Genomic DNA, 72089 nt, shown 5'->3' with positions numbered 1-72089 from the left:
AAGTAGGAGAATTTTAAGGAGAAAGTTAGAAATTCAGCCTCCTGTATTCAGTTGTTAGGGATGAGAAACTAGTCAAGCAATGGAGATGAGAGATAAGCCAGGAATGAAGTGAAAAATGTGAAAGTCGCTTGTACAGACATAACAGGATAATTAAACCATGAAGGGAGTAATTTAGGTCTAAAATGTCACTGCCATTAATTCTAAGCTTTATTGTAGTCTGTTAGGGAAGAGTTCTCTGGGGATTAAGAATAACTGCTTCTTGAAATGGAAACTCTGCAAAAACAATTGACATTTCTATAATCCTTAAGGAATAGGACTTGAGAAAAATGACTTTTCAGGTGGCTATTTGAACATCAGTGTCTGAATAGCTAATATTCATCCTGGCTTTATGTCACCCTCATTAATCAGCCCCTATTAAAGATAATGCCATACATGTAATTATATGGCATAGCATTATGTTAAATATTAAAGATTTTTAAATTGTACCATACCTGGGGTGTAGTGATATATTGCCCCAATTTGACCACATGTGTCAATTTTTCAAAGATTTTCATCAATATTTATGGCTCAAACCCCTTAGCAAATTAATAACCAAGAGTATAAATTCCTGTGCTTGTAAGACTATAGGCAGTTGCTCAGCGTACTTCTCCAACTTGCTTTATATCTAAAAACCTATTCAGCTTTCTAAAAAAAAAGCCTACCCTCTGTTTTCTAATTGCCCTGATTCCCACAATTTTTTAAATCTAATCACATGTAATTGTAAAATATCACACTTGTAAATTGAACCATCAAAAAACAAACAATAAAGGAAATAAGCACAACAATACACTATAAGGAAATGGCAGATTAAACTAAATCCAAAATCTTGTAATAAAGTCTAGCTTATCCCAGTGGTGCTGAATTTTTTAACAAACAACTCATCTTTGTAAAAAAACTCATCTTTCTAAAGTCTCCAAGTGCTAACATGGGATTTCATTCGTTTTTCCTTACAATGACCTTAAGAAAAAAGTCAGCACTGTACCGATTTTATACTCAGGTAAACAGAAAAGCCAAATTTCCATGACGAATAGCTGAATCGGGATTAAAACTCTGTTCACTTATTTATAGATCATTTTCTCCTGCGTATTTTTTGTGAAGATTCTGTTATCAGGTAAATGACATCCCCTGGGCTGCTCACATCAATCATTAACCACCATCAAATCAATCAACTGCTGCCTCCACCCTAAGCCCAGAGTGCTCTTGGGAGAAGCAGCGCTTTCAGGATGCAGTGCCTGATATGGCTCTAGGACAGCCGCCTCTCACTTGGAAGGACCCCCTTCTCAGTACTCCCCAAGTAAACTTTCTTGACCCTTTAAGTCAGACAAACACAAACGTGCTCTTCTAAGTTGGTGAAAATGTATCCCACTGTTTTCATGTAATGTAAAAAAGAACAGGTAGAAACTTTGTTTTATCCAAATGGGTAAACCTGTCCTGGACTCTGGGGCAGACTGCGCTGTCCACAACGCAGGTGGTAATGCAGTAAACAGCTCTGGTGTGTGGGGTTGCTCAGGCCAGATTATTGTTTCCCCATCTGTGGCCTTTGAACAAGGTGCTTGTTAAAATGCAGATTCCCAGGTCCCAGCTCAGACCTACAAATCGGACTTAGCGGTGATAATGCATTGAAACCAACACCAGTGAGATTCTTACACAACCTGAAGAAAGCCAGGCTGCCCTGGAACATGCCCAAGTAGCGTGCTGCCTGAGGGCAGAGCAGCTGTTACTCATCCTTGCAGCCCCAGCATCCAGCTGAGGTGCTTAATAATGTTCAGTGATGAGTGCATATAAATTGGTTGTGTTAGTTAAATGTGCGTTAAAAGTGTCCAAAATATTTATGTTAAAATTAGTTCACGTATAGTGTGAAGGAATTTCAATCTAAACTAGAATCAGGGGACATAAAATGGAGAAGCTTATGCATGTGCCCTCAGGAAGACAAAACTTCAGGACTGAGACTGCTTGCCTGTAAATGGCCTGATTTACAGAACTGATAGTGTTGGAATTTTCTTGAATGGTGGGAGGTTAATTAGAGGTTGTCTCCTATTAACTTTGGGAAGTTTTGCGAGAAGCATGAACAGGAGATGACTGAGGTCAGGTTGGTCTCACAAAGTGGACTGAATTGAACTTTGTTGGTGCGACTGGACTGATTTTGTCTGCTCAGGAAAATCTTCCAGGCTGGTCTCCATTTGTCTTTTTATTTTAACTACCTAACTTCTTTACATTCCCCGCCCATGAATACAACCTACCCAAACCCTTAACAGACTCACCTGTAGCTTGCTACAGTTTGCTTGTCCCAAATTGGCTATTCCCAAATAAATTCATCTTTCTGAGCCTGCCTCAGTTTATCTTTTATTGAGGCCAACATTCATGGAGTCAGAAGTTGGATCCAGAGACAGCCCCAAGGCCGGAGAGCAAACCAGGCACCTGTATCCCCAGCACCCTTTACTCACTGCCTTCTCACCCACTGCAGAGTCCTTGGGCAAGTCTCTCTTGGATCTCAGGTCTGCTTTGTGCATTCTGAGCTCTCTGACTTCATTTGACATCTGTTTAAAGCCTTCATCTTTTCTGGTGAATCTTCCATTGTTTTCTTATTGAGAATGTACTAAAATATCAATATAATATGAATTCTTGAAGGCAAATCTAATAATAATAATAGTATCTGTGGGTACCAGTTGAGCAAATAAACACTACTAGAATGCCTACCAATTCCTTAGGGGAGACTCTGTCCCCCAAAGCAAAAAAGACCTATAAGAGGATAAATTGGTCACAGGCCAGATTGAAATTAAGTCACCTGACCACTGCCAGACAATTTCCTGCCACAAGGGTTACCTGGTCATGGTTTAGACAACTACGGCAAAAGCTGTCCTCTGAGAGAAAAAGTATCCCATGAAGGGTGCACAGTAAAACAACACACAACTCCTAATGCTGAAAGCCCACCCATCAGGCTATTCAGAGCCTTTACTTTTGCTCTCAAGAAAACTTCTGAGACATAAGATCCCAGTCATCTAAATGCTCTAAGGATAGCCCACCTTCAGGCTCCCTGGCTGTAGTTACATTCAAAATATGGTCTCTGCTCATGTGCATATTTGACTAAATCAACCAACCTTACCAAAGATAATTTAGAATAGCAAGGCCATTAATGGGGAACTTATTATCTCCCCAAATTTGTTTTTCTCCAGAATAAATTAATGACTGTGGCAACAGAATTAAGCAATCTAAAGGGGATTGTTATTTTAATTGGTACCTAGAGGTTTCTAAACATACACAGGATTCTAAAATTACCCCTTTACAAAATCGTATTTCTGTTGTTAATTGAGGCATATAAACAACTAAACACAGATAGAAAAGCATCTGAGGCTCTCCTAGCAGCACCAACCAAGGTCCCTTCACCTCTTCTTTCATCTGAGCTCCCCTTCTATAGTGTTCAACTCTTACCAGCTTGCCTATTTTTACAAAGAGAATTAAAATAATACTTTGCTGTTTTGTTTTCCAAAAAGAGAAGTTTTAATATCAACATTTTAAATTGTGAATTTTTGTATTGAGGTACATACAATAAAATGCACAAATCTTAGTGCACAGCTCAATGAATTTTGCTATATTCAGGTAACCATCACCCAGACCAACATACCAAACACCCTCACTAATTTTTCCCCTTCACCTATTTCACCCATTCCCCCAAAATAACAATTCTTATTTGAACTCAAAATCCACTGAGATTCTTTCCTATTTCTTTCTGAGATTTGCAGATTCCATAAAAAAATCAAGGCATTGGAAATACAATTGTCCTGCACATAAGAAAAAAGAAAGAAAAAATTAAAATAGTAATTACCATAGACTCGGGATAATAGATAAATACAGCCCAAAACTTAAAAAAAAAAAAACTTGCATTCTTTCTCTGTCCCTTGAAGTTGTAAATCTTATCATGTCTTTGAAATGTAAACCTCTCCAGTAAATAAACCCAAACATTGCCCACAGAGACTGAAGAGCCTTTTTATTTTTTTTCTTTTATTTTTTTTTGGTATCATTAATCTACAATTACATGAAGAACATTATGTTTACTAGGTTTCCCCCTTCACCAAGTCCCCCCCCACAAACCCCATTACAGTCACTGTCCATCAGCATTGTAAGATGCTGTAGAATCACTACTTGTCTTCTCTGTGTTGTACAGCCCTCCCCATGCCCCACACACACATTACACATGCTAATCGTAATGCCCCCTTTCTTTTTCCCCACCCTTATCCATCCCTTCCCACTCATCCTCCTCAGTCCCTTTCCCTTTGGTAACTGTTAGTCCATTCTTGGGTTCTGTGATTCTGCTGCTGTTTTGTTCCTTCAATTTTTCTTTGTTCTTATACTCCACATATGAGTGAAATCATTTGGTACTTATCTTTCTCCGCCTGGCTTATTTCACTGAGTATAATACCCTCTAGCTCCATCCATGTTGTAGCAAGTGGTAGGATTTGTTTTCTTCTTATGGCTGAGAAGTATTCCATTGTGTATATGTACCACATCTTCTTTATCCATTCATCTACTGATGGACACTTAGGTTGCTTCCATATCTTGGCTATTGTAAATAGTGCTGCAATAAACATAGGGGTGCATCTGTTTTTTTCAAACTGGGCTGCTGCATTCTTACAGTAAATTCCTAGAAGTGGAATTTCTGGGTCAAATGGTATTTCTATTTTGAGCATTTTGAGGAATCTCCATACTGCTTTCCACAATGGTTGAACTAATTTACATTCCCACCAGCAGTGTAGAAGGGTTCCCCTTTCTCCACAACCCAGCCAACATTCGTTGTTGTTTGTCTTTTGGATGTTGGCCATCCTAACTGGTGTGAGGTGATATCTCATTGTGGTTTTAATTTGCATTTCTCTGATGATTAGCGATGTGGAGCATCTTTTCATGTGTCTGTTGGCCATCTGAATTTCTTCTTTAGAGAACTGTCTATTCAGCTCCTCTGCCCATTTTTTAATTGGATTGTTTGCTTTTTGTTTGTTGAGGTGCGTGAGCTCTTTATATATTTGAAGAGCCTTTTTAAATACAGACTGCTATAGAAGTTCCCTTGCCAAAATTAATTTGTAAAAACCTCTCTTTAACTGGCTTAAAGAAAATTAAGTATTTGTATAAATTAACTATACTCTCAGAAACACAGAAACTAACCCAATTTTTTCAGGTTCACATGATTTGGGATAATCTTTGGTAAATGAAAGCTAGTTTAAGTTGTGGGTTTAATTAATACAGACATGTCTTTAGAATTATCAACATTAAGTATAATACTTTTATTCTACCCAGGCTTACGAAAATCAAATAAGCTCATATTATCCCTGTTACAAAATTTGTCAGCAAGAAAAATAACTTGATATGATGGCTAACTGCTTTAACATCTTATGAAATCTTCAGGAGTAATCTAAATATTTTTTTAATGATTTAAATAGATATAAATGGCTAAGAGTTTCTAGGTGAACTTTTTAGCAAATTGTTTCCCAAATCTTTTGCTCACTCAAAACCTTAAAGTTTTGCTACATTAAGTTAAATAATGAACTAAATAATGATAATAAGTCAAATTCACAGGATATATAGATCATCTCCAAATAAAATAAAATGCTCAAACATTACTAAAAATAGAGTCATCCACTTTTGACTTCTTTGCAGAAAAACTAAAGATACTTGGGTCTATTAATAAACATGTTTTGTGCCACATTGAAAAAAATTACCATGAGGAAAAATATACTCCTATAAATTCCATAAATTATGTATTTATAAATTTGCCAATCTATTTAGGATGCTAATAGACAATAGGCAATTCACAATTGGCCTGCTTCCAGGTTTTCACTGGAAAGCAAAGATTGCAAATAGAAAACTGAAAGAAGAGCTGACATTAAAGAAGAAATCCACTACTCTGCTCACTTCAGGGCTGGCAGACAAGGTGCAAGAGCAGGATCATAAATTGGAAAATTTAGTATGTCATTTTGCAAATTTAGGAGGGTGCAAAATGCCACAGATTAAAATCTGGGCACCTGTGAGAAAGCCTGATTAGGACACTAAGAGGTGGAATCTCTGGGAAAGTGATGAAAATGAAAAGAAGGGCATTATGGTAATTGAGGAGAAAACAGAATAAAGTTTTTTGGGGTTGAGGAAAATAGGATATATGTTGTCTATAAGAAAAGGTATCAGGTAGACAGTGATTCCATTGGGGTATGGGTGGGGACTTGATAATATGGGTAAATGTAGTAGCCACATTGTTTTTTCATGTGAAACCTTCATAGGAGTGTATATTGATCATACCTTAATAAAAAATTTTTTAAAAAAAGAAAAGGTATCAGGAATGGAAATGAATTTTTGTCGAGGAAAGTAATTTTGTCCTAAAGTAAAATGAGGGTCCAGAAATAAGAAAGGAAAATGATAGGACAAAGCCTAAATAAATAAAGTAAATTGCAGAAGGGTTGTATATGGGGAATCTTGAGAAAGGAATTTTATGTGTGGTCAAGCTAAGATTGGAATGGATTTACTTTAAATTATTTTGAAAAGGAAGATTTTTAATTATCAAAAATATATGGGTACAAAATTAGAATTCAGTTTTCTCTCTGTTAAAAGGACAATGTTTTCTTAGATTATTGGTCTGTTCTTAATTTTTTAATTGTAAACAAAGGTTTTCCTTTACCTTTTAAGTAACCTGCCTAGAAAACAAGTTTCATGTTTTTTCAAAATAATCTTACGTGCTTTTGTTATCTTTATCATAAGGTCTTTGATGATTTAAGTAAACCGAGTTTTCTCAATGTTAACCAAATTTCGTTCAGAACTATGTAATCCTCTAAATTTGCCTTTTAAATCTTTTACTGTCACTTTGGTTAAATAGATAATTCTCTCTGCATATACAAAGGGGGATTTCACACTAATCAGGCTTATTTGGCATGTTAAGTATGGGAAGCATTTCCAAATAAGAAGTGATGCTAAACTTTCTTTAGGGTGTATTTGTATGAAATTCCTAAAATTCTGATACATCCTCATATAATGTTATGCCATAACTTTAAAATGTATGTCACAGAAATAACTAAATTCCAATGTCAATTACATTATAATAAACTCTCATCTGATCTTTAACCATTGCCATTTTTAAGTCTTTTGTCATTTACAGACAATTATTAGTTTACTCTGATGCTTTTATAAATATGTCTCATCTCCAGAGAAATTCATGGAAAAGACCCCTGCCAAGTACACTAGAATATAGGTTTCTAATAATTTTAAGATCATACTAGTAAATGGAGTAGGAATTTTTAAAACTGATGAATTCATAAAACTCCTAACAAAAGATGAAGCAAAACAAGTATTAATTACATAAGACTGAATGAATTGATGATTATAATTTTTATGACATCATTTAAGACATTGCTGGGGTTCTTGGTATTTTATTTTCCACATTTAAAGGACCCCTTTTTTTCTCTCAAATTTTAAGTAAATGTTTTTAAAGGACCCCTTTTTTTCTCTCAAATTTTAAGTAAATGTTTTTTCCCTACCTGATCCCTCCAGAATTTATAACTCATTATTCTTTTATTTATTTATGTATGTATATATGTATATATGCATAAGTTCGATAAGAATCTGTTCTTCCTGTAATAGGAAACAACTAGACAAGTCCTTAGCTTGGCTTTTTAGCTGAAGAGACTTTAAAAGTCTAATCTGAGATTCCTTATGGAAAAAAATCCAGCAAAGATTTAGAAGAGCCTATACAGTCAAGCACTATTTTTGCTACACTTATGTAAATCATCAAGCCAGGTCTATTGAAACTACACTTAATTTGCAAAGAAATTAGTCTTACTATGGTCATCATTAATAGAAATGGGGATAACTATAAAGAGAAAACTTATATTTTAATAATACACCTTTATGGGTATCAGATTCTAGTACTGTTAATTGTCTTTGGGGCTTATTTTCTACCTGTAAACTGGATTGAGTCCTGTACTCTTCTAATTTCCTCCAATATGTGACTAGAACCCTCAAACTAACATTTCCAATTTTCTCCCACTCTTTTGACTTGGAATCACTTCAAAACTAAAACTGCCCTTTTCCAAAGCTACTCAAATTAAAACACTTTGATACAAACTTCAGAGAAATCACAACAGCTCACAAATGGATAATTTTCATGCCTCTTGCTATGTGGCCACCCAGGAAGATCACTAGAGACATTCAAACTGCAAACCAAGAAAATCTATCAGATTGCTGCTGCCTGCCATCACTCTACTTGAGAATGTTTAGAACCTGACATCTAGAAATGTCTTCAGTCGGCCGCTCTCCAAATCTCAGAAACTGAATTTATAATTTGCTCGAACTATTAGCCTTTGTTCTTTTTTTCCATAGAAATGCCTTCTCCCCAAATAAACTAAACCATCCACCTTAGAGGTATTCAACTAAGATTCTTCATTTTTCAATCCTCTTGTTCAAAGGAGGCCACTGAAATTCCATAAGATTTCCCTCCTCCATGGAACACCCTCATCTTCATGAAAAAAGACCTCTGTGGATGACCCTCCTTGGCTCCTGGGAACACATAATACAATCCACCTATAAAGTACTAAACAAAAATTAACAAATAATACCTGAATGACATTATCTGTGAGCAAGAGCACCTACAGGTTGTCAGATCCACCTTGCTGACTGACAGATCACCCTTACATCCCCTTTCTTTGACATGCAAATATTCCTTAAATAACATCCAGTGTGGAACAATTAACACTGTCCCCTGGGGACAGCTCTAATTCCAGCAGTAATACTCGTATGTTGGCCCCTGCTCTACTGGGAACATAGGCTACCCTGCATGCAGACCCTTCTTCCTTGCCTCTATAAATTAGCCCCCCTACACACCAAGTGGCGCAGAGATCTATGTGTCCTGAGGCTGCCCAGGGCAAGCTTCTGTAGGTAAGAGACTCTCAATAAACTTCTACTGAATTCCAGCCTCTTTCTTTGGTCTCACACCCCCTTTGGCTTTTGAGAGTTCGTTTGCTTATACCTTCCTCAAGTGCAACAGACATAATTGATCAGCAATGCTTTCTGTGAAAGACCTTGATCAAAAGGGAGAAATGTAAAAGAAATTGTGCAACTACCCCTATTCCATCCCAGCAGGAGGCTCAAAGATTCTCCAGTCACTCAGAAAACAAAACTCCTTTGGCCACTTGCAGGCAGAAATTCTAGTCTGCTCAAACAGCTGATCTCCAAACACTCATTCAATGAAAATGTCTCTGTTTACCTGGTTGGGACTACCTCTGCTGGGAAATCTGCTAAGGATGAGGTAAATGGGGCATAGTCTGTCCTTCTCTGCTATCTTGCCCCTGCAAGGGCCAGTGGAGGGCAGGGAAGGAAAGAGGTAGGGACACCCAGGTCTTCCTATGCTGTGGGTGTAATCTGAAAGCAGGCCTCAGCACAGCAGACGCACAATTACTGGCTCTTCATCCTCATGGGGACCCTCCTCCCTGCGGAGGACTCTGCCGTGGTCACCAGTACAGGAGGGATTTCCTCCAGCTGACCACCAATGCTATCCTCTCAGCTCGTTTCCCCTACTGTCCACTTCCAGCCTCTAAACACTGGGTTCACCCTGTCCTCCAGGAGATCCTCTTTTTTTAAGGTAACCCAAGTCCCACTTCCTCTTCCATGGGTCCTCACCTGGTCACACTGAGTTAGAGCAGGGAAATGGGACAACAGTCATGCTATTGTAAAATCTACTTAGTCTGCAAAAAAGGCGCAGCTCATTCTTTAATTTCATCACATAGTGTTCTTCCTCTTCTTCCAGTCCCTTAATCAATTAACTAACTTTGTAACCAGGATGAAAAGCAGACCTCCAGAGAGTATATCAACCCATGAGAATAAAGAATGCCAAGGCACTGGGAGACTCAGACAGAACTGCAGCCCTTCAGTCTTGTCCTTTAGCAGCCTGCCCTGAGAAGTTCTCCTTTCCTTGCTTTGGAAAGTTCACAGAACATAATCTTACTCCATCCAGTGCTCCACGGCTCCCCCAAGTTCTGGGGTGGTAGGGTTTTAATTCTGAGCCATGCAGATCGAGCGGACCCTGGACACCAGGTGATCCTGGCTTTAGCAGTTGGCAGGGGACTTGCCCAATGCCGAGAAGGAGTCCAATGAACTTTCCTTCTCTCCCTCTGTCCTTCCATGCTTTCCACTGTCTGCATGGCTGCCCAAATAAAGGGTCACTCTTCCTGGCACAATGCAACTCTGACATTTACTACTACTCTCATTTTTTTTTTTTTTTTTTTTTTTTTTTTTTTTTTTAGATAATTATTTTTTATTGAAGGGTAGCTGACACACAGTATTACATTACATTAGTTTCAGGTGTACAACACAGTGATTCAACATTTATATACATGATAATTCTAAGTACCAGCTATCACCATACCAAGTTGTTACAATATTTTGACTATATTCCTTATGCTATACATTACATCCCGGTTGCTTATTTATTTTACAATTGGAAGTGTGTACTTTTTCTTGGTTGTTGTTGTTAGGGCATCTCTCATTTTTATTGATCAAATGGTTGTTAACAACAATAAAATTCTGTATAGGGGAGTCAATGCTCAATGCACAATCATTAATCCACCCCAAGCCTAATTTTCGTCAGTCTCCAATCTTCTGAAGCATAACGAACAAGTTCTTACATGGAGAACAAATTCTTACATGGTGAATAAGTTACATGGTGAACAGTACAAGGGCAGTCATCACAGAAACTTTTGGTTTTGCTCATGCATTATGAACTATAAACAGTCAGTTCAAATATGAATACACATTTGATTTTTATACTTGATTTATATGTGGATACCACATTTCTCTCTTTATTATTTTTAATAAGATGCTGAAGTGGTAGGTAGATACAACATAAAGGTAGAAAACATAGTTTAGTGTTGTAAGAGAGCAAATGTAGATGATCAGGTGTGTGCCTGTAGACTATGTGTTAATCCAAGCTAGACAAGGGCAATAAAACATCCACATATGCAGAAGATTTCTCTCAGAACAGGGGGGGTGAGGTTCTAAGCCTCACCTCTGTTGATCCCCAATTTCTCACCTGATGACCCCCCAGCGACTGTGCCTGTCTTAGGTTGTTCCTCCCTTGAGGAATCTTACCCGTCTCTGGCTAACCAGTCATCTTCCGGGGCCACACAGGGAAATGTTAAGTTGGTAAGTGAGAGAGAAGCCTTATTGTTTGAAATGGTTAGCTTTTTATTTCTTTGCATATTTATGCCCTGTGGCTTCTATGCCCAGCATTTGTCTTGAGGTATCTTTACCACTTGGAGGAGTTATGATACTCGGTAAATTTGATATGAGGCACGAATTCTATTTAAGAATTCGTTGTAATTAGGAAGGAAGAAGAAAAGCTATAGAAGTAGCAGGCGGGAGAAAACATGGGAAGATTGATTATTTCTTTGACATATCTTCTTGTAGAGTAACTTCAGCATGTATATATTTTAAGCTACTACTTAAATTGCGCACACACATTAACATAATAGGAGTATAGTTACATAACCAAAGCATACCTGTAATTACCAGCCATCTCCAGTGAAACCAAGAAAACCAGTTAGGCACCCTAGGCATTTGTGAAAACTTATCAATGATATGATGGTTATTATCTAAACTACTACTCTCATTTTAATGAATTCGCTTTGTACTTGCACTTGTTTGACCTGTTTGCAAATTATTTCCGGAGCAGGTCCAGAGCTGTTGTGGTTGAGGTTTCACTAGCCGGCAAGAGAGACCTTCCTGGGCAGGCTGCTGGGACCCCCACTGCTGCCCAGCAACACCGCCTTAGCTGCCCTGCCAGTGGGGGGACCGCCTCCACCGTCACCTTCTCACCTTGCTGTGCTGCTCTGGGCCCTAGGAAGCAGGCGAGCACCCCTTCACCTGAAACTCTGAAGGCCCCTCATTTGGCTTGTGAGCCTGGTGGAGCTGTCTGTCCCCTCCCCCAGGAAAGCACGGCAACTCTCTCTCCAGAGGATTCTCACCGCCACTCCCACGGTGATGCATCTCCCAGAGCACATGAGGGGTGGACACTGGCAAAACCAGTCCCTCGGTCTCCTAGCATGTCCTGCATAGGCGGCCCTACGTCTCACAAGGAGGTGGGGACATCTGTCACCTGTCGTGGTATCTGAGGACAGAATAAAAAGTTACCTCAAGCATTAGACTCTCTGTCACAAGAAAAAAGACTCACTCAACCCATCCTAACGGGGGGAGGTCTGAGATAAGAACACTCCTGGAAATAAGGAATACTAAATGCTACAGCAGCTCGAGGGCGGCTGTACCCAAACCTCGCAATGGCACTGGAAGGCCGCTCAGAGTGTGAACAGATCTAATAACCAGAAGCTCTCCTCACCCCCCTAGCAAAGGAGTGCCCGGGCTCCTCTGACGTGGGACAGAGCTTCCTGTTCCTGCTGCCATCCCTCCTTTTGCTTCCACCCACATGCCAGCTCCTACTCTAAACTGTTGCACGGAATATGGTGTTATAAAAGATGTTGACAGGTGAGAGTTCTGTTTTTAAGTAAGCCTGGGAAACACTGGGTTAACATTAGACAGTCTTGTTACAGTAGGATTCTCAGAGTCTTTAAAATGCTAAGCACCATGTGACTCTCCAAGAGGGGATATAGATGCGCTGGCCTAGGAAACTCCATTTAAGGACCTCCTGTTAACTGCTGCAAGACATAGCTCAGGCTACATGGCTGGAAGCCATACATGCCCTTCATGTACCTCTTACCTTCGGCTTACTCATGATTTGATGCCTTGTGACATCTGCACACTACCATCTCTCCATATTTTCAGCCCCTGCTCCCACCACCAACCATCTCTATCTCAGTCCTATTAAAGACAAGAACCAGTGTTGTCGCCCTCAAAACAATTTGGCAGATCCTTGGTCTTGAGCCATCTTACAGGCCATGGACCAACCTGCAGCCTGACTCACCTTGGCCTTAGGGTTCACCCCTGACCCGAAGAGCAGAAAAAATATGATCTCCTACACTTAGCAGGAGACCATGAAGGGTACACCACCACAATGGTCCATCCTATAAACACCAGTCTCTCTAATCCCTTTGTGATAGGCAGCCATTACCTGAAGTATAACCAGGAGACATAAATAAATGTTTTTCAAGGTCCCTGAGAGTCCTTCCCAAGCCCAGTGAAGTATTCTACAATCTGAATGTGACCAGGATCCATATTAATGCCTCTAAGTTCCTTCACCAAATAGGTGAGTGACATAAGTATATAAAGCATTTTAAGTGTGGTATAGAAGATACAGTGCTATAGAAGATAAAGAGTATGTTTTAAGTATACATGGTATTTATATTTAAGTATATAACATTGACTTCATCCCTTAACCCACTGTGTAACTTGTATGTCAAAGCTAAAATATATTTCTGTGATTTTGATTTCTGTTACCCATGTGCGTAAAGTCTTTCATGGCTAGTGGCAAACCAATAGAAAATGATTTTTTTAACTCAAACCATCCAAAGTAAAAGAATAAATGCAAAACAGTTTTTGTAGGCTTCTGTTTTTTTAAATGCTTGTTTACAACACTGAATTTAAAATGTCTGTGGGTGGGCGCTGGTCTTCCTGGCATGTGCTTATGCAGCCCTGTTCCTATTAAACAGCTCAGCCCTCCTTGTCTTCACCTCGCAGTCACATTCAGCCCATGTGAGGAGAAACTGGTTCATTAACCTCATTCCACAAATTGGATCACGAGAATGCACCTTCAGTTATGAGAACCTAAGTTGGCCAATGTGATTGAAGGTCAATTTAAAGTCATGCACTCTTCCAGTTGCTCCTTCATAGGGTCATTTGTGAGCTGTATGATTAACACGCAGTGGTAAGATGGAGAACTCCCCAGCCAGGAGAGTTTAATGTAGTGTAAAGTGTATGGGCCTAGAGTCAGACAGACAGACTAGCTCCATGACTTTGAGCAAGAGCATTAGAGTATCTAAGCATCTGCTCCCTCGTCCATAACACTGTGTCACATGTAATGTTTCTACAAAGGCTGTGTACATAAAGGAGCTGCCCTGTGCCCAGAACACAGAGGCCACTCAGTAAACAGTGGTGATGATAGTAGTATAGATATCTCTTGGGTTGTTTTCTGTCTACTCACCTGCCCTTCCTCCATATTCTAATAATAACACCCCCATTTTTTTAGTAACTGCCCTCCTCCCCTTCCTGTTCTATGTGGTTTTGAATGAACCTCCAATCACAGTGTCCTGCCTCTTGACCATATGGATGGACTTCTGATCCAGGCCTTTGTTATCCATGTTCCCCTTCCTCCTGACCCCAGGATTGAGGGGTTGGGTGAGAGGAGGCAGGAAGGACAAATGAATAAAGCAGAGTTTTTCCTCAGGATCTTATAAAAAGATGTTGAGAGAGAGAAGCCGTCATTCCTCTGGTGTGGCTGGGCTGAGATGATATAAGCTCAGAGCTGTCTGTAGCCAAGCCACCTTTCACCTCCTGCACACAGGGAACACATCTTAAATAGGAGAGAAAACAGCCAACAAAGAGAATAGCAAAACAGCAAGGGACAGAAAATAATAACAATATTTCTATCCCTGGATCCAGCTCCACCCCTAGATTTACCAGTGAAGTCAGTCAATAAATTCCCTTTGTGGCCTTAAGCTCACTTGAATTGAGTTTTTGCCCTTTCATTTAAAACACTCCTGTCAAATATAAATATACTTTTTTTAAAAAGAAAGAAAAAGAGAAAAAGTACTAGAAAAGAAGGCATAGAAGCAATACCCAGAGGCATCTGCACATTCATTCCAGTAAAGAAATAAGAAGCCAGTAGGTGCTGCATCACTGTGACACTGAAATGAGCCACAGCTGAAGTGTCAGAGCCACTAAATCAGAGTCAGGGAACTTGCTGGAAGACAGGAAATACCAATGTGTCGTCACTGAGATTTCTTGCCCACAGCTTAGTCAGTGGAGGGAGGAAGGTGAACCCTGATCTGTTTCCTTGGCCAGAGTTTCTCCCCTCTTCTCCCAGCCCATCCAAAGATAGGGTGACAGTGGCCAGCAAAGCCAGAGAAGTTGGTAGGGACCAATATTATGAGGGCCTCACTGAAATATAAAGGGGCTTGGATTTTCTCCAGTAAGCCACAGGAGCTGTTGAAAATTTTTAAGAAGGGGAATTACATGATCTTATGTTTCTGAAGGCTTTCTCTGGTCTGAGGGTAGTGCCTGGACTGGAGGAGGACAAAGCTGGAAGCAGGGAAACCACTTCAAAGTTTTAGTAACAATTAAGTAAGTGCTTGACTGAAGACAAGGCAGCAATGACCAGGAATAGAGAATGTATGCTTAGCAGATCAAATCTACGAGCCTTGGTGACTGATTGTATGGAATGAGGTGGAGGCATGGAGGCAGAAAGAAGGAAGGAACCCAGACCATACAATTATCAACCGACTTCAGGGATCCAGGAAGAAGGTGTGGATGAGGCGTGGTGGACAGGAAGGAGTTCGTTTTGGAATGTGCTCAGCTGCAACTCCATGGGGATATCCAGGCAGACATGTCCAATAGAAACTGGGCCACTGGAGTCACTGCCTCTGTGGTCATGGGCATGCTACTTAACTTCCTAGAGCACCAGTCTCCTGATTTGTCAGATAATCTTCTCTCATCCGAGATTTTAATTAACTTGTCCAAGTCTGCCCAGCATAAAACATCATCCTTAAATAGAAAGAGCTGAGAGAGGGTCCTAATTACTCTGATGGGTGAGTCCCTTAGGAGGTCATTGGTCCTGGGAAAGCCTTCTACCCATGCCCCAACTCCTGTCTTATCCTAGGGAATCCCCAAGAAAGACTTGAGTAGCCCAGGCTTTGCCCTGAGGGTTTCATGCAACTCAGTCTACTTAAAGGTTTGGGCCCTCTTTTTGGTCTCTGTGTCTATGTTCCTTCTGACTGGAACACCCTTCTTCCACTGGTTTGCCTAAGGAACTCCTTTTCATCTTTCAAGACTTACTTCTATTATAATGCTAGGTGATACAACCTGAAACAATCTGAATTTAGACACCACTGAGGTGTGTGCCACTTACTAAGCTTTAATCTCTCAGCTCCAAACCCATTTCTGCTTGGTCTGTAGTTCTCTGCTAGGCTCTGTTCTGCTGGAGAGAGACTCTCTGCTCGGCAAGTCCTGTGAGCACCACACCAGCAATGCTTCTGTCCCCTGCAGCAGTATTTCAGTCCAGTTTTCCAAAGCCTGTAATACTAGCCTCATGCCAACTGTTGCTTCCTTCCCAGAGGTCTGGTTCTCAAGCCCACAGGGCCTCTTCTCTGAGCCGAGACACTGATCCCAGCAAAGCTGCGCCTCCTCCTCAGAGGTCAGAGCTCAACTCCACAGGGCCCCTCTTCCATGTTTCTAAGGTGCAGTAATTCTAGTCTTTGTTCCCCAAACCCTGCAAGTTCTAGCTGTTTCCTGTCACTGCTATCTCTGTGATATCTGGCTGCTCTTTTCCTACCTTTTTGGTTACCCAGTTAACAAATTTATATCTAGTTAGCAGTCTATATAGTAAGCTCTCTTTGTTCAAACAATTGATATGGTTTCTGACTCCTGACTGGACAATAATGGTACAAGGTGTTTTTAATGTAAGCATATAATTGGCTTGGATCTATACATTTTACAGGATTCATGAGTCATCTTTGACTGATAAGACTCAACTCCTGAGCGTCTGGCCACCCTTAATGTGATTATGTAGCCCAACCCTTAAATGCCTGGCCACCTTGATGTAATTGGGCTGCTCAGCCCATCTGCATGAATTCTTTCCAGAGTCTGGAACCCACCAGCTGGCCCCATGCAATGGGGGCCAATGGGATGGCCTAAGGTGGTATGCCCACAGGGCCTCTCTTTCCAGTGGCAGAATAAGAAATAACCAGGCTTTGTCCAATATTCATGGTCCAAGGAGACATCACCACCTTCCCTTCTCTACTGTCAGTATGGGTGGAACCTTGCCCTTCTGCCTAAAGACCTCCATCCTTCCCCACTGAGTCTAGGAAGGCAAGAAGCAGCATAAATTTTCTTGTACTCGACCCATACTCCATGCATTTGTGTCTCATCAAGAAGGTCTTTTCACTTGGAGGGGAAAAACTGATCTGTGTCCAGTTTGATCTCCAAAACCAACCAATTAGTCCTGAACTAGATGAACGCAAAAGGTAGCTAAGACAGTGTTCATCCTCAAGCACCTTCAGTTCACTGGTGAAGACAGACAGTAGGTTTTTTATTAGGTTACAGGTTTGGTTACATGAAACAGAAATCCAAAATTGCAGTGAGTTAAATAAGTTTACTTCTACTTCATGAAAGAGCCCAGAGATAGGCGGAAGGCTGGCAGGTCTGCCCTATTCCATGAGATTGTCCAGAGACCAAGCCTCTTTCTATCTTGTTATACCACCGTCCCCTGAGGGTCACCATTGACCACAGATCTAAGATGACTGGCTGTCTTGTTCACCTTCTACTCAGCAAAGTAAAGGAAGAGAAAAGAGGGCATGCCCTTTCCTTAGAAGCTGCACACACCCCACTGGCCAGAGTGGAGTCACATGGCCACAGCTAGTACAAAGGATGCAGGGAAATATAGCCTTTATTTTCAGAGCAACCATGTGCCCAGCTAAAAATTAGAAATTCTATCTTTACAGAAGAAAGAGAAAAACAGACATTGAGAGCAACTAGTGGTCTGTATCCTAATAGATGATTATAATAATGTGGTAGGTGGTGTATATAGAAGATGGGGTATAGTGAGGAGAGGGCCTGAGAAAGCTTGAAAGGATAGAAAGAACACATAGCAGAGATTTCTAAGATGCAATATTCCCACCTGTTGACAAGGTCCAGATGTAGCACGAGGTGGGAGGCTAGAGAAGCAAGACTAAGCGCATTAGACCTGAGAAAGTCAAAGATTTTCACTATAGAATGTTGAGTAATTGTTCACATGGGCCTTGAACCTCACTGGAATAATAAATGCTATGTGCTAGTGTGGAGAGAAATACTGCACAGGAGGCTAGGCAGTTGACCAGACATAAGTAATAGAGGTGAGGAAAGAGTCAAAGACTGCTCTGAATTTTTATTCTTGGGAAAAGGTACAATGAAAGTCCTACCCACAAAAACAGGTTGTTTGGGATGAGGTCCATTTTTCATCACATGAGGTTACAATGTGAGACTTCAAAAAAAAAAGATTTACCCTGAGTCTAGAAAACGGAGTTACAAAGAGTACCTATCTCTGAAGATAATGTTGCCAATCATAAAATATTGTACATAGAACAGACAGTGGTCAGTGGCCTGGTTTGAACCTATTTGGGGATCAGCAGAAATGTAGGCAAATATGCCAATTTGCCTAAAAGACTTAAGTGCCTTCTGGGGAAAAACAAGTCATGCTGTGCTTTTGCTAAACTTTGCATAAGTTTGTATCTGAATCTGTATATGTTTGATGAATTGATGGAAGACCCAAACTGAAATTTATTAGTTAAGAGGCTAAGGATTTTCCTGCAAGTAAACCTGTCCTAAAAGGAAGGAGCCTGGCACCATGAACTAATGCCATAAAGAAATTTTGGTTATTAGAGGCTGGGCTGGGGTGATGCTGAGAGCAGTACAGTGTCAGCAGTTTGGATTTAGTGATTAAGACAGTGCACTTTGAGGTTAGGTTGCAAGTATCAGCAGGTAACCTTGGGCCAATAATTTAGCCTCTGAAGCTTCAGTTTCCCCCTCTAAAATGGAAATAATAAGAGAATGTACAATTAAAAGTAATAATTATTAAGGGGCTTATCACATAGCTAAGCACATAGTAAGTGCTTGATAATTAACCATCTATACTAATAACAATGACACTCTGCAGGCCCACCCCCAGTGGACCCATACCTGAGTCCTATGGAATACAGGTGGCAGAGGAAGGAAAAAGCTCTGGTGGTGCACTTTGGCAAGTAGTACTTTGCAACCCCTCTAGCAGAGAGAAATGCCAAGCTCCAAGATGAGAGGGCATTCTTCCCCACTCACAGATGCCACACAGCTCTGGCTCTGTGAAAATCCTGGGGCATCAGGACTCAGGGCTCAGACAGGTGGCACTGGGACCCAGCAGGAGACAGCAGGACCCAGGCTGGAGAGTGTTCATTTATATGCACATGGGAGAAACCTTTTGGAGACATCCAAAAATATTTCACAGGGTGAAGTCCTGATGGAGTGGATAGGACAGGAGCCAATGGCATTTGTTTTGGGTCATTATGATTGAGGAGATGCCATTTGTACTAACAGGCAGGTATGTCAGGTCATATGAGAATGTTGCCTGAGAGCCAACCATTGCTGCAAATTGTATCATTGTACCAGGACTGGACATCAAGATAACATCTTTTCTTGCTCCAACTACTTTTACATGTTAATATCAAATCCAGTTTATCCTTGATTCCATGCTTTAAAGGACATGCAAGTAGGCTTTCACTTTGGACAAGCCACAAGCACAGAGCTTGGCTCCAAGGATTCCTCACACTCAGAAGTGATGACTTCTTAAAGTGAGAATAATCCAAACTATTGCATCCTCATTTCTACCAGTGACAAAGGTATCCTTCAATCCTGGGACATAAAAAAAAAATTAGCTTTGGTTTCTCCCAACAGAGCTTGCCAAGAGTTTTGGTCAACTATGCTTGAAAGATGAGACAGTTTAAAGTATCCCAGAGGGTCACCAATAACAGACATTTCCTTTTCTCTCAAATTCATTAAAAGGGAAACCAAATGTCTTGGCTAAGGAAAGAGCCAACTCTCTACTAAACTTGTAGAAGAAAAATCCTCTTGGCCAATCCAGAGTCCCTTGAATAAAAGGGAAGTGCAAGGCCATGGCTTTTGCAGAAAACAAATTGGTTCAGTCAAAGAAAGACTGTAGATCTGACAAGGAAAAAAAAATGACATGCTCAAGAGAAGATGAATTTTTACCGTATTTCATTATAAAGGACAACAATGAAAGAAAAATGACTTCATCAATCCCATTCTAGAGCCCTGGTGAGACTAAGGATAAAACAAGAAAGCCCCTGGAACTGGCTCCCTGTCATACAAGTTGCATCCATCAAGTCAGGGTGGCTTCAGAGGGGCACATGCAGTCACAGCTGACAGTGGATAAATCACAGTTATCAAGACCTTATTAGCTATCACCCCAGAGTTAAAGAGGGTCATTTGCCTCTCCTGGGTAGCAATCAATTGTTTTGAATGGGCTACAACTTATAAGGCCAAGGTCAAGGTGTGGTGATGGAAAATCAGGTTAGATATCATAAATCCTCTAGCGCCAATCTTTCTTCTCTGAACAAAAGTGTTATAAACTATTAACTCTGAAGACAGGTTTGTGGAAAATATAACAGAATCCAAAATCATAGTGAACTTTCTGATGGATGATACAGTACACCAGAAAAACCTACAAAGATTGAACTTTCTTCACTTGATAAGAAAACTGAATCCATCCTGCCTCTGATGCACATGGCTAATTATTCAGACCAGCAAGCACTCATCAAAGGGGGGAAAGACACTTTAGAAAAGGGTCCTCTTGTTTCTCCTCTTCTTTCTTTTGCTGATTCAAGGGAGCCCAGGCCCCAAAGGAATGGCTCACATGCTCACAGCCATGAGGCGGGCACTGACTGAAATGAAGGGATAATTCTGTCATAGTGTCTTTTTGTCTTTAATCACCAAGAAACAAACTACCAAAAAAAATTAACAGAAAAAAATGTAATTCTCAACTGCCCAAATAAAAGATGTGTTGAAAACTTTTAGAATTGTCAGAAAATATTAACTATTGGTAAACCTAGGTAAAGGGTTTATAGTGTTACTCGCACCATTATTTCAACTTTTCTGAATGACTGAAATTATGCCAATTAAAATTCTGGGAAAAAAGTATTGTCATAGTTGTACTAAAGTAAAAGTAGCTGTAGTTTAATTCATAAAAATAATTTTGTGAACTTATATTTGTTTTCCTTAAAGAGTGGTTACCTTTTTACTGGCATAATAAATAGTTTCTATTTTTATGTACCCCGTTTTTATACCCAGCATTGTACCAACTAGAAATATCTGTAAGTCAGCATTTTCATACCGATCACAACAAATATTCAATGAATTAACCAACCTGTGTCCTTGTTTGGCAATTTCAAAGAACTTTGAAGACAGAAAAGCAAAAATTAATGTCATCTCCAATGAGCATCTTTAACATAGTTGAATCAAGGAAGAAAAACATGAATCAGTTTTCTAAACTTTGAATGAAGCTGAAAAAACATAAAGTTTTATTAAGCCTATGAGAAATTACATATTTCTCAAATGAGTCTTAGAGACTGTTCTTGAAAATCAGTGAAAAATGAGAATGAATATGATAAATTCCCCAGACCCAGGAAGGGAAACAGGAAAATGTAAATCTAAAATTGTCCCTGGATTCCCAGCTAGTTGAACAAACCTTGACAGTAAATCAAATTTTTCTTCAGTTAAAACTGCATTTTTCTATAGATTACTAAATAGACAAAAGCAAAATGTTTCAGAAGCACATTGGCATGAAAACTGCCAAAGGTTCAAAATGTATTACTTTGTAATCTCCCACTGCTTTCTCCCACTACTGTTGAACACTTATCTCCTAAAATGATCCACTGGAAATGCTACATTTAGCATCCATTATTACATCTCAAAGTCTCACTAGCCTACATATATTTCTAACTACTCAGTGACAATTTATATCTGCTTTAGTAATCAGCCATAAGTATATTTTTTAACCAGAATCTTATTAAAAAATACTGTGATCTTTCACTACCATGTCAAATTAAAAATAAAACAAAATTCTAGTTGCATTGCTAATTTTAATAAGTTTTAAAAGATTTGGGGGATGGTATAAAAGCTTCCTAGATTTACTTACATTTTTACATTACTTATGCTGAGGATTTAGTGAAAACAGATAAGCATCTTTAAGGGAAAAATTGTTCTGGAAATATAGGTTTTTTTTGCTAGCTAAACTTTAATGTAAATAATTAAGTGGGCTTTTGCTTTCCAGGCTCCTAACTAGAGGACTGATGTATTAGAGAAGATTAAAAATTAGTATGAGAGATGGCAGAAATGGACAGCAGAGGCAAATCACCAGCAACTCAAAAGGTGGGCAGCCAGTCTATAAATTAAGGATAGATATCTAATAGCTCTACAAACTGATAGGTGAGCCATGAAGCACACCAGGAGATCCTGGAATCTCACAAATACCCAGATATAGGCCTTGCTGAAGAGAAAGCACAGATTCCACCCTCAGAACATTTGAGACTAGTGAAAAACTAAATCAACCTGCAAAAAAGTACCCCCGAGTTCAAAGACAGATTAGACTGAGTCTTCCACTCAAATACCCTCATATTTACCTCTGTGAAGGTAAAAGTTATTTATTCCAGGTTCTACTATTCTTTTATATTAAATGCCCAGAATGCAATTAAAAGTCACAAGACACATAAAAACAAGAAAATATGACCGATGGCCATTAAAGGAAATAGTCAATAAAAACAGACCCAGAGAAATCTCAATGTTGAAATTATCATACTGGACTTCAGATAACTGTGATAAAAATTCTAAAGTAGTTACATGGGAAAGTTGGAAACATGTTTGAAGAGATGACAATTTAAACAGAGACATGCAAACTATTTTTAAAAAGAATCTAATGTAAATGTTAGAAATGAAAAACTGAGGAATTCCACTTGAAGGGCCCCCACCAGTAAGATGGTGAACTTCCAGCTTCTCTTCCGGGTCCTCAGTTCCTGAAGGCACCACCTAAAGACCAATCACCTCTCTCCCCACTCCCACTCCCAGCACCTAGCCAATAGCCACCAGCCCAGTAGAAGTAACACCACAATCACCCCATGCCCCTTCCTATATAACCCAGCACCTTTCCCCAATAAAGCGGAATTCTCCGGTGAATTGCTGCTGTGTGTCGCTCCTTTCCTTTCATTGGTGCCGAAACCCGGGAGACAGGACACCCCAACTGGGCCCCGTCTTCCCCGACACCAGCAGCAGCTTGCCCTCGTCCTCTTTTTCCGGCGCTGGCTCCTCACACTCACCACTCCTCTTTAGCCTTTAGGTAAGTTTTCCCCTGGAGTGGGCCACTCTTCCCCGAGCTATCGCAGTGCCATTGACCATGATCATCTGGCAAGGCCCTGACGCTCGGGGAAGAGGAGGGAACTCTCCCCGCCTCTGGCATTCACAGCTGCTGCAGACCCTCAGGCCCCTCCCCCAACAGCCATAAACGAGGTGACTCCTTTGTGGATGAGAACGCTCCCTTTTCCCCCTTCCTCCTTCCGTTCTGCTTGCCGAGATCCGTTCCGTCCACCGAAAATTCCCAGTACTAGGTACCTCGGACTCCGGCACTCTGCCTTCTTAGAGATGTCTGGGTGACGACCCACACTTCCTAAGAAACCGACTCATATACGAGTTTCCGCAGACCCCCAAGGATCACCGGGGACGCCCTTTGTCTCCTTGCCGTCTGCTCCCAGTCCGAGGATCTCTGTTCGTCTTCCCCTGTTTGTCTCCTTCTCTGTCCTTTAGCCATGGGAGCCTCCTCATCCCTCCCTGAAAGTTCACCTCCTGAATGCCTGCTCAAGTATCTAGCCACCCTCTCCCTGACGCCTGATATAAAACCAAAACTTCTCCGTAAATACTGCTCCCAAGATTGGCCGACATACCCTCTAGACAATAACAACCAATGGCCCGCAGGGGGAACTCTTGATCCTAACATCACTCACAATCTCTTTAACTACTGCCAGTGCCTGAAAAAATGGAAGGAGATTCCCTATACCGAAGCTTTCCACCTCCTCCCCCCGCCTTCCTCCAAGTTCTCCTAGCCTGCAGGCCGTCTCCCCCGCAGAAGCCTCCCGTTCACTCCCTTCCCCCTCCTCTCCTACAACAGCCCCTCCCCCTTCCTCCACCACCATCTCCTCCCCCACCTCACTCCCTTGCAGATCAAGCCTGAGCCTTTCAGCCCCCCTCTAACTAAGTTCCAAGAGCCTCCTCTGTCTTTGCCCCCATCACCTTTTTCTCCCCCATGGACTGAGCCAGAACCCTTCAGTCCTCCTCAGACTCGGTCCCGAGGGCCTCCCAAAATTATCGCCCCCCCTCCGGGAAGTAGCAGGATCCGAAGGCATCGTGCGCTTTCACGTCCCTTTCTCCTTAAGAGATTTAGCCCAACTTGAGAAACACCTAAGTTACTTTTCCACTGATCCCACAACATATATCAGAGAGTTTCAATACACCCTCCAGTCATACAGCCTCACACATCATGACATTCTCATGCTCCTGGCCAATACCCTCCTTCCTGAAGAGCATAGACGAGTTTGGGACTTCGCCCAAACACACGCCACCTAAACCCACAGGACTGACCCCACCTATCCCCCTGGCCCCACCGCTGTCCCCGAACAAGACCCACACTGAGATTATAACACCACCGTGAGACTCTGCTCTCGAGATATCTTCACCTGCTGCTTAATAGCAGGTCTGAAAAAAGCAGCTCGTAAATAGTCAATTTTCAAAAGCTCCCTCCGAGTTCTTAGACAGACTCACCCAAGCCCTATTACAGTTACCAGCCTGGACCCAGAAATGCCTGATGGAAGACATGTCCTTATGACATACTTCCTAGCTCAAAGCTACCCCGACATTAAAGCTAAACTCAAAAAGTTAGAACAGGGCCCCGCTACCCTACAGACTGAGATCCTAACAGTGGCCTTTAAAGTCTTCCATAACCGGGAGGAGGAGAAAGAACGCCGTAAACAAAAAGCTGATCAGGCCAATTTCCAAATGTTGGCCCAGCTGATAAAACCACAACCTGGGCGCCCCTCTACAAACAAGCCCCCCACAGGAGCTTGTTTCAAGTGCGGACAAGAAGGACATTGGTCAAGGGCGTGCCCCTCCCCCAGATCTCCTACCACCCCATGCCCCAGATGCCACAAAAAGAGCCACTGGGGGTCTGATTGCCCAGCCACCCGAAGGGGAGGCTGGACGAACAACCTCCATCCTAAGCCCGCCGTAGTGGGGATGGCAGAAGATTGACGGGGCCCGGGGGCTTCTCGCCCGACCATTTCCATCACCAAACAGGAGCCCAGGGTTACTTTAATAGTAGACGGTCGCCCCATCTCCTTCCTCCTAGACACAGGAGCCACCTTCTCAGTCTTGCAGGAATACCGGGGCCCTACCACGCCTGCCATTACTCCTATAGTCGGGGTAGGAGGTAAACAGATTTTCCCATTAAAACCCCCCCCTTTTATGCACAACCCAAGACAATCCCATACCTTTCTCCCACTCCTTCCTGGTTATGCTCCAGTGTCCCATCCCCTTACTAGGACGGGACATCCTTTCTCTCCTCCATGTTTCCATAACTATATCCACTCCCACAGCCCCCAGTACTCCCTTTATAATAGCCTCATAGCCGACGACCCCCCACTACCCAATGAAAGCTCCAGTTCCACCCTCATACACCCTGTAAATCCCAGAGTTTGGGACATTACAAGCCCCTCCGTGGCTCTATGTCCTCCTGCCTCTGTCAAATTATGTGACCCCTCTCAGTATATCTGTCAGGCCCAATACCCCCTAACCACTTCAGCCCTCATAGGCCTCCAACCCATCATTCAAGATCTTTTAAACAAAAATTACCTCAGACCCACTCACTCCCCATTTAATACCCCCATATTAGCTGTTAAAAAAACCAACGGATCTTTCCGCCTCGTCCAAGACCTTCGCCTCATCAACATAGCCATCGTCCCTATCCATCCCTTAATCCCAAATCCATACACCCTTTTATCGCTGCCCTGCCTTAGCCTCCCAAGACCCCTCCTCCCAAGATTTTTTCGCCTTCACCTGGACGGACCCATACACAAGACATTCTGAACAACTCACTTGGACAGTTTTGCCACAAAGCTTCCGAGTCCACCTTATTACAATACGTGGACAATCTTCTACTCTGCAGTCCCTCGTAAGAACAGTCTCAACTTGACACTGCCTCCCTACTTAACCTTCTAGCTTCCAGAGGTTACCGGGTATCCCCTGTCAAAGCTCAAATCTCTTCCCCTTCTATCACTTACCTCGGATTTCTTCTATCTCAACAAAGAAAGTCCATTACCTCAGACAGAAAACAGCTCCTCTCTGACCTGCCCGTTCCCAAAACCAAGACAGAAATCCTTTCCTTTCTAGGCCTGGCTAAGTATTTTAGAGCGTGGATCCCTAACTTCTCCCTGTTGGCAAGACCCCCTATACGACCTCAGCAAGGGCCCCCCTGAAGAACTATTATCCTTCTCACCCCGACACTCCTTCATTAAGCTCCGTCGAGCCCTTGTGGAAGCCCCAGCTCTCCATCTTCCTGATTTGTTGAAGCCCTTCTCATTATACATTCATGAGAGGTCCAGTCAAGCTCTAGGAGTCCTAGGCCAATATTATAGTCCATCCTTTGCCCCAGTAGCTTATCTTTCCAAGCAATTAGACCCCACAGTTCGGGGATGAGCCCCCTGCCTACGGGCATTAGCCGCTGGACAGCTCTTGCAGAAAGAAGCTCATAAACTGACATTCGGGGCGCCCCTTGCCATTCTGTCCCCACATCACCTAAAAGATCTCTTAACCTACAAAAGTTTACAGACTCTCCCTCCCTCCAGACTCCTGACCTTACTGTCCTCTTTCCTCCAAAATCCCGTTCACCCCCTTTGCCATCCATACCCGAATCATGACTTTTTCCTCCTTTACCACTCTCTTGCTTTTTCTCCTTATTCCTATTGTCTTCCCCGCCACCCCAGCCTCCTTTGTATGGCGATTCAAAGTAAGACAGACTTACACACAGCATCAAACAAAAGTTACTGCCCTCATTGCCACATCAGACTGCCCTCTGAAAGGCTGCTCTGAGCCTTTATACCTCCACTTTCCTCCCTCCACCGAAATGTTCACTAGCAGCTACCTTTATTCTCCCTACCTCTGCTTCCTCTATGACCAACGACAAGCCTATTGCAGGCGATGACAAGACACCTACGGGGGATGTCCCTACTGATCTTGCACCATTCACTACATGAGTAACTCCCAGTACCCACAGTATTACTCCTCCAACCGTTTCATGAAATACCCCAACAGCTCATTCTCCTTATCAATCCCAGATCCCTGGGACTCTCGATGGGCCGCCGGGGTCACAGACTCAGTTTACTATGGGGGGTCCTCGACCACCCACGGTACCCTTCATATCTCTCGAGAGTATGTTCCCTCTCACTCCCAGATCTCTCAAGTTGCATCAGATATTGGACATTCCGAAAAAGTCATTATCCAAACTCTTGATGGCACTTCTTCATCTTCTTATTCCTCCTACTCTTAGTTACAGCTTATTCAAGACACCACCATCTTTCTCAACCACACCCTCAACACCGCCAATTGTTTCTTGTGCGCATCACTACAGCGCCCACTGCTGGCCGCCGTGCCCCTTCATATTTCCAACTACTCCTTCCATGCAGAAGGACAACCCCTCCGCCCCCTGGCAGACATACCCCTATGAGAACCAGAAAACGCACATAATCTCACCATCCACCACTGTGTAGGCCCAGCTCCACCCCCCTCCAGCGCACTTCACTGCCTCTCTATCTACACCCCTACCTCCGGCTCTAAGACTTTCACTCAACCGGGACACTTCTTTTGGTGTAATGGCAGTCTTTTCAACTCACTGCCTCCCAACTCCGATATACCCTGCATTCTCGTCACCCTAATCCCACAGCTTACACTTTACAGCATGGCAGAATTTCTTAAGCTCCAACCTCCCTTGCCCTCGCATACAAAAAGGGCTGCTTTCCTTCCCATCATGGTCAGTATCTCTTTGACCACCTCAGCCATTGAGGCAGGGTTTTCGAGAAGAGCCTTGGGTCACTCTCTATGGGCAATTAGAAATCTCAACGACAAACTTGAGGGAGCCCTGACATCCACTGCCGATTCCCTAGCCTCTCTCCAAAGACAGGTCACTTCGCTAGCTAAGGTCACCCTTCAAAATCGGTGGGCCTTAGATCTGCTTACAGCAGAAAAGAGTGGCACCTGCGTCTTCCTTCGAGAGGAGTGCTGCTATTACATCAATGAATCCGGCATTGTAGAAACTGACATTACCAAACTCACCAACCTTGCCTCTGCTTCCAATTCCAACCCATTCTCTTCAATACTAACAAACCCCCTCCTTACCTGGCTCTGGCCCATTGCAGGCCACATAATAATCATTCTTCTCGCCTGTCTCTTCTTACCCTGTATAATAAAGTTCATCAAATCCCAAGTCAGAAAAATCTCTAATCAAACTTTCAACCAGCTTTTACTCAGGAACTATCAGCTTCTGGCCACAGAAGATCCCTCACCCTCAAGTAACCTCCTCACCACACGCTGAGATGGACCCCTCTCTCTGCTGGAAACTGTTCCTGGAAACAATAGCCACAGACGCCTGGCTTCTGGCACTCATATCCTCTTGGCACCGTTGGAATCAACAAGTCCTCAACCTATAGTTACAAAGAACCTTCATTGATTTCCAACCTGAAGAAGTCCACATCTACTCGTCCTTACTGTGGGGAGTCCTATCAACCCTTTCCCCCCAATCTTCAAGCCCTCACTCCCTTCTCCGCCCCCGTTCATCAGGAAGCAGTCAGAAAGAAAGCAACGTCCACAACCCCATAGAGGAGAAAGGGGGGAATGAAGGGCCCCCACCAGTAAGATGGCGAACTTCCAACTTCTCTTCCGGGTCCTCAGTTCCCGACGGCGCCACCTAAAGACCAATCACCTCTCTCCCCACTCCCACTCCCAGCACCTAGCCAATAGCCACCAGCCCCGTAGAAGTAACACCACAATCACCCCATGCCCCTTCCTATATAACCCAGCACCTTTCCCCAATAAAGCGGAATTCTCCGGTGAAATTGCTGCTGTGTGTCGCTCCTTTCCTTTCACCACTCCTAGGAATTTACCCTAAGAATGCAGCAGCCCAGTTTGAAAAAGACATATGCACCCCATGTTTATCGCAGCACTATTTACAATACCCAAGAAATGGAAGCAACCTAAGTGTCCATCAGTAGATGAATGGATAAAGATGTGGTACATATACACAACGGAGTATTATTCAGCCGTAAGAAGAAAACAAATCCTACCATTTGCAACAACATGGATGGAGCTAGAGGGTATTATGCTCAGTGAACTAACCCAGGTGGAGAAAGACAAGTACCAAATGATTTCACTCATTTGTGGAGCATAACAACAAAGCAAAACTGAAAAAACCAAACAGCAGCGGACTCACAGACTCCAAGGGACTAGCAGATACCAAAGGGAAAGGGGTGGGCAGGCTGGGTGGAGAGGGAGGGATAAGGGGATTAAGGGGCATTATGATTAGCACACATAATGTAGGGGGGGTCATGGGGAAGGCAGAATAGCACAGAGAAGATAAGTAGTGACTCTATAGCATCTTACTACACTGATGGACAGTGACTGCAATGGGGTATGTGAGGGGGACTTGATAAAATGCATGAATGTAATACCCACAATGTTGCTCATGTGAAACCTTCATAAGATTGTATATCAATGATACCTTAATTAATTAATTAATTAAGAAAGGGCTGATTTCCCCCTGGAAGTAAATGTTGGAAGACAATGGAGAAATTTCTATATGTTAATAAAAGAAATAAATAACTGTCAACCTAGAATTCCATATTCAGTGAAAATATTTTCAAAATGAAGATGAAATAAAGATATTCTTAAATAAAGGCTGAGAGAATAGTCTCCTCAAATCTTTACTATGAGAAATGTGGAAAGTAGTTCTTCAGGCTAAAAAGAAATAAAACGATAGACTGCTACTACTGGAAAAAAAAATGAAGAGCAAAAGAAAGGATAAATTATCTGAGTAAATGTTTAAAAAATGTTAGAAACTTTACATTTTTAAAAGACCATCAATTTTTAAAGTAAAAATCAAAAACAGTAAGCTGAGAAACATAGACTTCAGTACTAGTAAAATTTAAGCACCGAGCACAAAAGGATAAAGGAGGTCAATGGTAGCACTGTTGTAATGTCCCTACATTGTTCATGAAATAGTATGATATTATTTGGTACATTGTGATAAAGTAATAATGCATGTAATTTATATATATTGTGATAAATTAAACATACATGTAATACTTACTTATCCTTACGAGCAAGTTAGTTACCTAAAAAAGCGTTGCCTTAAGTTAAATCTGATTTTCCAATAGAAACAATGGCATTGGAAGAGGTTGTCCCTATGCAAGAGCCTAGTATCACAAATCCCATATTTATTTACCCATAAATTATCTATCTATTCAATATAAATCTTCCAAAATGTATATAGACCAAAGTAAAACAACCAAGACATCCATTTTCCACTCCCTAAGCTATATAGTATCCAAGACTTATAGTCCTTATAGTGATGTTCCATTTTTTCTACTACATACAAGAAGATAAAGAAACCCAGATAATAAAAATCAAAAAGGTTTAAAGAAATTCAATTTTTTTCTAAAATGTTTTCCTGATCACAAAATTAATGCATGCTTATTTTAAAAATTTATAACTATGTGAGGTGATGGGTGTTAACTAAACTTATTTTGGTTATCATTTAAAAATATATACACCATTTTACAGTATATTCATATATTAAATCATTGCCATATACCTTAAACTAATATAATTTTATATGTCTATTCTATCTCCATAACATTGGAGAAAGAAAAAAAAGCAAACATTCAGAACTATGCAGCATAGAAAGGGAAAGTCACCAAGAACCCCATTCCCTGAAGACAGATGACTGCTCACAATTTGGTACATCCTCCTACTTCTTTCTACAGATATACTAACACAAATATGTAATGAGATTGTCAAGTTTAATTTGCTACAATGCATATTAGACACCAAATTAAGAGCCTGTTTTCTAGGCTCCTCCTAGGAACTTACCTTTCCTTTGACTTCAGTTACCATCTATCTGTGACTCCCATATATATGATACATATCTAAGTCTATCTACATATCTATATATGCATCTATTTCTAAATATATCCTTAGCCCAGATCCATTTCCTGATTATATCTCCATATTCATCAGAGTACTAATCTTCCCCACTCATATATTTCACTAACATCAAACAGTATATCAAAAACTGAAATCATTTTCTCCTGTGCCAGATGCATTCATCTCTTTAATTTTTTTTATTGAAGTACCATTAATATACAATCTTACATTGGTTTCAGGTATACAACACAGTAGTTTTACAATTACCCACAATATTAAATCTTCACCCATGCTAGTGCAGCTATCTGTCAACATAAGATGTTACAGAATTGGCTATATTCTCCGTGCTGCACCACCATCCCCATGCCAACTTATATTATGATTAAGAATTTCTGTGCCCCTCTATGACCCTCAGCCTCCCTCCAGCCCCTCCCCCATGGTAACCACCAGTCACTTCTTGGTGTCTCTGAGTCTATTGTTGTCCTGTTCATTTTGTTTTGTTTTGTTTTTAGTCCATAAATAAGTGAAATCACATGGTATTTGTCATTCTCTGACTGGCTTATTTCACTGAGCATAATACCCTCTAGGCCCATCCATGTTGTTGCAAATGGCAGGATTTTTCTTTTTTATGGTTGAATAATATTCCATTGTGTATATGTACCACTTCTTTATCCATCCATTGGTGGCGCTTTGGTTGCTTCCATATCTTGGCTATTGTAAATAATGCAGCAATAAACATAGGATTGCATATGTCTTTTAGAATCAGGGATTTTGTTTTCTTCAGGTGAATTCCTAGAGGTGGAATTCCTGGGTCAAATGCTATTTCTATTTTTAGTTTTTTGAGGAATCTCTATACTTTTTTCCACAGTGGCTGTACCAATTGACATTCCCACCAACAGTGTGGGAGGGTTCCCTTTTCTCCACATCCTCCTCAACACTTGTTATTTCTTGTCTTTTGGATAGTGACCGTTCTAACTAGTGTGAGGTGATACCTCACTGTGGTTTTAATTTGCATTTCCCTGATGATTAGTTGTTGTGGAACATCTTTTCATGGGCCTATTGGCCATTTGTATCTTTTTTTTATTTTGATATCGTTAATGTACAACTACTTGAACATTATGGTTACTAGACACCCCCTATTATCAAGTCCCCCCCACATACCCCATTACAGTCACTGTCCATCAGCATAGTAAGATGCTATAGAATCATTACTTGTCTTCTCTGTATATACTGCCTTCCTCATGTCCCCACCCCTACATTATGTGTGCTAATCATAATGCTCCGTTTTCCCCCTTATCCCTCCCTTCCCACCCATCATTTGTATCTCTTTTTTAGACAGGTGTCTATTCAGTTACTCAGCTCATTTTTTAATTGGGTTGTTTTTTGGGTGTTGAGGCATATAAGCTATAAATATATTTTGGATATTAACCCCTCATGAGATGAGTCATTTACGAATATATTCTCCCGTACTGCGGGATGCCTTTTTGTTCTGCTGATGATGTCCTTTGCTGAACAGAAGCTTTTTAGTTTGATATAGTCCCACTTGTTCATTTTTTGTTTCCCTTGCCAATGGAGATATGTCCAGAAACAAATTGCTCATGCTTATGTTCAAGAGAATTTTGCATGTTTTCTTCAAAGAGTTGTATGGTTTTATGTCTTACATTCAGGTCTTTGATCTATTTCAAGTTTATTTTTGTGTATGAAGTTACACAGTAATCCAGTTTCATTCTCTTGCATGTAGCTGTGCAGTTTTCCCAACACTGGTTATTAAAGAAACTGTCTTTACCCCATTGTATATTCATGGCTCCTTTATCATATATTAACTGACCATACATGTATGGGTTTATAGCTGGTCTCTCTATTCCAGTCCATTGGTCTATGGGTCTGTTCTTATGCCAGTACCATACTGTTTTAATCACTGTAGCTTTGTAGTAGAGCTTGAAGTCAGGGAGCATAATGCCCCCAGCTTTGTTCTTTCTCAGGATAGCTTTGGTATTCATGGTCTTTTGTGGTTCCATAGAATCATTTGCTCTAGTTCACTGTAAAATGCTCTTGATATTTTGATAGGGATTGCATTGAATCTGTAAATTGCTTTGGGCTTAATGGCCATTTTGACCATATTAATTCTTCCTATCTATGAGCATGGGATAGATTTCCATTTCTTTGTGGCTTCTTTAATTTGTGCCATCTTACAGTTTTCAGAATACAGTCTTTCACCTCCTTGATTAGTTTTATTCCTAGGTATTTCATTCTTTTTGATACAATTGTAAATGGAATTGTTTTCCTGACTTCTCTTTCTGCTGGTTCGCTGTTAGTATATAGGAATGTAACAGATTCCTGTGTTAATTTTGTATATCCTGCACCTTTGCCGAATCCAGTTATTAGCTCTAACAGTTTTTGGGTGGAGTCTTTAGGGTTTTCTATATGCAGTATCATGTCTTCTGCAAACAGTGATAATTTTATTTCTTCCTTCCCAATTTGGATGCCTTTTATCTCTTCCTCTCTTTATCTTGTCTGATTGCCATGACTAGGACTTCCAGTATGTTGAATAAAAGTGGTAAAAGTGGACATTCTTGTCTTGTTCCTGATCTTAGAGGAAAGGCTTTCAGTTTTTCACCATTATGATGATAGCTGTGGTTTTGTCTTTTACGGCCTTTATTATGTTGAGGTACATTCCCTCTATACCCATTTTGTTGAGTTTTTATAATGAATGGATGTCTACATTGATTTTTAATGAGTGTAACTACTAACCACTCCACTGAGTCAGCCAAAAATCTGGTCAGCAACCATGACTTCCATCTCTCCTCTATTCTTAGTGTCTCTCAATTTTTTTCAACTTCTCAACTCCACTGCAACAAATTTAGTTTTGGCCTCCATGGAGGATTAGCTTGACCAACCAAATCATCAGGCTTTGTCCCGATGTCAGGGTAGGAGAGGAAGAGGCTTTGCACTTAATTTCAGGGGCTACTTGCTCATAGCTCACCTAAATGAACTAATTTTTCAGGTCTGTATTGAATAGCATGTCCTTCACTGCTGAAACCATTTATTTCAGTTTAGGGTATTCTTTATCTTGGTAGCCACAGCCACATTTTGAGTTGTTCCATTGTCACAAGATTCCTTCTTCCACCTTCCCAGAGAGAAACCCACAACTAAGGTACCTTTTAGGCAGCTTGTTTCAATGACCCCTCTCACTGCTTACCCTCTAATCATTAACTAGCAAGCAGAATAGTGGGGGACACTTATTCCAATCCACACTATACATGGGCAAGAGCATTTCTACTGGGTACTAAGGAATTGTCTCAACTCTCAATCTGACCTGTGGAGCCATTCTTTCCCCTTCCAAAGACCATGTCTCTGTCAGCATCCCATGCTCATCACCAGAACTGTCCAGAACTGTCAGGGTCTGAGACTTTGCCCTACTTGCAAGCTAGTAAGTTAGTTTGGCAGTTTTGTGGGTGCTGGCAGAAGACACATGATTCCAGGTTCAGACACAAAGGACTTTTATTACTCACAGCAGTAACAAAAGTAGCATTTTCTTGTTCTAGTTCTCAAGCCCCAATTTCCACAGGACAAAGCAAAGAGGGCCAGGTGATACCAGTACACGCACAGGGTTGCATTACAGGAGAGGAACTCTGGGCACAGGGAACCCAAATATTTGAGAGTGCCCTTTGCTACAAAAAAGGAGACACTCTCTATCTTCCAAGGCTGTAAGCAAATATGCCCTTTGTTCTGGAAGAAGACATCATTTCTTCTGTACCTTCTCTATCATATAAACATCCTTGATATTTGTATGATATTAATGTTCCAGAATAAAGATAGTCAGTACCTCTGCTTGGAAGACATACAGAAACATAAGAAACCTAGGGAGAACTGCCTAACAAATATCTTCTGTAAACATGTTTATAAGATTCCAAGGTAAGGTAGATGATCTCCCCATTTGTTATTTACTAACAAGCAAACCAGACACTTGTATCAGTTGGTGAGACTATGCTTCTCTGATTACTTCTCAATGGACCTGCTCCTATTTCTCTATCGATATTCTCTATAAAGTTAAATTTTTATTTTCTATCTATCTCAAAGGCCAGTGTTTCATATATAATTGGCTATATAACAGCAACTTAACAGATTTCAGCAGAGTAAGGACAAATTAAAGGTATCTAAAGAAAGGGCTAGGATAGATAACCTGTATGTCCATCTAAACTAATGCTTCTCAACTTTTCCTATCTTCAATTCACCCAAGATCCAGATATTAAACATCCATGTCTGTGATTCTTTATGGGGGGCCCAGCTGGAAAAAGCCAAATTTGGGTGCTAGTTGAACAGACCTAAAATTAAATCCTCATTATTTATTATTTTTCTTAAGATAGTATGAATACTCTAACTATACCATAATCAGACTAACCATGTCCAACTACTATTCATGGCTTCAAAGCTAAATAATCACATAGAATCCTCACCATCCCTACCTAATAGTAATGATATAAAATGACTCCTTAAAAATGTCACTTTTATATATTACTTGGTACCTCTGGACTACAAAACACTTCAAAAGTCTAGTCCTTAAAAATTAGGCCCCAAAATCACATTTTTTAAAAATAGCAAAACTTATTCCTGGAAGCATGCTAAAATATGTCCACTATGTAACTTATTCATTATGTAAGAATTTGTTCTACATGTAAGAACTTGTTTGTTATGCCTCAGAAGATTGGAGACTGACGAAAATTAGGCTTGGGGTGGATTAATGATTGTGCATTGAGCATTGACTCCCCTATACAGAATTTTATTGTCGTTAACAACCATTTGATCAATAAATATGAGAGATGCCCTCACAAAAAAAAAAAAAAAAAGGACAGACTTCCAATGGTAAAATAAATAAGTAACCGGGATGTAATGTATAGCATAAGGATTATAGTCAAGATATTGTAACAGCTTGGTAGGGTGATAGCTGGAACCTAGAATTATGTATAGAAATGTTTTATCACTGTGTTGTACACTTGAAACTAATGTAATGTAATACTGTCAATACCTTACACTTCAACATAAAAGGGAGCAATAAAACAGATTACACACCTCAAAAAAAAAAGTAGAAGCCTTGGAGTAAACAATATGAATAAATATTTTTAGTGCAAAAAATAAAATAAAATATGTCTAATTATTTTAATTAACAATATTTTTGTTGAAAGACATGTTAAGGTATACTTACTGCTTATCTGTCCATAGCAATACAGAAAAATAAATACTAGATCAATATTTAACGGAGGAAAAGAATATACTGCTACACCAGTGGATTTTTCTCTTTGAATTTAATGAGTTTACATCAAAAAATTAGGTAGTCATTTTACATTTAAGGAATAAAAATCTTTAAAAAAAATACAAAGAGTGAAAGGATTTTAACCAAGTTTACGTTTCTTTTTCCTACAGTTTTTAACAATTCATCTCATCACATCTTATTGCAATGTGCGAATGCATTTGCAGCACCCATTACAATCATGAAACTAAATTTAAGAAAGCACATTGTTAATAACGGCCCTCAAAGGAACTGATTTACTTTCTATTAAAAATGTATGGCATATAAACATTACATAATAGTGCCACTTAACTATCTTTTGTCACAAGAATCATCACCAAAGTTTTCTGGAAATGAGTCCACATAAAATTAAATATTTAAAAGGTGAAATGTTCCTTATTTTAAATTTAGCAAGACCTTTCTTTTCCTTGTTAAGAAATTCTTTACTAGTTTTAAAGCAAAAGTTCTTAGAATGGAGTCCTGATAGCTAAAACTATACTGAGTTCAAACTTACAGGTAAGTCTTTCATAAATAATTCTCAATAAAATATCCTCCCTCCCCATACCCCTGCTCCGAATCTTGTATTGTTTCTTACAAAACTTTGGTCAAGAGTAGAAATATATCTAGGCAGATATATATGCCATACAATAGCAAGAGCAGTAAAACCCAACTAATGACTTTGGGTTTAGAAGGCAATTAAAATATACTTAAAGTTACATTAAGAAAAGCTTTCACAGGATAATATTCAAACAGTCACAAAGGTTAGGAAAATACTGATATCAAAGTACAAATGACTACAATGTTAAAATAGACAAAAGCTACTATACAAGAGCCTCTTTTAAAATTAAAACTAAAGAACACAACACATGAGTCAGGATTATTTTCCTGTTCTACTCATGAATTTTAGTCTTTTTTATTCATAGGTTGGCTATGTTGACATCTAGTAGAGTTTCTTATGACATCTGTTGAAGTCTCATTCCAACTTCAGAGGGTGGTTCTTCCACACTGAACCTCTCGATTTTGGTCCCTTCTTTGTCACTGTACAATTTCAAAGTAGTGCAATATCGCCATGATGTGCTGAGGCATGAAGACATATCCTGTGTACAGTGCCATCCCCACAACAGAAACCAGCATGGAATATGAGTCATGGTTAAGGAAACTCAATTGAATTGGTTTTAATTTATTCAAAACTAAACCCCAAAATGTTTTCAATAACTGTTTTATACTAAAATACCCATTCACTTAATGCTTTCTCATATATATCAAGTATTTATAAAGAATTAGTCATTCTAGCCACCAACATTAACTGTGCCTGGCACCATTCTGTTTTTTTTAGCTCATTTATCCTCACCTATCCTTACAAGGTAGGTACTGTTATTCTTTCTCCCTCTTATATGCCAGAACATCAGACTGCCTAAAATGAAACACAGAAAGTGACAGTGTTCAATCTAAGAAAGAGAAATAGACAGGAATAATATTGTCTTTAGTGACTGCAAAAGGTCTACCAACTTAAATAACAATGTATGATCCAAGAATTTTAGAATGATTTAGACTAGAATATGTCTAAAAGCATTCGCTTTAGAGCCAGACAAAGCTAAGATCACATACTAATGACATATAAACTGACAGCACTTGCTACTGTTCAATAATTATTTCTGCTAAACTTTGCAAGAAATTAAATCAAAGTCATCTTGATAACCTGAAGAATAACATTCTGTACTGTGTTCCCTTCTCCTCATTCCAAAAGGAATCCAAACTGTATATAAGCAAATCAACAAGGGGGCCTCCTCTTGGGCCACACAAAATACTGGTAACACAAATTATGTAAAATCTAAGGGCTTTTCACTTTGCAGAATGATGTAGCCGTGCTAAGAGGAATAAGTGCTTCTGAATTGGGACTATATTTCTTTCTTTCTTTCATTCATTCATTCATTCATATTCTTTTTCCTTCTCTCTCTCTTCTCTCCCTCCCCTCCTGTCTTTCATACCTTTCAGCTCTAAATACTAGCAGTTCTATAATACCTTACATTCTTGTATGAGAAGATAGGGTTTAAATAAACAATGTGCTTTCTACCAACTAATATTTGAATAATGGGTTAGTTGACAAACCTCTTTTGTATATTATCTTACTTGACCCTTACAGCTTCTCTGTGAAATGTTTATTATTACTATTACTCAACAGAGGCTGACAAGACACTGAGTGACAGGGCCATACAAGATGCTGTCTTTAGTTACAGTCCAAATGCAAACCAAAGCTATCTGATTCAAATGCTAAATTCATTCCCCTCATCCAGGAAAACATGGATGAAAAGTTTCCCAAAATCATTTTTATTTACTTTTTAGCCTCCCTTAATCCAGTTCTTTCTTAAACTATCACCTTCTATTTACCAACTTAATTTCTTTAAAAAGTGCATGCTCATTGTTCCAATATCATTGCTCAGTACCCACACAACCATCTGACTTCTCCCCCTCCAGACTACAGACACTGCTGTCAGGTTACCAGGGACCACCTGTCAAATCCAATGGCTATTTGAATTGACACTATTTTCGTCTTTCCTCTTCAAAACTCTTCTTACTCTAAACTGAAGCACTTCCACAGGGCTTGCCTTCCATCTCTCTTAGGATTTTCATGTTTCACTGGTCATTTTTCCCTGTCTGTCCCTTTTGTGTAAAACGATTAAAGTGAATTTTGTGCTTTTCTCCCAAATATCCACTCCAACCCTCCTCCTGGTATAGCAGCCATGCTCTTTGGGTGGGTCTAACCCTGTCCCATCTCTAGGGCTAAGCCCTAAGTGATCTTAAACAATTAGAAAACCCTTCTCTTTGTAACAATGCCCACCCCCAAAACTGATCAAGCAGCTCAAAGTTTAGGACTTCTGTCAGGAATTCAGGAACACAGATTCTCTCTCTCCTTCTAGAATATGCAGTTTGCTGATGAACCACTGGAGTCACTTTGCCTCCATGAGGAAAGCAAAACTCGGAACAAAGCTGACACATGACAGAGGCAGAACAAAAATAATCACAGAAAAATGGAGCCAGAACCTTCATCAAACATCTGAAGCCCACCCTACCCCTGGATTTTCATATACATAAGCCAACAAACTCCCTTTACTCTGAAAACAGTAGTTTTGTTATACTTGTAGCTGAAAGCACTCTAAGTAATAAAATGTAATTCCCAATGTTTTGTCTTGGGCCCTACACACTCTTATAACTTAAACAATCACCTTAATATTGTTGACTTGACTCCAACTTCCATACTACAAATATTTCCTATGACTCGCTGAACATTTCCACCTGTGACATTCAACAGAGCCAAAGCTAGCTCATTAACTTTCTTCAAAACCACCTCTTCCTATGAGTCTTATTTTTTCAACTATTTGAAAACAGTTGATGTAACTATTAACAGTTTTGCCCATTTAATCTAGAAACATCTTTGATTCCATCTCTCCAAATTACAATTATTTAAGACAGCTCTTTACTAAAATGATCCTTTTAAAATGCATAAGGCTTCCCAATGCCTATAGGACAGCACTTAGAATTTTAAGCCATGCCTCTAAGGACCTTTCCAATCTAGCCCAAAGTACCTGTCTCAGACTGGAGTCCATAGAAAGAGAAAGGCATTGAGACAGGAACAGAGATTCTTGTACAAGTTATTCTTGAAGGAGTTTTATTAGAAGGGGAGTAAGTAGAGCAGAACAGAGCAGGGTGGGGGAAGCTAAGTAGGTACAGAGACTGAGACTCAGCTCCCACAGACCGCTGTGGGGCATGAACTGTACCACATGCTGATACTGCTTTGAGGCAAGAGGCCTGATCTTTTCTATCCCTTTATCTGTCAGTCATTGGCTGCAAGATGGACTGGTGAGGAAAAACCCACCTGCAGACAGCTGCCGTGGCCAAGGTCAATACTCGGGAGAAGGGGCAGGTACAAGGCATTAGCAGACAACACCCCCGGTGGCTGGGGGATAAGGTATATCAGCTAGTAAAGGGGATGGAAGTTGAGGCCAGGAGCATCTGTTATACCACTTTCCCACTGTACCTCACAACACTCCAAATCGTCCCTCCACCAACACACATCCTGCTCACAGCCATATTACATGAGTCTAAGAAAACACTGTTCAATATCTGCATTCTGCTCTGCCTTTATTATGGCTGAATAATAATGTGAGTAAAAATAATAGCAGTAACAGCAGCTTTCATTCTGTGAATGTCTAGTGTGTGCCCAGCACTGTTTAAGCCCATCAGTGAATTCAAGTAACTTCCCAAAATCAGAGTAAGCAACAGAGCCAATTCCAAATGAACTCAAACTCCAGAACTGTGTTCTTAACCACTGCACTCAAAATGCCTTTTATATGAAAAGTCCTATTCCTCCTAGGAAAACCTAATCATTCTGACAGCTGTTAGCCACATCCTCTTGAACAAGGGCTTCCCTAACACTTGTATTCGTCCCATTCTTACCCCAACCTCCTGGCAGAATTAATTACTCCCTACTGCTCCTAAAGCTCTTTACTCCTATAATACAGCACTTACCACCTGACATTACCTATTTGTAGATGTATTTATCTCATCCAGATTATCACCTCCTTGAACATAGAAACATCTTATTATTTCTGTATCTCCAACATCTAACACAACACAAGCTCAATAAACATTTAATGATAAAAGGAATTGTTCAAGAAACATTATTCGACTCAAGATTCACTGTGGTGCTTTCTACATATTCCACAGGATACTGTGACTGACAGAAAAGAAAAACAATATCCATTTCTAGGTAATATTGTATTTGCAGAATGTTTTTGGTTTTTTACAGCTTCTACGTAAGTCTTATAAATATATATGCCAAGCAAATGGAATGGTGTAGTAATAATCTCAGGTCATTGGCTCAAATTCAGTTCAAGAAAGAAGTGATTACTAAAGACAGCCATTTGAATGATTATATTACATACTCTTTATAGCACTATAATTCTTCAAGTTAGCATGGAGAATAGATTGATTAAGGAACATGAATAAGTTACCTTAACAAAGATTGCTCTAAGAATGTGAAACTTAAGTTCAATTTTGTGAACACTAAATTGTCAAGATTTTAAATTTTTATGTGTAATATAAAATGTTTTTCTAAGTGAAACAGAACTTGTCAAAATGTCTAAGGTTTTTTGCCTTATATTAAACTATAAGATACGAGAGTTCATGACTTAAGCATTATGTTGTCATGCACACATGTGGAATAAAAACAGTAAGAAATAAATGGCAATAATATATGCTAAATTCAGGACAGTGCTTACTTGATGGGGTGAAATGCAAAGAGGAGGAGGGGAGAAGCAACTAAGAAGCATAAAGAGGGCTCCAGATGTATCAGCAAAGCTTTTCTTCAACTCACTGTAGTATATGCATGTTCATTATATTATTCTTTATGGGGTTTCTATAGGCCTGGATAGTCAATAACTTTTTTTGATAAATAAGAACTGTAAAGGAAATGGAACCCCATACATAACTAGACTAAAAACTGTTCTGTGTGAAGGATCTTCCTCTTGTACAAAGTTTGAGTTAGGTATCATTGGATCTAATTTGTTACTAGGAAATAAATAGAAAGTCTTAGCTCTCAGAAACAGAAAAAATAACTCTCACTTCGGGCTAAGATAACCAGAAAATTATCAAAAGTCACACGAACCAAAATGCAAATGCCAATTTCCAAACTGCTCAAAAAAAAAAGCTTAACCTAACCTTTTACCCATAGCCTCTTACTTAATTTAACTTTTATCCTGTGTCCCCCACCAAAAAAATGTTTCTATATTCTGATCCTATTTCTCCTATTTCCAGAATCACAATAATTAAGCCCTCTAACAATAAGTTTTCTATACAACTTCAAAATTATCCCAGAAATTATCCTAAAGTTCTCAACATAAAGGAATATTTAAAAATGACTTAACTGAAGGAGGGGCGGAAGATGGCGGCGTGAGTAGAGCAGCGGAAATCTCCTCCCAAAACCACATATATCTATGAAAATATAACAAAGACAACCCTTCCTAGAATAAAGACCAGAGGACACAGGACAATATCCAGACCACATCCGCACCTGAGAGAACCCAGCGCCTCGCGAAGGGGGTAAGATACAAGCCCCGGCCCCGCGGGAGCCGAGCGCCCATCCCCCCAGCTCCCGGCGGGAGAAGAGCAGGCAGAGCGGGAGGGAGACGGAGCCCAGGACTGCCGAACACCCAGCCCCAGCCATCCGAGCCAGAGTGCAGGGCCCTGGATACTAGGAAAACAGGGCAGCAAGAACAGTGAGCAGGCACTGGAGGCTGGGCGACAGAGGACATAAGAAAAGCGCGCAACCATTTTTTTTTTTTTTTTTTGCTTTTTTGCTCTTTTGTTTTGGCGAGCGCTTTTTGGAAGTCTTAAAGGGATAGTGCCCCCAATACTATGGAAACAGGGCAGAAAGACCGGTGAGCAGAGGCCTGAGGCTGGCACCGGAGAATAAAGAAAAACGAACGACCACCTTTGTTTTTTAATTAAAACCTTTTTTTTTTTTTTAATTAAAAAAAATTTTTTTTTTCATTTTTTTTTTTTTTTTTTTGGTGGGCGTTGTTTTGTTTTGGCGGGTGCTTTTTGGAAGTCTTAAAGGGGCAGGGCGGGTCACTTAATCCAGAGGTAGGGAATCCGGGATCTCTGGGCACCCTAACCCCTGGGCTGCAGGGAGCAGGGAGGCCCCTTACAGAGATAAATAGCCTCCCAGCAGCTCCTGCTCCAACGCGACTACACCATTTTGGAGTAGCTGCCCGAGCCAGGCCACGCCCACAGCAACAGCGGAGATTACCTCCATAGCAGCCGGGCAGGAAGCAGAAACCCTGTCTGCGCGCAGCTGCACAGCACAAGCCACTAGAGGTCGCTGTTCTCCCAGGAGAGGAGGGCCACAAACCAACAAGAAAGAAAGTCCTTCCAGCCATCACTCGTCCCAGTTCTGCAGACTATTCCTATCACCATGAAAAGGCAAAGCTACAGGCAGACAAAGATCACAGAGACAACACCAGAGAAGGAGACAGACCTAACCAGTCTTCCTGAAAAAGAATTCAAAATAAGAATCATAAACATGCTGACAGAGATGCAGAGAAATACGCAAGAGAGATGGGATGAAGTCCGGAAGGAGATCACAGATGCCAGAAAGGAGATCGCAGAAATGAAACAAACTCTGGAAGGGTTTATAAGCAGAATGGATAGAATGCAAGAGGCCATTGATGGAATTGAAATCAGAGAACAGGAACGCATAGAAGCTGACATAGAGAGAGACAAAAGGATCTCCAGGAATGAAACAATATTAAGAGAACTGTGTGACCAATCCAAAAGGAAAAATATCCGTATTATAGGGGTCCCAGAAGAAGAAGAGAGAGGAAAAGAGATGGAAAGTATCTTAGAAGAAATAATTGCTGAAAACTTCCCCACACTGGGGGAGGAAGTAATCGAACAGACCACGGAAATACACAGAACCCCCAACAGAAAGGATCCAAGAAGGGCAACACCAAGACACATAATAATTAAAATGGCAAAGATCAAGGACAAGGAAAGAGTGTTAAAGGCAGCTAGAGAGAAAAAGGTCACCTATAAAGGGAAACCCATCAGGCTAACGTCAGATTTCTCAACAGAAACCCTACAGGCCAGAAGAGAATGGCATGATATATTTAATACAATGAAACAGAAGGGCCTTGAACCAAGGATACTGTATCCAGCACGACTATCATTCAAATATGACGGTGGGATTAAACAATTCCCAGACAAACAAAAGCTGAGGGAATTTGCTTTCCACAAACCACCTCTACAGAACATCTTACAGGGACTGCTCTAGATGGGAGCACTCCCAGAAAGAGCGCAGCACAAAACACCCAACATATGAAGAATCAAGGAGGAGGAACAAGAAGGGAGAGAAGAAAAGAATCTCCAGACAGTGTATATAACAGCTCAATAAGCGAGCTAAGTTAGGCAGTAAGATACTAAAGAGGCTAACCTTGAACCTTTGGTAACCACGAATTTAAAGCCTGCAATGGCAATAAGTACATATCTTTCAACAGTCACCCTAAATGTTAATGGCCTGAATGCACCAATCAAAAGACACAGAGTAACAGAATGGATAAAAAAGCAAGACCCATCTATATGCTGCTTACAAGAAACTCACCTCAAACCCAAAGACATGTACAGACTAAAAGTCAAGGGATGGAAAAACATACTTCAAGCAAACAACAGTGAGAAGAAAGCAGGGGTTGCAGTACTAATATCAGACAAAATAGACTTCAAAACAAAGAAAGTAACAAGAGATAAAGAAGGACACTACATAATGATAAAGGGCTCAGTCAAACAAGAGGATATAACCATTCTAAATATATATGCACTCAACACAGGAGCACCAGCATATGTGAAACAAATACTAACAGAACTAAAGGGGGATATAGACTGCAATGCATTCATTCTAGGAGACTTCAACACACCACTCACCCCAAAGGATAGATCCACTGGGCAGAAAATAAGTAAGGACACGGAAGCACTGAACAACACAGTAGAGCAGATGGACCTAATAGATATCTATAGAACTCTACATCCAAAAGCAGCGGGATATACATTCTTCTCAAGTGCACATGGAACATTCTCCAGAATAGACCACATACTAGGCCACAAAAAGAGCCTCAGAAAATTCCAAAAGATTGAAATCCTACCAACCAACTTTTCAGACCATAAAGGCATAAAACTAGAAATAAACTGTACAAAGAAAGCAAAGAGGCTCACAAACACATGGAGGCTTAACAACACGCTCCTAAATAATCAATGGATCAATGACCAAATCAAAATGGAGATCCAGCAATATATGGAAACAAATGACAACGACAACACTAAGCCCCAAGTTCTGTGGGACGCAGCAAAAGCAGTCTTAAGAGGAAAGTATATAGCAATCCAAGCATATTTAAAAAAGGAAGAGCAATCCCAAATGAATGGTCTAATGTCACAATTATCGAAATTGGAAAAAGAAGAACAGATGAGGCCTAAGGTCAGCAGAAGGAGGGACATAATAAAGATCAGAGAAGAAATAAATAAAATTGAGAAGAATAAAACAATAGCAAAAATCAATGAAACCAAGAGCTGGTTCTTTGAGAAAATAAACAAAATAGATAAGCCTCTAGCCAGACTTATTAAGAAGAAAAGAGAGTCAACACAAATCAACAGTATCAGAAACGAGAAAGGAAAAATCACAACGGACCCCACGGAAATGCAAAGAATTATTGGAGAATACTATGAAAACCTAAATGCTAACAAGCTGGGAAACCTAGGAGAAATGGACAACTTCCTAGAAAAATATAACCTTCCAAGATTGACCCAGGAAGAAACAGAAAATCTAAACAGACCAATTACCAGCAACGAAATTGAAGCGGTAATCAAAAAACTACCAAAGAACAAAACCCCCGGGCCAGATGGATTTACCTCGGAATTTTATCAGACATACAGGGAAGACATAATACCCATTCTCCTTAGAGTTTTCCAAAAAATAGAGGAGGAGGGGATACTCCCAAACTCATTCTATGAAGCTAACATCACCCTAATACCAAAACCAGGCAAAGACCCCACCAAAAAAGAAAACTACAGACCAATATCCCTGATGAACGTAGATGCAAAAATACTCAACAAAATATTAGCAAACCGAATTCAAAAATACATCAAAAGGATCATACACCATGACCAAGTGGGATTCATCCCAGGGATGCAAGGATGGTACAACATTCGAAAGTCCATCAACATCATCCACCACATCAACAAAAAGAAAGACAAAAACCACATGATCATCTCCATAGATGCTGAAAAAGCATTTGACAAAGTTCAACATCCATTCATGTTAAAAACTCTCAGCAAAATGGGAATAGAGGGCAAGTACCTCAACATAATAAAGGCCATCTATGATAAACCCACAGCCAACATTATATTGAACAGCGAGAAGCTGAAAGTATTTCCTCTGAGATCGGGAACTAGACAGGGATGCCCACTCTCTCCACTGTTATTTAACATAGTACTGGAGGTCCTAGCCACGGCGATCAGACAAAACAAAGAAATACAAGGAATCCAGATTGGTAAAGAAGAAGTTAAACTGTCACTATTTGCAGATGACATGATACTGTACATAAAAAACCCTAAAGACTCCACCCCAAAATTACTAGAACTGATATCGGAATACAGCAAAGTTGCAGGATACAAAATCAACACACAGAAATCTGTGGCTTTCCTGTATACTAACAGTGAATCAACAGAAAGAGAAATCAGGAAAACAACTCCATTCACAATTGCATCAAAAAAAATAAAATACCTAGGAATAAACCTAACCAAAGAAGTGAAAGACTTATACTCTGAAAACTACAAGTCACTCTTAAGAGAAATTAAAGGGGACACTAACAGATGGAAACTCATCCCATGCTCGTGGCTAGGAAGAATTAATATCGTCAAAATGGCCATCCTGCCCAAAGCAATATACAGATTTGATGCAATCCCTATGAAACTACCAGCAACATTCTTCAATGAACTGGAACAAATAATTCAAAAATTCATTTGGAAACACAAAAGACCCCGAATAGCCAAAGCAATCCTGAGAAAGAAGAATAAAGTAGGGGGGATCTCACTCCCCAACTTCAAGCTCTACTATAAAGCCATAGTAATCAAGACAATTTGGTACTGGCACAAGAGCAGAGCCACAGACCAATGGAACAGACTAGAGAATCCAGACATTAACCCAGACATATATGGTCAATTAATATTTGATAAAGGAGCCATGGACATACAATGGCGAAATGACAGTCTCTTCAACAGGTGGTGCTGGCAAAATTGGACAGCTACATGTAGGAGAATGAAACTGGACCATTGTCTAACCCCATATACAAAAGTAAACTCAAAATGGATCAAAGACCTGAATGTAAGCCATGAAACCATTAAACTCTTGGAAGAAAACATAGGCAAAAACCTCTTAGACATAAACATGAGTGACCTCTTCTTGAACATATCTCCCCGGGCAAGGAAAACAACAGCAAAAATGAGTAAGTGGGACTATATTAAGCTGAAAAGCTTCTGTACAGCAAAAGACACCATCAATAGAACAAGAAGGATCCCTACAGTATGGGAGAATATATTTGAAAATGACACATCTGATAAAGGCCTGACGTCCAGAATATATAAGGAGCTCACACGCCTCAACAAACAAAAAACAAATTACCCAATTAAAAAATGGGCAGAGGAACTGAACAGACAGTTCTCCAAAAAAGAAATACAGATGGCCAACAGACACATGAAAAGATGCTCCACATCGCTAATTATCAGAGAAATGCAAATTAAAACTACAATGAGGTATCACCTCACACCAGTAAGGATGGCTGCCATCCAAAAGACAAACAACAACAAATGTTGGCGAGGCTGTGGAGAAAGGGGAACCCTCCTACACTGCTGGTGGGAATGTAAGTTAGTTCAACCATTGTGGAAAGCAGTATGGAGGTACATCAAAATGCTCAAAACAGACTTACCATTTGACCCAGGAATTCCACTCCTAGGAATTTACCCTAAGAATGCAGCAATCAAGTTTGAGAAAGACAGATGCACCCCTATGTTTATTGCAGCACTATTTACAATAGCCAAGAATTGGAAGCAACCTAAATGTCCATCAATAGATGAATGGATAAAGAAGATGTGGTACATATACACAATGGAATACTACTCAGCCATAAGAAAAGGGCAAATCCAATCATTTGCAGCAACATGGATGGAGCTGGAGGGTATTATGCTCAGTGAAACAAGTCAAGCGGAGAAAGAGAAATACCAAATGATTTCACTTATCTGTGGAATATAAGAACAAAGGAAAAGCTGAAGGAACAAAACAGCAGCAGAATCACAGAACTCAAGAATGGACTAACAGGATCAAAGCCTAATTGGGCTACCCCGAAAATGAACTAAGATACGATATGAAAAAGAACTTCCAACATCAGCACTCTCTGGAAGACTCATGCCAGAAGATGATCATCAAAAACCCCAACAAAGATCCACGCACTGCTACAGGTGTAGATGCACTCATCCCACCAGTTCCTGGACTTGCCATGGGAATGAGGAAGGAGATATATAAGCTGGCCTGTGCATACAGTAAAACAACAAATTTGACTGGATCTATACTGTTGGAACTCAACCAAGAATTTGGAGAAGTGCAAATTGTAGCGCTCCAAAGTCTTACAACTACAGACTATTTACTGTTAAAAGAACATAAGGGATGTGAACATTCCCCAGGAATGGGTTGTTTTAATTTGTCTGATTTCTCTCAGACTGTTCAAGTCCAGTTGGACAATATCCACCATGTCATAGATAAGTTTTCACAAATGCCTAAGGTGCCTAACTGGTTTACTTGGTTTCACTGGAGATGGCTGGTAATTACAGATATGCTTTGGTTATGTAACTATACTCCTATTATGTTAATGTGTGTGCGCAATTTAAGTAGTAGCTTAAAACCTATTCATGCTGAAGTTACTCTACAAGAAGATATGTCAAAGAAATAATCAATCTTCCCATGTTCTCTTCCGCCTGCTACTTCTATAGCTTTTCTTCTTCCTTCCTAATTACAACCCTTAAATAGAATTCGTGCCTCGTATCAAATTTACCGAGTATCATAATTCTTCCAAGTGGTAAAGATACCTCAAGACAAATGCTGGGCATAGAAGCCACAGGGCATAAATATGCAAAGAAGTAAAAAGCTAACCTTTTCAAACAATAAGGCTTCCCTCTCACTTACCAACTTCACATTTCCCTGTATGGCCCCGGAAGATGACTGGTTAGCCAGAGACGGGTAAGATTCCTCAAGGGAGGAACAACCTAAGACAGGCACAGTTGCAGGGGGGCCATCAGGTGAGAAATTGGGGATCAACAGAGGTGAGGCTTAGAACCTCACCCCCCCTGTCCTGAGAGAAATCTTCTGCATACGTGGATGTTTTATTGCTCTTGTCTAGCTTGGATTAACACATAGTCTACAGGCACACACCTGATCATCTACATTTGCTCTCTTACAACACTAAACTATGTTTTCTACCTTTATCTTGTATCTACCTACCACTTCAGCATTTTATTAAAAATAATAATAATAAAGAGAGAAATGTGGTATCCACATATAAATCAAGTATAAAAACCAAATGAGTATTCATATTTGAACTGACTGTTTAGAGTTCATAATGCATGAGCAAAACCGAAAGTTTCTGTGATGACTGCCCTTGTACTATGTAACTTATTCATTATGTAAGAATTTGTTCTCCATGTAAGAACTTGTTTGTTATGCCTCAGAAGATTGGAGACTGACGAAAATTAGGCTTGGGGTGGATTAATGATTGTCCATTGAGCATTGACTCCCCTATACAGAATTTTATTGTCGTTAACAACCATATGAGAGATGCCCTCACAAAAAAAAAAAAAAAAAAAAGGACAGACTTCCAATGGTAAAATAAATAAGTAACCAGGATGTAATGTATAGCATAAGGAATATAGTCAAGATATTGTAACAGCTTGGTAGGGTGATAGCTGGAACCTCGAATTATGTATATAAATGTTCTACTACTGTGTTGTACACTTGAAACTAATGTAATGTAATACTGTGCATCAACTACCCTTCAATAAAAAATAAATATTTAAAAAAAAAAAAATGACTTAACTGTACAGTGACACTCCCACTAAGTGAACACGAGGACAATGGGACCACGAGGAACTTCTACTAGCCTTAAAAATCACCTTGCAAAAAATGCAAAAAGAGGCACCTTTTATAAGTAGCTTTTCCATGTAACCAATTTAAGCAATGTAATTGAAAACACTGATTCTCCAGTGTACTGAGTTGAATATTCCCTGAGATTATACTTGGCACCATTTAGAATGGTAGTCTTACTGACACTCTTAGGCATTGGTTTTATTGTGACGTCTGCAAGGTTAGGGAACATGGGATGTTCATCTCAGAAGTGTTCTCACAAAGAGACCTAAACATACGGCATTTAGAGTATACTAGCTACAATTTGCTATTTGGTACTTGAGTGAGTTTCTCAATTAATTGCCTGCTTTAACATACCTCTTAAAGTATCCTTGACACACTGCAAAGCCCAAGAAACAGGTGTTGAAAGCACCCCAGCTTTCAATGGAGGAGCCCTGGGTTTGAGCTGTGACTGTCAATTCCTGGTTTTATCAAAATCTCTCTGATCACCAGTCTCCTTTCCCATAAAATGGGGACACACACCACCTACCTTTGAGGGTTGATATGAGAGTCTGGAATCAAATCCATTCTGAAAAAAAAAAAGGCAAATATGAACCTTATTAAAACTATGGTTTGAGGCCTTGGGCACTTAGCATCATGACCCAGACCAAGGCTTGAGAATTGCCCAAGGTCACCCTGCTACTAATTCATTATTAATTTATAATACAATTCTAGGATATCACAACATCTCTGGACCTGAATTTCTTCTTAAAATGAGGCCACTTCCTACATTATTTTAGGACCCCCACTTGCTCAGAGAAGGCATTTAGGCACCACCTCCCAATCATCCTTAATGCAATTTCACACACGCAGAGAACAATGTAAATAACCAATGTTATATAATGCACATATATTAGAAGATAATACACAAAATAATAGAGTGATCTTTCTGTTTTCCAAACTCTTACTGTTGTTTGTGTCAGTATCAGTAGCTGTACACAAATTAACCAAGGCTATATTCTATAGGGAGCTACGTGATTCGAGATATACAGAATAAAGTGAGTAAAATCTGGAATGTAACAAACAAAAAAACTCAAGAACGCAAAAATAAGTTTTTCTCTTTTGTGTGTTTATGACAGTCTCTTCCACTGAATTTTAAGTGCTTGAGAGGAAGAGCACCTCAGCCCAGCTGCTCTCTGCTACCAGCTGCAGTGAGTTGCTGGATAAAACACACTGCATGAATCATTCAAGAACTGAGCATACAATATGCCAGGATATGTGTAGGCATTGAAGATAAATGTTTGTTCAAGAGCTGAATGAACAATCAGTGGTATTTATAACCTGGACATACATAAATATTTTATGGGTTCAATGGTTTTAAAAGCAAGTAAATGTGAAACCATATATCTGTATGTTGTTTGCTGTTTCTTTAGCAGGGATCCCCAACTAATCACAAGCTGATAAGTTTTCAGCTAGATAGGAAAAAGTAATGATTTTTGCCCATACAAGGGCCATCCCAACCCTTTTTCCAGCAACTTAAAAAAAAAAAAAGCCCAACGACAAAGAGAGGAAATGCTTTCAAGATAAAAACAGTACATCAGAAGCAAGACCACAGTAACTAACATTTCCTGTCCCGACCGGTAATTCTCAACGCTTACCAACTACTTCAACAACCTATTCATACAAGACTTTGGAGAAATCAAAAGTAGTTTCTCCCTGGGAAGAGGCTGGGGACCTTTGTTCCAATGGATATGACTTATACTTCTTCACTAACCTAAATAATTGTAATGCTTTAAGTTTGATTGCTCTGGTCACATCAAAAACAAAGCTAAAATGTCATCTAAAGCAATCCATTCTTCTAGTAGTCAAATCCTTGTATTATAAATTAATAATGAATTAGTAGCAGGGTAACCTTGGGCAATTCTCAAGCCTTGGTCTGGGTCATGATGCTAAGTGCCCAAGGCCTCAAACCATAGTTTTTATAAGGATCATATTTGCCTTTTTTTTTTTTTCAGAATGGATTTGACTCCAGACTCCCATATACCCTGAAAGGTAGGTGGTGTGTGTCCCCATTTTATGGGAAAGGAGACTGGTGATCAGAGAGATTTTGATAAAACCAGGAATTGACAGTCACAGCTCAAACCCAGGGCTCCTCCACTGAAAGCCAGGGTGCTTTCAACACCTGTTTCTTGGGCTTTGCAGTGTGTCAAGGAGGAATGTGTTTAGCAAGCAAAACCCATTGTCTGAGCTTTCTGTAGTGTGTTGACCATATTGATTTTACAAACTATAAGTTGATGATGAACTCTTAAAAAACTAAACAAACAAAAAAGCAAGCTACTGAAACCAGAAATCATCATATTCAACTCTTGAACTGAACTGGAAATAGTCTGTAGCACTGAGCCCAGAGACATCAAGGCTATGTATCACTGTGCACTTTTATAATTAGACCTTCTACTGATTTCGTGAAGATTTGAAATCCCAGGGGCAAGGGGGGAAAAATTCAGTCTGCTCTGAAACATAATCTATTCTGCTACAATATGTTTCTGGAACATCAGTTATCTCACACGTGACTAATACAGGAGTTACACTGTTTCAAATGGGATTTTTCATAAATTAGGGGAGCCAGATTAGTGGGAAAAGTATTATAACCTTCAGCAAAAAGCATCCCTCAGCTCAGCTGCTGCACAATCAGGAGTCCTTCTAGCTCTATTTCAAGGAAATTAAAAATTAGCATCTGCACCCAGGCTCCCTCTCCAGAAAGGCACAAGCCAGCCTAGCTAGCTCTCAGTTAGGGGTAAGTCGCACTGGCATCTCCACCTTCTCAAAGGCAGCCCACACCACCTACATTACGTATGCATTTCCAGTCAACTCTGTCCATGCATTAATATCCCCTGGGGCAGCCTCAAGCCTGCTTGCCCAGGCTATCCACATTATCCCCCAAGATGCCAATTATTGTTTTTGTTAGTGCCTGCTTACTAAGTTGCATAGATTCTGAGTGGTCTGCTCCAAAGCTATTTTCCCATAAACCCTTTATTAGGAGATTTTTCAAGAACATACATAACAATTGATGGCTGAAATTCTTGTATTAATAGTAATTCTACTTCTTATAACTATTGACCATAAGTACTAGCTATCATTTCTTACTATTATTTTTTTAAGTACCCCAATTTATGAAAAGTAGCTCTATTAGGTAGATATTCCAGAACATACAGTTTTAAGTATTAAATCTGAGCATGGGAGGTGGGGTTTTAAAAAATCAAAAGAATTTATCTTATCTTTGTTTCTGCATACCATAAATGTTACAACACTCAAAGTCTGAGTGGGTCAAAAACCCTTTCTAAAGCAATGGAGACAGGACCCACAATCATCTCTACTGACACATCACTGACGTCACATGATGAAAACCTAGACTATGCGTGCTGCCCTCTCTACCAACCTCCGACTCTCCCAGCCCACCCCAGCACAGACCACCTAGCTCTTGTGTGGCACAGTTTTCATCTTCCACCTTCCCTGAAAGCTGCTAAGGAAAAGTTACAATATCCTAAGGAGTACAGATAGGGGATATTCTGATATTCTCACTTAGCCAACCAAGTACCAGGTCATACAAAACAAGTCAGAGCAGCCGTCTTCAAATAAAGCACAGGAGCGCTAGAGGTACAAGAAGACTTTCCAGAGGTTAGGCCCAGTTGAGGGGAATCAGTTTACAGATCTTCAGCTTCCACTCCCCTAAAGCTCATCTGAAAACAGTTGTGGTCTGTTAGTTCCCCTACCCATCCCCCTTACTACTTCTCTTCTCCCACTTTACTTCCTGCATCTTACAATTCTGCATTTCCCCAGGATACAAAATAATCTCTGGGGCAGCAGACAGAGGAATGCTAACTTGAGCTGTACTCTATCATATTCAGGTATACAAACTCCTTGCACCGCTCCAAGCCTCACCTACCATTCCATCTAATAATCTGAATTCGGAAGTGAGATGCCTTTCCAACTTGAGTCCAGCAGAATAGCTCCCACAAAGGAAGATGGCCAGAAGAAGAGCTATTCTGCCCATCAACAAGGTGGTGGTGCCCAGAGAATACACCTTCAGCATCCGCAAGGCCATCCATGGAGTGGGCTTCAAGAAGTGTGCCCTTAAGCATTCAAAGAGTTCTGGGAATCTGCCACGAAGGAGATGGGAACTCCAGATGTGTGCATTGACAGCAGGCTCGACAAAGCTGTCTAAGCCAAAGTAGTAAGAAATGTCCCATACCATATCCATGTGCAGTTGTCCAGAAAAACATAATGAGGATGAAGTAACAAAAAAGGTCTGTATGTGGTTTACCTATATACCTGTTACCACTTTCAAAAATCTACTATGAATGATTTCAGATGTTAACTTAAAAGAGGATGATGTTACACACTACATGCTTTTTGTTTTTCTGGGGGGAGGCTACACAAACAAGAAGTCTGAATGCCACTGGGGTGGAGGATTGGAACTATTAATTTATCAGCTACAGTTATTTCTACCTCTGCTTCCTCCATTTAGTGGCCCTCCCACCCCAACAGAAAGCTGCATTATCTTCTACAAAATGGAGACGAAAAGGAAATGGCACAAACTATACAAGACTGAATTGAAGATCATTGGGAAGAAATTCTCCTAGATAAGTTTGAGGGTAGTACCAAATGATCAGGTTTTATCAAGGTTATTCTGAAATCCCATTTTGCTTGATAGTATCTTGATAAAATCTTTCTAAAAGGTATCAAGCTACTAAGAATACTTTTCCAGAAGAAACTTTCTCTGATATTAAGAATCTTGCCTAATTATCAAACCACACACTGATTTTTTCACTGGACCCCTATTTAAAGCATCAGATGATTCTCTATTTACATTTCTTTCAAATGAAGAGCTCATTAAGAAAAAAGTTCTAGTAGAAGACTCTGGTGAATTAGGATTTTAATGATAATTTCCTTTATTGAATAGCCCAGCAGAAGCTCTGCCAAAGACAGAGACAATGATCTAAACGTCCTCACTGGCAGAAATGTAAGATTTTTCTTGTTCATTTTGTTTGTTGTGTTTATTTACAAAATACACTTTACATAGAAAATATACAAAACAAAAAAATAAGATACTAACTTAACTGTAGGGAATGGTATCAATCATAAATAGTACTCTGAAAGTGGCAGAGCAATATATATTCCTCAAACACCTCTATTGGCTTATAAAAGCTTTGCTCTCACCAAACCATGCACCATCAAACAACACCTACTAAGAGTATTTTCCAGGTATTCACAGATATCAAAGGGAGAGATGCACAGCGAACTGCTGGTACTGGTTGCCCCAGGGTGGCTGGGGCAGGGTGGAAAGAATTTCACCATCTACCTTTTTGTACCTTTCTAATTTTAAATCATGAGATGTCTAACCTATTTTTTATTTACCATTTGAGAATTTGTATTTTCTAAACTCTCAAATACTTTAATTACTCTAGTATATTGAGGTATGAAGAAAGACCCTTCTTAATTCTAGCTGTAAGCAACTGAGGAGGATAGAGCAAAAATCTAAGAAAATTAATTACCTTAGTTGCTACTGAAAATAACATATGGCTTAATAATGTTAATGCTCTTTTTTCATTTTCATTCAAAGCCCACCTCAATCCAAAACCTACCAGTGCTTCAATCCTTGCCTCCTCTCATCGCCCTTATCTATTCAAAGCCTACAACCAAAGTAAACCTTTTCCAAACTGAAAATCAGATTGGATTACTCTTCATTCAAAACCTTCTGCAGCACCCTTTTTCACCAAGATTAAAAACCAAAAGTCCTTACATTGGCCTCCAGGGCTTCCCCTGACTCTGACCTCACAGCCTACAGTTCTGTCAGTCTCAATCTACTGTAGCCCTACCTGCCTGCCTCAGTGATGGCCTTCACACATGCCAGGCAGGCTCTGGACTCTATCTAAGACTTTGCACTGGCTGTTCCCTCCACCAGCGATGCTCTTCCCTGATATTTTTACCCAGTTAACTCCCTACCCTTTATGTTTCACTCAAATATTCCTTTTTCAGTGAAGCCCCTCCTGATGTTCTCTTTAAAAACAGCAACTCCATCCTATCTGCATGTTTCTTATCCCCTGACCCCAACCTACTTTTCTGTTGTCCACTATGTTTAGCACCCTACATACTAATTCACTTACTTAAAAAGTTCCACAAGAACAGGGATGTTCGTTCGTCTCATTTGCTCACTGATGCGCTACAAGCACCTAGGCCAGCATCTGGCACAAGGGGCACACAGAGGAGTCTGTTGAATTAATAAATGGCCCCAACCTGCTTTTTCAACTTTGCCACGTATTCTGACTTAAAGAATCCCTGCTCCAGCCAGTCAGCCTGTCATCCTCAGCACTGCAGTCCACATCTTCCCATTTGGGGAGAAAAACCACTCAAGTACCTCCTGAGAAGTCCTCAGAGCTCTCCCAGTGCACTATGTGCTTCCTGCCCTGCGCCCCAGACCACTTGCTGCCCAGCTTCCTCGGCTGATCCATCTGAGAACATTTGTAAATGCTGATATTTCCTGAAACTTGGCTCAATTTCCCTCAAAGAAAAAATGAAGTCCTTCTTCTTGGAAACTTACTACAGAACTCAGTACTTTAAAAATGAGGGGGGAAAAAATATTCCTAAGGCTGTATTTTTTTCCCCACTCAAAAGTCTTGTGAGAAAAGAAATGTACATTATTATGGCTTTATTAAATACTAAAATGTCAGTGAGAAAACTGTTGCCGGATCTGAGTAACCCTACTCAAAAGTATGGCGTCTCCCTTCATCTCCTGAACTTACTCCAACAGCTGAGCCAGGACTACAGGATCTGACCTCCACTCCTACTATGCAACCCCCCTCACTCTGCCCTGCCACACTGCCCCCGCGGCTGTCCCTGAAACATGCCACACACGCTGGTGCTTTGCAGGGTGAGCATTCATACTTATTGTTCCTCTTGCCTGAATGTTTACTCCCCTGGAATTCTCCCCCTGCTGAAATCTTTCTAAATGTCCCCTTCCTGGCTACTCTACTGAAGAGCATGCCCTCTTTACTTCCTCTTCTGTTTTACTTTTCTCCATAACAGCTGTGACAATCTAACATTCTACATTTTTTTATTTATTCATCTAGTGGCATTATATTTTTGTTTTATTCAGTTACAGCCCCACTATCTACAATATCTAGCAATAAAGTACATAGTACTTATGGAACACAGAATTCAGCAAACATACACACTTTACAATGTGTAGACAGAGCAATGCACATTCTGTTAACATTTGTTAAAGTGAATCAAAGTTCTTTTAATCTACAGCATTTTCTACTTCTTCAAATTTGAAGTCTCTCCAAGAGCTGAATTCTGTTCATCAGAAATAGCCAAGCTCCAAAGCTACTCTAAAAGGTGTTTAAAATAAAGTCTCTTTTACCATTCCCAAATATTTCTGCAATTGCTTTGAAATGACAAGTCAATATATAAACAATGATTCTCCAGCACTATTTGTGGGCCCGGCACTGTGGTTGAAGAAAGCTTTTTCCTTGAAGAAACAAGGACTATCTTTCAGGGGGACTCTAATTCCTGACATAAACCAAAATACTGTCCACATTTGGGCTTAAAATAAATAGAAATAGAAAATGCCATGGAAACACAAGAAGCCTTAGAAAATGGCAAATATAACCCAGCGACTACAGAATAAAACTTTATTTTCTTGATTTTTTTTTTAAAAGCTAAAATAACTTTTACTTGTTCTTCAAATTTTTTTTTAATAAGATATTTTTAATTTTTCCACCTCCCCTCAACAGCAGTTACAATGTTATTCAATGAGGCACTTCAGGGAGTTGTCTCACTGGTTACAAAACCTGTCTTGGTTACAAAACCTGGTCTTATCCTTTCCCACTGATGGTTGCCAGTAGGGAAAGGAGGCTTTTGAAACATGTTAAAAATTTCCCCTCCAGTGATGGGAGGTGGTTCTCTTTTGGCTACAGTATTCATTGTAATATTTAGCACTTATGTGATTCATTTTATTGTTACCTTCTGATTTAATGCAAGTGTCACATCGTCTTTTTGTATGACAGAAACTATGTCTGCACATGGAAAAAGTTCAAATATTGGTTGACAAATCAAAAGCTAATGTGTCATTTCAAATGTGGTATCAGAAGACAGATGATAAGAGAAAATTTAGGATACAGGACCTAGCATGGAAGGATTTACAAGACAGATTCATAGGTCTGATTGTTTCAAGAACTATTTACAATGTGTCTGACTTTACAGATGCATTTCCTTAAAAACACAAATTATTTTTTGGGAATCACATTTCCTACTTAATTTCAAAAACCCTCATATTCAATTGGCACTGACCTGTCAATTACAATAGCTATTAACTTCTAGCTACTTGATTTGGGAAGAAATAGAGAAGCAAATTCAGATGCTAAAGGATACCCCTATAAAGTGTGCAGACTTTAAACAATTATAGCAGGTTATAGGTTTTTCCTAAAATAATAACAACTTCAAATTAAAGGAATTACAGCAGTGAAATAAAAACTAATGCATTTACTTTCTTCTAGTGTTTTTCTCTATCCAGAATATCTAACTCAGAGACCATTTTTCAGACAGACATACCTCTTACACTAAATTTTAGGTTTCTAGCAGCGATGATTGTATTCAATGTAATTTTTAAGAAAGTCTGTCTCCATCTAACTGGTCACAAAATAGTTCTGAGTGAAGCTTACTTATTATTAATGAATTTATGAAATTCAAACTACTTCACAGTAATTAAGGTACCTAATAAGCAGAAAAAATCCAGCTTTCTCATTCAGTTCTTTTCTGAAATCTAGAATAAGGATCCAATCTCAAAGTGTTGTTCCAAACTACAGAATAGCTAAAAAGCCTGACTTGAACTCTAGAAGCTGAGATGAAATGCTACAAATACAGCAGCTAATAGTAATTTAAGAGTTGGCTTATGTCAAAAAGATTGCATTTCTCTACCCTGAGTTAACTCGACAATGTGAACTTTGAAATAAGATTTTTTTTTTACCTTAGGCTTAAAACCATCGAATTCTACCCCTGATGCTAGTTCACTGAAGTTCTCACTAGTTTTTTAAAAACTGAAATCACCTGGTCACAAACCAACGAGAGGTCAAAAGCTTCCAAGACAAAATTCTACAGAGGTACTACACTTCACTTCATAATTTACTTCTCCAAACCCCTGCAAAAAAAAAAAAAAGAGCCACTACCCAGGTATTTATACTATTACTATTGCAATAATACACAAAACCTTAACACCACTGACACTGTATCATTTATCCACCTGCCAACAAAAGCTTTTAAGGGTAAAATCTTTAGCAGGCTGATACTAGGCTCTACACTCAACTTCTGATTTAAAGAGTGTCAATTTACTGCAACATTGTTTAAATCCACTTTTAAGATGATTTTAACTGAGGCAAGAAATATGTGCTTCTATATTTTAGTATACATTTTACAAAGATGACAACATGAGCTCTAACTTATAGAACTTAAGAGTGTGACTAAACTGTGGCTACAAATAAATGGTGCAGGAAGTCAGAACATACTTCACACTGAGACTTTGAACTCAACATGTGCATTCTGGTTCTTAAGTTACAGATGTGGAAAGAAATGCCAACAATAATAAAAATAAATTTCCTTGTAAGCAGCTAAGATTCCTCAAAAGTGTTCAAACAAAAGACTCAGCTTTTTTAGTACAATCTTATGCTAGTTCAATATAACACACACACACACACACACACACACACTTACTAAGACTTGGAATGAAATTGACCTAGTCACTCCAAAATGCAACCACGCATCTGCCGAGTTCTTCTTAAGCTGATCCAAGGCAGACCACACTAAGGAAAGACCCTGCATGCAGTAAGTACGTTATGTGAAATATTTGTTTCATATTAGTCCCCACGCTTTAAAAAAAGTTACATCTCATTATTAGCATTTTTACTAATCAAGGGATGTCAAGATAGACAAACGGAGACACAAACATCATGGCCTTCAGGTAGCCTAGCTTCACAAACTTTAGTTATTGAGGTTGTTGGGAAATTGAGATGAGTTTAGATACAGGCAAAGTGCTTAGCACGGTTGTTTGGCTCGTAGTAAACACTCCATAGTCATTAAAAAGTATTTATTAACTATTACGGAAACACTTTCAAACACTATCTACAACTAACCACAAATTCTTTTGGGGACTCGACTTCTACGAACTATGCAAAGAACTAATTAATAAAAAACACATTTCAAACTACCTACTTAGAAGACCAAAAAGGTACAATAACAAACTGCTTTCAAAAACTGTATTGGGAGTCAGGAATACAAATTCACAACCAAATAAAAAAGCTGATAAACAGGTTAGCATTCTCATTAGGACCAAAGCCAGCTAAATCAGGGACAGTTAAAGGTCAAAGGCTTCCAAGCCGGGAGGGATGTGCTCCACTTGCTCGGTCCCCGCCTCCCACGGGAACACGGGACCGAACCAAAGGCAGGCGCGGCTGAAGCGCCGGCGAGGACACACCCGGTTAGGCAGCGCCCTAGGGGATTTCCTCCAGTAATAAAGACGCTCCTACCTTGGATCAAGATACTCACAGTCGACCCCGGATCTCAAGAGTCCCCGTCCCCCGCCCCTCAACCACAGAAAGGCCGCGCTCGGCCCCGAGACCTCCGCCCGCGTGCCCGCAACCAAGAAGCGAGCCCGCGCGCGCGCGCGGTTCCCACGGGGTCGCCTCCCCGCCCTCCGCCTCCGCCCCGCAGGCCCTGGGTCTGCCCTGGGTCCGGGAGGATGCCGCCCCGGGCCCCGCGCCCGCGGCCCGTGAGGATACTGAACACAGTCCGCTCCCAAGGCTCCAGCATGTAGAGCGCCGTGACTAGCAGGTACTGGTAGTAGAACCAGGACATTTGCTTCCAGGCCCGGGAGAGCGCCATCCCCGCCACGCGCTTCCCGCGTTGCAGCCGGACGTCTGTCCAGCCTCCGGATCGCCTCCTACAGCCCCCGGCCTCCAGGCCCGCCCGCTCGCCACCCCGCGCCCATTGGCCCTCCGGCCCGGCGCGTTACCCGTGGGCACGCCCAGCCTCGCGCGCGCCCGAGCAGCTGATCGCGAGCCCCGCCCCGCCGGCGCTCATTGGCTCGGCCTGCCTCACTTCACACCGCCCCCTCTCCATTACCTCCCGGGCCGCGAGCCGGAGAATGTCCCCGCGAGAGCGCCCTGCCCCGCCCCTGCCCGGCCTGCCCGGCCGTTGGCTAGAGGGGTGTTAGTGGGCTGTGGGTTCCGCCAGTCCGGCCCAGAAAGGCTTGTCGAGGAAATATTTGTGAGATCCCTATGATGCCGTAGGCATCTTACTGGGCAGAGGGATTACAGAGGCGAACAGAAACGTATTAAGTCGTTTACTTCGTGCAGTTTACCATCTGCAGGCAAGACACATTAATCACTCGAATGCAAGTAAAGCTGTGATAGGTGCAGAGGTGGAGAATTGAGATGCTCAGGGAGGGTGGAGGCAAACGTCACTTACCTAGTCAAGGAGGTCAGGAAAGGGGTCTCTGAAGAAGTGATGCTCACATTGCCTCCTTCCTCCCTCCCCCACCCACATGCGCTAACGCGCTCGCACGCGCGCACACACATAAATCAACATACCCCATGCACTCCTTAACCTAAGGACAAAAGGGAGATTACCATATATATGTCTATCTGCCCACTTCTTTTAGTGCTATAGGTACCACCCAAGTCAAGGCAAGGAGGACGGTGATCGGTGAGTTCTGCACATGACAGTTCTGCACATGACAGGCTGATGATTCTTCGTGAAGATGCACTCTTACATGTGCAGATTTTCCCACTGGCAAATGGGCAAGCAATACTGCACTCTCCTTCAGGAATGAGGTGAATGCATGGCAGATGAAATGACACAATTAAATGACCTTCTGTTTAAATGTTCAAAGTTTTCAAGGTTAAATATAGCCTACTGCTTAAACTTTAAAACTTTCATGGTTGATAACTTTTTATCCATTTAGAAATATCAAGTGCTGATCATCAGCTAAACATTGGGGATGTAAAGCTAGATAGACTCTAAGATCTGACTTCATAAAATACCCAGTCTACCAGGGAACAGAGGCAAGTTACCTGATTACAGTGAGATGTGGAATTTTCATATATGTGTAGGATGCCACAGTAGTCCAGAGAAAATCAGACGTGATTTTAAACAGCTTCTGGGTGCTTGAGCTGAGTATTGAAGGAAAAGTAGAAACAGGGATTGGGGAGGAGAGGGTGGAACAGATATTCCAAGAACAGGAGATGGAACCCCTCCCTGTATGAAGGTCTGATACTTTTAAAGGGCTGAAAGAACTTCCACATGGCTGAAGCATGTGTTGGCAGTAGCAAGTGATGGGGCTGGAGAGTCAACAGGAGAAAATCCTGAAGGACCTTCGTGAGGAGTTAAGAAATTTTCAACTTGATGACTAGAAGGTAAAAGAGCCAATGGCTTAATAAGATTTGCTTTTTGGAGAAGACTCAGATGTAGGCAGTAGCCTGGAAGAAAAGAGTATCTGGTTGGACATATTACAGAGGTCAAACCCGTAAATGGGACAGTATAACCCACATGCACTCAGGCCTTCTTGCCCATGAGAGGTACAAGTACGCTTGGACCTCCCATTTCTGAATCTTACTGTGTTGGAGTTCTCTCTGACCCTGTTCCTCCCTCAGATCCTTCTTACCAGATCTTTGCAGTCACAGACAAGCCCTGTTCCTTTTTCTTCAAGAACTCCAAATACCTCACTATGTGGTGATGTTCAATTGAGTTTACCCAAGATTGGAAGGATCACCCATAGCTACCCTTCCCTCACCAAGTCAGCTCCCTAAGGGCCATTCCTACCACATGGCCCTCCACCCCCCACTGGTGAAAGGAAAGGAGCGACACACAGCAGCAATTCACTGGAGAATTCCGCTTTATTAGGGAAAGGTGCTGGGTTATATAGGAAGGGGCATGGGGTGATTGTGGTGTCACTTCTATGGGGCTGGTGGCTATTGGCTAGGTGCTGGGATTAGGGGGGCGAGGGGTGATTGGGCTTCAGGTGGCGCCGGCGGGAACCGAGGACCGGGAAGAGAAGCAGGAGGTTCGCCATCTTATGGGTGGGGGCCCTTCATTCCCCCCTTTCTCCTCTATGGGGCTGTGGACGTTGCTTTCTCTCTGACTGCTTCCTGCTGAACGGGGGCGGAGAAGGGAGTGAGGGCTTGAGGACTGGGAGGAAAGGGTTGATAGGACTCCCCACAGTAAGGACGAGTAGATGTAGGCTTCTTCAGGTTGGAAATCGATAAAGGTTCCCTGTAACCATAGGTCGAGGACTTGTTGATTCCAATGGTGCCAGGAGGATACAGGTGCCAGAAGCCAGGTGTCTGCGGCCATTGTTTCCAGGAACAGTTTCCAGCGGAGAGAGGGGTCCATCTCAGCGTATGGTGAGGTTACGTGAGGGTGAGGGATCTTCTGTGGCTAAAAGCTGGTAGCTCCTGAGTAAAAGCTGGTTGAAAGTTTGATAAGAGATTTTACCAACTTGGGATTTGATCAACTTTACAAGGCAAGAAGAGACAGGCGAGGAGAATGATTATTATAGGGCCTGCAATGGGCCAAAGCCAGGTAAGGAAGGGGTTTGTTAGTATTGAAGAGAATGGGTTGGAGGAGTAATACTGTGGGTACCGGGAGTTACCCATGTAGTGAATGGCGCAAGACCAGTAGGGACATCCCCGTAGGTGTCTGGCCATCGCCTGCAACAGGCTTGTTTTTGGTCATAGAGGAAGCAGAGGTAGGGAGAATAAAGGTAGCTGCTAGTGAACACTTCGGTGGAGGGAGGAAAGTGGAGGTATAAAGGCTCGGAGCAGCCTTTCAGAGGGCAGTCTGATGTGGCAATGAGGGCAGTAATTTTTGTTTGATGCTGTGTGTAAGTCTGTCTTACTTTGAATCGCCATACAAAGGAGGCTGGGGTGGCGGGGAAGACAATAGGAATGAGGAAAAAAAGCGAGAGAGCAGTAAAGGAGGAAAAAGTCATGATTCGGGCATGGATGGCAAAGGGGGTGAACGGGAGATGCGGAGTTTCAAGGGATCAGAGGGATGAGGCGTGGTAGAGTAGACAGCATCTTGGGCTGTATCTGAAGGACTCTGGATTGTGACCTATGGGTCTTGAGTGTCCAGAGAAGGCGGGTCCTGGGTGTTTGGTTTCAACCTGGAGATATGAATCCAAGGGGTGACAGAGTTATCAGGCAATAAGAGCTTGGCAGCCGAGGGGGTGCAGAGAATAACTGGGTGTGGACCTTCCCATTTTGGGGTGAGAGAGGGCTGATCCTCTGGTGGCTTATAAAACACTAGTTCGCCAGGCTGTAAGACAGGAGGGTTTTGGGAGGCGGATGGATCAGGAAGGAGCCAATCCTGATTTCCACAATTCGGTGCAGAGGAGAGAGAGTAGCGGAAGGGCCATATTGGGAGGAATCGGTCCTTTGTGGGAAGGGAGCCCTGGGGGTAGAATTGGGCGGCCATACATGATCTCAAAGGGTGACAAGAAGGAAGGTTTCTTTGGGAGGGCCCGAATGCGGAGTAGAGCTAAGGGAAGTAGGCGAACCCAGTCAAGGTGTAGTTCTAGAGATAGTTTGGTCAGGATGTCTTTTAGAGTCCTATTGGCTCTTTCTACTTTTCCCGAAGCCTGTGGTTGATAAGGACAGTGTAGATGCCAGGGGAGTGAGAGTGACTTGGAGAGGTTCTGAATGATTTGGGCAGTGAACTCAAGGCCATTATCTGATTGGAGGGAAGGGGGCATCCCGAACCTAGGAAAGATCTGGGTGAGGAGGATAGAGGCAACTGCGGACGCTCGTTTGTTAGTGGTGGGGAAAGCCTCGACCCATCCTGAAAATGTATCTACTAACACGAGTAGGTATCTGGTACACCGTATGGGGGGCATGTTAGTGAAGTCTATTTGCCAATCTGCGGCAGGGACATTACCCCGTGCTTGATGAGCCGGGAAGGGTCGGGCTTTGAGGGGGGTATTAGGGTTAGTGTGTTGGCAAATAGTGCACCTGCGGGTGATTTGGTCAAGTAGGGTTTTGTCTTCAGGAGAGAGAGAAAAAAAGGATTGTAAAAAATGGATTAAGGATTGGGGGCTAGGATGGAACAGATCGTGTAAGAGGCGGAAGAGAGACTCTCTGTCCTGGGAACAGAGGGTGTCTTGTGATAAGGCTAAAACCGCAGGGGCAGATGGATCGCTGTCTGGTGCTTCCTCTGATAGGGCAATCGACCGGGCTACTCTGTCGGCTTTGTTGTTACCTCTTGTAATGGGGGAGTCGACCTTTTGATGTGATTTGCAGTGGACTATGCCCAGTAGGTGTGGGAATTGTGAAGCCTCTAGAAGTTTAGTAATTAAGGCTGAATTAGTGATGGAATTTCCTTTTGTGGTGAGGAGGTCTCGTTCTTTCCATACTGCCGCGTGAGACAAGAGAATGTGGAATACGTATTTGGAGTCAGTGTACAGTGTGAGAGACGTGTCCCAGGCCAGAGTGCAAGCTCTGGTGGCTGCAATGAGTTCGGCCTGTTGATTGGTTGTACCAGGGGGTAGGGCTCATGCTTCGATGACGTCTTCAAGGGAGACTACTGCGTATCTTGCGTAATGGGTGCCCTCATGTTTAAAGGAGGACCCATCAGTAAACCAGATGAGGTCGGAGTGTGAGAGGGCTCCTTCGGAGATCGTGGAGTGGCACGGAAGGAAGTTGTGAATGGCCTCCAGGCAATCATGCGAGGGAGTATGAGGAGAGTAGGGTAGAGGAAGAAGAGTGGCCGGATTCAGGGGTGGGCAGGGGAGGAAAGAAATGTCTGGATTTTGGAAGAAAGATGACAGTAAGGTCAGGAGTCTGGAGGGAGGGAGAGTCTGTAAACTTTTGTAGGTTAAGAGGTCTTTTAGGTGATGTGGGGACAGAATGGTAAGGGGCGCCCCGAATGTCAGTTTATGAGCTTCCTTCTGCAAGAGCTGTCCAGCTGCTAATGCCCGTAGGCAGGGGGCCCATCCCCAAACTGTGGGGTCTAATTGCTTGGAAAGATAAGCTACTGGGGCAAAGGACGGGCTATAATATTGGCCTAGGACTCCTAGAGCTTGACTGGACCTCTCATGAATGTATAATGAGAAGGGCTTCGACAAATCAGGAAGATGGAGAGCTGGGGCTTCCACAAGGGCTCAACGGAGCTTAATGAAGGAGTGTCGGGGTGAGGAGGGTAATGGTTCTTCAGGGGGGCACTTGCTGAGGTCGTATAGGGGAGATTTGCTTTCAGTGAGAATGGATGTCAATAGCATATAGGGATTAGGAACAACAGTGACTATTGTCACTCAAGCTTGGCTTACCAGATACCACTGGCTATTCCTGCTTGTTAACCATGTACTTTTAGTCCCAATAAAACTTTCATCCTGAAAATACACTTTTTGCTTATGAAGAAAGAATGACAGGTTTTCAGGAAACTATGCCATGTTGTTTGCCCCCCGAAAGTTTTCACTTAGATCTTTTCAGTTAAAATGACCCCCCAGTTCACCAATCCATTCATTTACCCCCCACTAGTATGTGCCCAGAATACACAGGCTGTACCAGTGCTGGGTCACCAACAGACCCATGAGACATGGCCTCTGCCCTCAGAGTTTATGGTCTACTGGGAGACATGCTCCTTTGTCCCATGGAAAGAATGTTATAATTAAGTTTAAAATTGTAATGAGTGCCTCCATTTGCTGGTGGCTCTGGGAGTGGTAGAGCCAGCACTTAAGACTCAAGCCCAGCAGAGAAGGGAAAACATGGAATGGCAACAAAACATAAGAGTCATTCTGCTCACTTAGATTCATGATATTCCTGAAGCAACAGCCACAGTAACCTTGGGGTTCTAGGCCCAGGCCCCTCCTGCAGGCTGAGCTGTTCCAGAAGCAATGAAGAAGGGACCAGTTGTGAATGAAGGAGAAAGAAAATAAGGTGAGAAACAGAGAGGCACTGAGAATAGCAGGTGAGCCAGCTGGTTCCTAGGGTAGAGAAAGTGCTGATATGGTGGCCTTGTTGGAGGAAGAAAGAGTGCAACCAAGGCTAGCCAATTTGAGTATAAAGTAAGAAAAACCCTCCAAATATGTTGCACAATGTCTCCAACAGAGTCAATGCTTGGTAAAACTTTAGTGCATTTTTTATTATAGCAAATACAGAAAGGCACAACGAAGAAGAAAATAAACACTCATTTCCTCCATACAGAATTTATTCAGATGGATTGTTACTGTGGAATAAGAACAGAGTTCAGCAAATGGGGTAGAATCACCTTTGGAGTTTCCCTCAGCAATGTTCTGTGTAAAGGTTGATGACCTTAAAAGTAAAACAGCCAGTTATTTTACCAGCAAAGCAGGTTTATATAGGAATATCAGAGGAAATGCAAGGTTTTCTTCTATAGCAAAAGCCATAGGCAGGTAGGAGAACAAAGAATAGGAACACTCTTTTATTAAGGAAAGGGAGGGGCTTAGAAAAAAAAAAAGAGCCCATTGGAGTAACTGGGAGTTCAAAGTATAGTGGTTTTTTGTTTTTTAATTGAAATAACATTGATAGACAATCTTATATTGGTTTCAAGTATATAACACAGTGGTTCAAACAATGCACACTGCGGCATCTTTACAAGAAACACACAAACATGCACAGCCACGTAGAAATAAGATCCATGCCTGGCTGAGGTATAACAATAACTTAATTCAGCTAGCATGTATTAAGTATCTAGTTACTATATATTTTTTAGATTTGTGTAAAACTTAATGCTTCTTAGCTGAGTATGAGAAATGAACACTTGTATTTGCAAATTTGTGTATGTCTTTTATACAAGAACATTTGTCAAATACCTAGCAGCTCCTTATCAAATCCTCACCCCACTAGTGCAGTTACTGTCAACATAGGAAGATGTTACAGAACCACTGACTACATTCTCCATGCTGTATGTAGTGGCTTTTCATTAGCTGAGCTGTGACAGTCTCCCATTGGCTGGCCTGTTGCTGGACAAGGAGAAAAATCTTCCCCCTATTGGGTAGTGAAGTAGGCTACTTCCTGTTGGGACAGCAAGGCACCTCTCTTCCTGCTGGGTCTGCAAAGGGCTGCAATGAGTGGTAGAGTATGAGAACTCCCCTCCTGCCCTCCCAGCTCCATTTTAAATGAGGTTTGCTTTATTCAGCTTCACATTTTCACCTTTTGATCAAGTCCTTTCCCCAAAAGCATTGCTGATCAAGAGTCAGGTTTTAACAGTTTTGTCCGTCAGTGCCAGGAAAGACGTTTCCTGGGTGTCAAGTCCTACATCAGAGGTAAAGTGGTCAGACTGGAAACGTACTGAGGTCACATTTGAGTAACAAGAAGGGGTAGGAGGGAGAACTTTGAGGCACTTCCCACCCACAGTCTAAGACTGTGTCTTCTCAAGTCAAAAGTGTTGGAGATATCTCAGAGCATCAAGCCAGCATCACCTTATTGCATACATCGTTTTTACAAATGTCTGGCAGACAACGAAACCCAAAACTTAAAATAACTATACAAAACAGGAAAAGTAACATCACAGTTCCAAATTGTATGATGTTTCTAAACCAGGACTTCAAACCTTAAGGTAACCAGCTAAAGAGAGACTTAACTAGGTAGACCAATGAAAGGCTTCTGATTTGTTATGAAGAAAAAATAGTATGATAAATACAGCAAAAGCAGATTGCCCTTTTATTCTCTAGCTATCAACACAAGGAGTTGCCTAAGCACAGGCACCATTGTCAAACCCCCCACATACAAAGGAATAGCTAGGGGATGTACATAGGGCTCCCTTGTAAGTAGTAACACCTCTGGATCCATTGGCCATTATAGAGGCATTAGCATCATTCAGCCAAAACTTAAGATATTCTGTCAGTACATATTGAAGGACTACCTGCAAGCTGACAATGACCCAATTTATATTGACTGCCCCCCAGTGGCACGTATGTATATTCAAGAGATTTCACTTTCCCATCCCAGGATTGGGTTAAACTGAAGCAAGGAGAGGAGTTAGGTGGGTTCAACTCTCTAATTTTATAAAAAGGACCTGCAGAACAATTTAGGCATAGAGTGGGACTTGGAATTCCAGCAAAATTACTTATAGGATGAACTAAGGGGTCATTGCTCTCTTGGACAGATCAAAGTTTTTCATGACAAATCCAACAATCAGAGAGGTTTCCCCCTTTTTCAGGGGATTGGAAAGTGAAGATAAGGTTATTGTCTTTCCAAGAAAGAGCAAGACTAAGCAAGGAAAGGAAGGCGTACAGGTCTGGTCCAGTCATCTTAGGAAAGCTATCTTCTTCAGCTGCTGTCTTCTTCAATTCCTGGAAATTTTTATTTTCAGGTTTACCAGTTGGTATACAGGCGCAGTACGGGCTTGGTGCTTTCTTTAGATGGGACACATGAATCCAAGAATCTATTCCTTGGAGTATGGCAGCACAAGGGTTGGTTAGCAGTGATGAGGGCATTCCCAGCACAGTTGAAGAGTCTTACTGAGTATGGAGTTATCTTTTCCAGTAGATGAAATCTCCAGATTGCATGGTGTAATGCTTAAGGCCCTCATCTCCCAGGAGCATGCTGTGAAAAGATTGCTATACAAAAGCATGGTTTATTTTTAAATAGAAGCAATTAGGCCTTTGCAACATTGAAGTATATCTCCTTTTATCAGCTGCGGATCAAAAGAGGCAGGGGTCAGGTGTGTTAGATGTGTCCTGTGACTATCTCAAAGTATTAGAGTTTATGAGTTTCAAAGAACATGGATCTGACATCTAGAAGGACCAAGAGCAATGCGTTTGGCCAAGGTATTTGGAGGATCTCTACAAATTTTGCCAATTGTGTCTTAATAATACCTTCAGTACATTCAACCAGTCCTGAGGATTGAGGGGGAGAAACTGTCATAAAACAGTGAAAATGTCATAAAACCAGTCAAATAGCACCAACCTGTTGAATCACCTGACTGGTCACTGTAAAGTTTGAGGGTGGTTCCTCATCCTGGGTAAGGGAGGGATTCTTGGCTAACAGAGTTTTAGCCACAGAAGAGGCAGCAGCCTGCCTATACTGGAAAGCTTCAGTCCAGTGAGAAAACATATAACCCATGACTAAAACATGTTTGTATCCATGAGAAATGGGAAGCTGAATAAAATCCATTTGCCAAACCTCAGAAGGCCTGTTGGGCAATGAGTGTCCAGAGGCATGTCCCCACATGTTTCCTAGGATTGTGTTTTGGGCAGGTGGGACAAGCAAAGTAGGTACTTTATGTGGCCTTATTAATACTTTCCCACCAGCATTGATTAACAAAGGTTATCATTTTATCAGAAGACCAATGATTTCATGGCTGTATAGTGGTCAATAACAGGACTTTTAGAGTCTCTGGTAGGACCAGATTATTGTTTGGTACAAACCGGAGTTCTCTCTTCTGATAGAACCAAGAGTCATTAGATCTCCAATTTTGTATTTCTTTTCCTGGGGCCAGTTGTTGGGCACCTCTAGCCAATTTTTCTAGATCCTCATTTGGGGAAACATTCCTTTGGACTATGACAGAGGTTTGGTTATTGGTTCCTTTGAGAGCAGCTTTCTTGGTGGAAATATCAGCAAAGTGGTTTCCCTTAGCCTCCAAGAAGTCATGTTTGGAATGCCCAGGGACCTTAATAATGGCCAAAGCAGCTGGCAGGAATCTGATTACCTAATAAATGTTGGATATAAGTCATTTTTAATTTTATATCTATTGGAAGTAAGGAAGTAACATTGTTCCCATCACATTCCAAAATCCTGAGCCACTCCAAGGCATATCTCCTTTTCAGGGTAACTGTTTGCAGTTTCACCCTTGGCTAAGTTCCAGATCATACGAGTGCATAGCTTGGCCTGTGGGACTGAAGAAGCCAAAGGTCAGGGCACTGCTCAGTTTCTCTAAAGGGCGTGTATATACAGCACAATATTTGCTATTTTCACCTCAAAAGAACCATCAGTGAACCATGAGAAATCAGTGTTGTCCAAAGGCATTTCCTGTAAATCATCACGGGGAGTCAGGAGGGGATCTCTCAGAGTCAGTCAGGAGTGTCGCCCACAGAGGAGGGGGAAGGGAGGCAGGGCTAAGGTTATCACAGAGGGAGAGAGTTCTGTGAGGAGCAGTTAGCAAGAGGGTTTCGTGGGGATGAGACGACTGGCCAGAAGCAGGTAAGTGTGGTGAGAGTTGAGTAGAGCTTTTATTGCATGGGGCACAAAGACGGTTAGAGGGGATCCCATACTATTTCTCCCGTGGCCTTAACTAAAAGGATAGTGGCAGGAATGGCCATGAGACAAGGTCATCCCCATGCCACAGTGTCTGGTGGTTAGTTATTATACCCTCTGGGTGAATGATGTTTCCTTTGTTTTTGGATGAGTACTCCAAGGGCAATCCCTTCCCTTTCATATAAGGAAAAGGAGAAGCTGATGATTGGGATGTCCAAGGGTAGGGGGATTTTTTTTTAAGTTTTCTCTTAAGATATTAAAAGCCAAGTCATCCTGACCTTTCCAAATAATGGGATCAGATTTGGTGTTCTTTAGTAAGGCATATAAAGGCTGGACCATGAGAGAAAAGTTTAGAAGCCAGCCATCCAGAGAAAACCCCATAACTAGCACTTATTTGGGGGAAGTTCAGGATGCTATGATGCCTACTCGGATCTAGGTGCAGCCCTTGTTCTGAGATCAGGTGCCCTAAAGAACAAACTAGAGTTTGTATAAATTGCAATTTTTCCTTTTGTCCCTTTAAGGCTGAAAGTTTCAATAGATAGATGCTTTCCTCCTGTGAAAAAGCTTAGGAAAGGGAGTAGAGGAGCAAGTCATCTACATATGGTAATAGGGCAGAACCTCCAGGAAATTTTATATCATCTCAGTCAGCTTTTAAGGTTTGTAAGTAAGGACTCTGTGAAACCCTGGGGCATACTGTCCAGGTGTATTGCTGTTCATCCCAAGTGAAAGCAAAAAGATACTGTTTATCCTTATCAACTGAATACTAAAAAAAAAATGCACTGCATTGATCAATCACGGTAAAAGATTTGCTTTCAGTGAGAATGGATGTCAATAGCATATAGGGATTAGG

The 72089-nt window shown here is 41.1% G+C and overlaps 1 protein-coding gene across 1 annotated transcript; it reads right to left on the bottom strand.

The window, feature by feature from the left end:
- Positions 1 to 36268: 36268 nt before the first annotated feature.
- Positions 36269 to 61032, bottom strand: SPTSSA (serine palmitoyltransferase small subunit A). Its single transcript, XM_036881316.2, has 2 exons — positions 60809 to 61032; positions 36269 to 37407 (listed from the first exon to the last, which is right to left on the bottom strand). Exons 1-2 carry the CDS (start codon positions 60909 to 60911, stop codon positions 37304 to 37306), a joined length of 207 nt encoding a protein of 68 aa, XP_036737211.1. The 5' UTR covers positions 60912 to 61032; the 3' UTR covers positions 36269 to 37303.
- Positions 61033 to 72089: the final 11057 nt, after the last annotated feature.

The sequence above is a fragment of the Manis pentadactyla genome, chromosome 11 (assembly GCF_030020395.1).
Source record: "Manis pentadactyla isolate mManPen7 chromosome 11, mManPen7.hap1, whole genome shotgun sequence".
Classification (NCBI taxonomy): Eukaryota; Metazoa; Chordata; class Mammalia; order Pholidota; family Manidae; genus Manis; species Manis pentadactyla.
The sequence above is the reverse complement of the archived record's forward strand: the minus strand, read 5'-3'. Positions and strand labels throughout refer to the sequence as shown.

What these genes read in the sequence shown, in the direction of transcription:
- SPTSSA (XM_036881316.2), bottom strand. Translation starts at nt 60,911, where the DNA reads ATGGCGCTCTCCCGGGCCTGGAAGCAAATGTCCTGGTTCTACTACCAG. An exon ending in TTGGGAGCGGACTGTGTTCA is followed by an intron (nt 37,408 to 60,808) that starts GTATCCTCACGG and finishes ACCATGACTCAT; the next exon opens with ATTCCATGCTGGTTTCTGTT.